This window comes from Oncorhynchus keta, unplaced genomic scaffold (assembly GCF_023373465.1).
Source record: "Oncorhynchus keta strain PuntledgeMale-10-30-2019 unplaced genomic scaffold, Oket_V2 Un_contig_22099_pilon_pilon, whole genome shotgun sequence".
NCBI classification, from domain to species: Eukaryota; Metazoa; Chordata; class Actinopteri; order Salmoniformes; family Salmonidae; genus Oncorhynchus; species Oncorhynchus keta.
Window position 1 is genome coordinate 11,022 of NW_026282756.1, and position 72,089 is coordinate 83,110.

General features: G+C 44.4%; 1 pseudogene; it reads left to right on the top strand.

Annotated features, from left to right (window-relative positions):
• The first annotated feature begins 17,672 nt into the window (after positions 1-17,672).
• LOC127921362 (GDNF family receptor alpha-4-like) lies at positions 17,673-58,515 on the top strand (annotated as a pseudogene).
• The last annotated feature ends 13,574 nt before the right edge of the window (positions 58,516-72,089 follow it).

Sequence of the window (72,089 nt, forward strand, 5' to 3'; positions counted from 1 at the left end):
CTCTCCCTCCCTCTCTCTCTCTGCCTTCATCTCTGACTCTCTCTCTCTCTCTGCCTTCATCTCTGACTCTCTCTCTCTCTGCCTTCATCTCTGACTCTCCCTCTCTCTCTGCCTTCATCTCTGACTCTCCCTCCCTCTCTCTCTCTGCCTTCATCTCTGACTCTCCCTCCCTCTCTCTCCCTGCCTCCGTCTCTGACTCTCTCTCTCTCTCTGCCTTCATCTCTGACTCTCTCTCTCTCTCTGCCTTCATCTCTGACTCTCTCTCTCTCTCTGCCTTCATCTCTGACTCTCTCTCTCTCTGCCTTCATCTCTGACTCTCTCCCTCTCTCTGCCTCCATCTCTTACTCTCTCCCTCTCTCTCTCTCTGCCTTCATCTCTGACTCTCCCTCTCTCTCTCTGCCTTCATCTCTGACTCTCTCTCTCTCTGCCTTCATCTCTGACTCTCTCTCTCTGCCTTCATCTCTGACTCTCTCTCTCTCTCTGCCTTCATCTCTGACTCTCTCTCTCTCTCTCTGCCTTCATCTCTGACTCTCCCTCTCTCTCTCTCTGCCTTCATCTCTGACTCTCTCTCTCTCTCTCTCTCTGCCTTCATCTCTGACTCTCTCTCTCTCTCTCTCTCTCTCTGCCTTCATCTCTGACTCTCCCTCTCTGCCTTCATCTCTGACTCTCCCTCTCTCTCTGCCTTCATCTCTGACTCTGACTCTCTCCCTCTCTCTCTGCCTTCATCTCTGACTCTGACTCTCTCCCTCTCTCTCTGCCTTCATCTCTGACTCTGACTCTCTCCTTCTCTCTCTGCCTTCATCTCTGACTCTCTCTCTCTCTCTGCCTTCATCTCTGACTCTCTCTCTCTCTGCCTTCATCTCTGACTCTCTCTCTCTCTGCCTTCATCTCTGACTCTCTCTCTCTCTTCCTTCATCTCTGACTCTCTCTCTCTCTCTCCCTTCATCTCTGACTCTCTCTCTCTCTCTGCCTTCATCTCTGTCTCTCTCTCTCTCTCTGCCTTCATCTCTGACTCTAACTCTCTCTCTCTCTCTCTCTGCCTCCGTCTCTCTCTCTCTCTCTCTGCCTTCATCTCTGACTCTGACTCTCTCTCTCTCTCTCTCTGCCTTCATCTCTGACTCTCTCTCTGCCTTCATCTCTGACTCTCTCTCTCTCTCTCTGCCTTCATCTCTGACTCTCTCTCTCTGCCTTCATCTCTCTCTCTCTCTCTCTCTCTCTCTCTCTCTCTCTCTCTCTCTCTCTCTCTGCCTTCATCTCTGACTCTCCCTCCCTCTCTCTCTCTGCCTTCATCTCTGACTCTCCCTCCCTCTCTCTCTCTGCCTTCATCTCTGACTCTCTCTCTCTCTCTGCCTTCATCTCTGACTCTCTCTCTCTCTCTGCCTTCATCTCTGACTCTCTCTCTCTCTGCCTTCATCTCTGACTCTCTCTCTCTCTCTGCCTTCATCTCTGACTCTCTCTCTCCCTCTCTCTGCCTCCATCTCTTACTCTCTCCCTCTCTCTCTGCCTTCATCTCTGACTCTCCCTCTCTCTCTCTGCCTTCATCTCTGACTCTCTCTCTCTCTGCCTTCATCTCTGACTCTCTCTCTCTGCCTTCATCTCTGACTCTCTCTCTCTCTCTCTGCCTTCATCTCTGACTCTCCCTCTCTCTCTCTCTCTGCCTTCATCTCTGACTCTCTCTCTCTCTCTCTCTCTCTGCCTTCATCTCTGACTCTCTCTCTCTCTCTCTCTCTCTCTGCCTTCATCTCTGACTCTCCCTCTCTGCCTTCATCTCTGACTCTCCCTCTCTCTCTGCCTTCATCTCTGACTCTGACTCTCTCCCTCTCTCTCTGCCTTCATCTCTGACTCTGACTCTCTCCCTCTCTCTCTGCCTTCATCTCTGACTCTGACTCTCTCCTTCTCTCTCTGCCTTCATCTCTGACTCTCTCTCTCTCTCTGCCTTCATCTCTGACTCTCTCTCTCTCTGCCTTCATCTCTGACTCTCTCTCTCTCTGCCTTCATCTCTGACTCTCTCTCTCTCTTCCTTCATCTCTGACTCTCTCTCTCTCTCTGCCTTCATCTCTGACTCTCTCTCTCTCTCTGCCTTCATCTCTGACTCTCTCTCTCTCTCTGCCTTCATCTCTGACTCTAACTCTCTCTCTCTCTCTCTGCCTCCGTCTCTCTCTCTCTCTCTCTCTCTCTGCCTTCATCTCTGACTCTGTCTCTCTCTCTCTCTCTCTGCCTTCATCTCTGACTCTCTCTCTCTGCCTTTATCTCTGACTCTCTCTCTCTCTCTCTGCCTTCATCTCTGACTCTCTCTCTCTGCCTTCATCTCTCTCTCTCTCTGCCTTCATCTCTGACTCTCTCTCTATCTCTCTGCCTTCATCTCTGACTCTCTCTCTCTCTGCCTTCATCTCTGACTCTCTCTCTCTCTCTGCCTTCATCTCTGACTCTCCCTCTCTCTCTGCCTTCATCTCTGACTCTGACTCTCTCCCTCTCTCTCCTCCTTCATCTCTGACTCTGACTCTCTCCCTCTCTCTCTGCCTTCATCTCTGACTCTCTCTCTCTCTCTGCCTTCATCTCTGACTCTCTCTCTTCTCTCTCTCTCTGCCTTCATCTCTGACTCTCTCTCTCTCTCTGCCTTCATCTCTGACTCTCTCTCTCTCTCTGCCTTCATCTCTGACTCTCTCTCTCTCTCTGCCTTCATCTCTGACTCTCTCTCTCTCTCTGCCTTCATCTCTGACTCTCTCTCTCTCTCTCTGCCTTCATCTCTGACTCTCTCTCTCTCTGCCTTCATCTCTGACTCTCTCTCTCTCTCTGCCTTCATCTCTGACTCTCCCTCCCTCTCTCTCTCTGCCTTCATCTCTGACTCTCTCTCTCTCTCTGCCTTCATCTCTGACTCTCTCTCTCTCTCTCTGCCTTCATCTCTGACTCTCCTCTCTCTCTCTGCCTTCATCTCTGACTCTCCCTCCCTCTCTCTCTCTGCCTTCATCTCTGACTCTCTGACCTCTCTCTCTCTGCCTTCATCTCTGACTCTCTCTCTCTCTCTCTGCCTTCATCTCTGACTCTCTCTCTCTCTGCCTTCATCTCTGACTCTCTCTCTCTCTCTGCCTTCATCTCTGACTCTCTCTCTCTCTCTGCCTTCATCTCTGACTCTCTCTCCCTCTCTCTGCTCTTCATCTCTTACTCTGACTCTCCCTCTCTCTGCCTTCATCTCTGACTCTCCCTCTCTCATCTCTGACTCTCTTCTCTCTGCCTTCATCTCTCTCTCTCTCTGCCTTCATCTCTGACTCTCTCTCTCTGCCTTCATCTCTGACTCTCCCTCTCTCTCTGCCTTCATCTCTGACTCTCCTCTCTCTCTCTCTGCCTTCATCTCTGACTCTCCTCTCTCTCTCTCTCTGCCTTCATCTCTGACTCTCTCTCTCTCTCTCTGCCTTCATCTCTGACTCTCCCTCTGCCTTCATCTCTGACTCTCCCTCTCTCTCTCTGCCTTCATCTCTGACTCTGACTCTCTCCCTCTCTCTCTGCCTTCATCTCTCTGACTCTGACTCTCTCCCTCTCTCTCTGCCTTCATCTCTGACTCTGACTCTCTCCTTCTCTCTCTGCCTTCATCTCTGGCTTTCTCTCTCTCTCTCTCTCTCTGCCTTCATCTCTGCCTCTCATCATCTCTGACTCTCTCTCTCTCTGCCTTCATCTCTGACTCTCTCTCTCTCTCTGCCTTCATCTCTGACTCTCTCTCTCTCTCTGCCTTCATCTCTGACTCTCTCTCTCTCTCTCTCTGCCTTCATCTCTGACTCTCTCTCTCTCTCTGCCTTCATCTCTGACTCTCTCTCTCTCTCTCTGCCTTCATCTCTGACTCTCTTCTCTCTGCCTTCATCTCTGACTCTCCCTCTCTCTCTCTGCCTTCATCTGCCTGACTCTGACTCTCTCCCTCTCTCTCTGCCTTCATCTCTGCTTCACTCTGACTCTCTCCCTCTCTCTCTGCCTTCATCTCTGACTCTCTCTCTGCCTTCATCTCTCTCTCTCCTTCTCTCTCTGACTCTCTCTCTCTGACTCTCTCTCTCTCTCTGCCTTCATCTCTGACTCCCTCCTCTCTCTCTGCCTTCATCTCTGACTCTCCCTCTCTCTCTGCCTTCATCTCTGACTCTCTCTCTCTCTCTCTGCCTTCATCTCTGACTCTCTCTCTCTCTCTGCCTTCATCTCTGACTCTCTCTCTCTGCCTTCTCTCTCTCTCTCTGCCTTCATCTCTGCCTTCATCTCTGACTCTCTCTCCCTCTCTCTGCCTCCATCTCTTCTCTCTCCCTCTCTCTCTGCCTTCATCTCTGACTCTGCCTTCATCTCCTCTCTCTCTCTGCCTTCATCTCTGACTCTCTCTCTGCCTTCATCTCTGACTCTCTCTCTCTCTCTGCCTTCATCTCTGACTCTCTCTCTCTCTCTGCCTTCTCTCATCTCTCTCTCTCTCTCTCTCTGCCTTCTCTCTCTCTCTCTGCCTTCTCTCTCTCTCTCTCTCTGCCTTCATCTCTGACTCTCCCTCTCTCTCTGCCTTCATCTCTGACTCTGACTCTCTCTCTCTCTCTGCCTTCATCTCTGACTCTCTCTCTCTCTCTGCCTTCATCTCTGACTCTCTCTCTCTCTCTGCCTTCATCTCTGACTCTCTCATCTCTCTCTCTCTCTGCCTTCATCTCTCTCTCTGCCTTCATCTCTGACTCTCTCTCTCTTCCTTCATCTCTCTCTCTGCCTTCATCTCTGACTCTGCCTTCATCTCTGACTCTCTCTCTGCCTTCATCTCTGACTAACTCTCTCTCTCTCTCTCTCTGCCTTCATCTCTGACTCTCTCTCTCTCTCTCTGCCTTCATCTCTGACTCTGACTCTCTCTCTCTGCCTTCATCTCTGACTCTCTCTCTGCCTTCTCCTGACTCTCCTCTCTCTCTGCCTTCATCTCTGACTCTCTCTCTGCCTTCATCTCTGACTCTCTCTCTGCCTTCTCTCTCTGCCTTCATCTCTGACTCTCTCTGCCTGCCTTCATCTCTGACTCTCTCATCTCTGACTCTCTCTCTCTCTGCCTTCATCTCTGACTCTCTCTCTCTCTCTGCCTTCATCTCTGACTCTCTCTCTCTCTGCCTTCATCTCTGACTCTCTCTTCTCTCTCTCTCTCTCTCTCTCTGCCTTCATCTCTCATCTCTCTCTCTCTCTCTGCCTTCATCTCTGACTCTCTCTCTCTCTCTGCCTTCATCTCTGACTCTCTCTCTTCATCTCTCTCTCTTCATCTCTGACTCTCTCTCTCTCTCTGCCTTCATCTCTCTCTCTCTCTTCATCTCTGCCTTCATCTCTGACTCTCTCTCTCTCTCTCTCTGCCTTCATCTCTGACTCTCTCTCTCTGACTGCCTTCATCTCTGACTCTCTCTCTCTCTGCCTTCATCTCTGACTCTCTCTCTCTCTCTCATCCTTAATCTCTGCCTTCACTCTCTCTCTCTCTCTGCCTTCATCTCTGACTCTCCCTCTCTCTGCCTTCATCTCTGACTCTCTAACTCTCTCTCTCTCTGCCTTCATCTCTGACTCTCTCTCTCTGCCTTCATCTCTGACTCTCTCTCTCTCTGCCTTCATCTCTGACTCTCTCTCTCTCTCTCTGCCTCCGTCTCTCCCTCTCTCTCTGCCTTCATCTCTGACTCTCTCTCTCTCTCTGCCTCCGTCAATCATAACTGTCACACCATAGAGAGCCTTTTTTATTTGAGAACAAGGCTACCTAAATTCTACCTGCACATTGATTGTAGTACCCGCTTGAGCAAAACACTGGACCACTGCTACTCTAACTTCCACCATGCATACAAAGCTCTCCCCGTCCTCCCTTTGGCAAATCTGACCATGACTCCATCTGGTGCCCTCCTATCGGCAGAAACTAAAACAGGAAGTGCACGTACTCAGGTCTATCCAATGCTGATCTGACCAATCAGATTCCACGCTTCAAGATTGCTTCGATCATGTGGACTGGGATATGTTCCAGGTAGCTTCAGACAATAACATCGACGTATAGTTTATTAGGAAGTGCATTCGGAGATGTTGTACCGACTGTGACTATTAAAACCTACCTAACCAGTTTATTAGGAAGTGCATTCGGAGATGTTGTACCCACTGTGACTATTAAACCTACCCTAACCAGTTTATTAGGAAGTGCATTCGGAGATGTTGTACCCACTGTGACTATTAAAACCTACCCTAACCAGTTTATTAGGAAGTGCATTCGGAGATGTTGTACCCACTGTGACTATTAACACCTTCCCTAACCAGTTTATTAGGAAGTGCATTCGGAGATGTTGTACCCACTGTGACTATTAAAACCTACCCTAACCAGTTTATTAGGAAGTGCATTCGGAGATGTTGTACCCACTGTGACTATTAACACCTTCCCTAACCAGTTTATTAGGAAGTGCATTCGGAGATGTTGTACCCACTGTGACTATTAAAACCTACCCTAACCAGTTTATTAGGAAGTGCATTCGGAGATGTTGTACCCACTGTGACTATTAAAACCTACCCTAACCAGTTTATTAGGAAGTGCATTCGGAGATGTTGTACCCACTGTGACTATTAAAACCTACCCTAACCAGTTTATTAGGAAGTGCATTCGAGACGTTGTACCCACTGTGACTATTAAAACCTCCCTAACCAGTTTATTAGGAAGTGCATTCGGAGATGTTGTACCCACTGTGACTATTAAAACCTACCCTAACCAGTTTATTAGGAAGTGCATTCGGAGATGTTGTACCCACTGTGACTATTAAAACCTACCTAACCAGTTTATTAGGAAGTGCATTCGGAGATGTTGTACCCACTGTGACTATTAAAACCTACCTAACCAGTTTATTAGGAAGTGCATTGGAGATGTTGTACCCACTGTGACTATTAAAACCTACCCTAACCAGTTTATTAGGAAGTGCATTCGGAGATGTTGTACCCACTGTGACTATTAAAACCTACCCTAACCAGTTTATTAGGAAGTACATTCGGAGATGTTGTACCCACTGTGACTATTAAAACCTACCCTAACCAGTTTATTAGGAAGTGCATTCGGAGATGTTGTACCCACTGTGACTATTAAAACCTACCCTAACCAGTTTATTAGGAAGTGCATTCGGAGATGTTGTACCCACTGTGACTATTAAAACCTACCCTAACCAGTTTATTAGGAAGTGCATTCGGAGATGTTGTACCCACTGTGACTATTAAAACCCTACCCTAACCAGTTTATTAGGAAGTGCATTCGGAGATGTTGTACCCACTGTGACTATTAAAACCTACCCTAACCAGTTTATTAGGAAGTACATTCGGAGATGTTGTACCCACTGTGACTATTAAAACCTACCTAACCAGTTTATTAGGAAGTGCATTCGGAGATGTTGTACCCACTGTGACTATTAAAACCTACCTAACCAGTTTATTAGGAAGTGCATTCGGAGATGTTGTACCCACTGTGACTATTAAAACCTACCCTAACCAGTTTATTAGGAAGTGCATTCGGAGATGTTGTACCCACTGTGACTATTAAAACCTACCCTAACCAGTTTATTAGGAAGTGCATTCGGAGATGTTGTACCCACTGTGACTATTAAAACCTACCCTAACCAGTTTATTAGGAAGTGCATTCGGAGATGTTGTACCCACTGTGACTATTAAAACCTACCCTAACCAGTTTATTAGGAAGTGCATTCGGAGATGTTGTACCCACTGTGACTATTAAAACCTACCTAACCAGTTTATTAGGAAGTATTCGGAGATGTTGTACCCACTGTGACTATTAAACCTACCTAACCAGTTTATTAGGAAGTGCATTCGGAGATGTTGTACCCACTGTGACTATTAAAACCTACCTAACCAGTTTATTAGGAAGTGCATTCGGGAGATGTTGTACCCACTGTGACTATTAAAACCTACCCTAACCAGTTTATTAGGAAGTGCATTCGGAGATGTTGTACCCACTGTGACTATTAAAACCTACCTAACCAGTTTATTAGGAAGTAGATTCGGAGATGTTGTACCCACTGTGACTATTAAAACCTACCTAACCAGTTTATTAGGAAGTGCATTCGGAGACGTTGTACCCACTGTGACTATTAAAACCTACCCTAACCAGTTCATTAGGAAGTGCATTCAGAGATGTTGTACCCACTGTGACTATTAAAACCTACCCTAACCAGTTTATTAGGAAGTGCATTCGAGATGTTGTACCCACTGTGACTATTAAAACCTACCTAACCAGTTTATTAGGAAGTGCATTCGGAGATGTTGTACCCACTGTGACTATTAAAACCTACCCTAACCAGTTTATTAGGAAGTGCATTCGGAGATGTTGTACCCACTGTGACTATTAAACCTACCTAACCAGTTTATTAGGAAGTGCATTCGGAGATGTTGTACCCACTGCGACTATTAAAACCCTAACCAGAAACTGTAGATTGATGGCAGCACAAAACGGAAAGCGCAAACCTTTAAATCATGTACAGCTTCAGCGATCGGTTAGCTGCTCAGATAGCAAGATGATTGAAGTTGGTGAGGGAGATAAAAGTCTCCAACTTCAGCGATTTTTGCAATTCGTTCCAGTCACAGGCAGCAGAGAACTGGAACGAAAGGCGGCCAAATGAGGTGTTGGCTTTAGGGATGATCAGTGAGATACACCTGCTGGAGCGCATGCTATGGGTGGGTGTTGCCATCGTGACCAGTGAGCTGAGATAAGGCGGAGCTTTACCTAGCATGGACTTGTGGATGACCTGGAGCCAGTGGGTCTGGCGACAAATACGACGAGAGCATACAAGTCGCAGTGGTGGGTGGTATAAGGTGCTTTAGTAACAAAACGGATGGCACTGTGATAAACTGCATCCAGTTTGCTGAGTACAGTATTGGAAGCTATTTTGTAGATGACATCGCCGAAGTCGAGGATCGGTAGGATAGTCAGTTTTACTAGGGTAAGTTTGGCGGCGTGAGTGAAGGAGGCTTTGTTGCGGAATAGAAAGCCGACTCTAGATTTGATTTTAGATTGGAGATGTTTGATATGAGTCTGGAAGGAGAGTTTACAGTCTAGCCAGACACCTAGGTACTTATAAATGTCCACATATTCTAGGTCGGAACCATCCAGGGTGGTGATGCTAGTCGGGCTTGCGGGTGCAGGCAGCGAATGGTTGAAAAGCATGCATTTGGTTTTAGCGTTTAAGAGCAGTTGGAGGCCACGGAAGGACTGTTGTATGGCATTGAAGCTAATTTGGAGGTTAGATAGCACAGTGTCCAGGACGGGCCGGAAGTATACAGAATGGTGTCATCTGCATAGAGGTGGATCAGGGAATCACCCGCAGCAAGAGCAACATCATTGATATATACAGAGAAAAGAGTCGGCCCGAGAATTTAACCCTGTGGCACTCCCATAGAGACTGCCAGAGGACCGGACAGCATGCCCTCCGATTTGACACACTGAACTCTGTCTGCAAAGTAGTTGGTGAACCAGGCAAGGCAGTCATCCGAAAAACCGAGGCTACTGAGTCTGCCGATAAGAATATGATGATTGACAGAGTCGAAAGCCTTGGCAAGGTTGATGAAGACGGCTGCACAGTACTGTCTTTTATCGATGGCGGTTATGATATCGTTTAGTACCTTGAGCGTGGCTGAGGTGCACGGTGACCGGCTCGGAAACCAGATTGCACAGCGGAGAAGGTACGGTGGGATTCGAGATGGTCAGTGACCTGTTTGTTGACTTGGCTTTCGAAGACCTTAGATAGGGAGGGCAGGATGGATATAGGTCTGTAACAGTTTGGGTCCAGGGTGTCTCCCCCTTTGAAGAGGGGGGATGACTGCGGCAGCTTTCAATCCTTGGGGATCTCAGACGATATGAAAGAGAGGTTGAACAGGCTGTTAATAGGGGTTGCGACAATGACGGCGGATAGTTTCAGAAATAGAGGGTCCAGATTGTCAAGCCCAGCTGATTTGTACGGGTCCAGGTTTTGCAGCTCTTTCAGAACATCTGCTATCTGGATTTGGGTGAAGGAGAACCTGGAGAGGCTTGGGCGAGTTGCTGTTGGCCGAGGTTGGAGTAGCCAGGAGGAAGGCATATTGAGAAATGCTTGTTGAAATTTTCGATAATCATGGATTTATCGGTCGTGACCGTGTTACCTAGCCTCAGTGCAGTGGGCAGCTGGGAGGAGGTGCTCTTGTTCTCCATGGACTTCACAGTGTATAGCCCACCCAATTTTACCTACCTCATCCCCATACTGTTTTTATTTATTTACTTTTCTGCTCTTTTGCACACCAATATCTCTACCTGTACATGACCATCTGATCATTTATCACTCCAGTGTTAATCTGCAAAATTGTAATTATTCGCCTACCTCCTCATGCCTTTTGCACACAATGTATATAGACTCTCATTTTTTCTACTGTGTTATTGACTTGTTAATTGTTTACTCCATGTGTAACTCTGTGTTGTCTGTTCACACTGCTATGCTTTATCTTGGCCAGGTCGCAGTTGCAAATGAGAATTTGTTCTCAACTAGCCTACCTGGTTAAATAAAGGTGTTCTCAACTAGCCTATAAAGGTGTTCTCAACTAGCCTACCTGGTTAAATAAAGGTGTTCTCAACTAGCCTACCTGGTTAAATAAAGGTGTTCTCAACTAGCCTACCTGGTTAAATAACGGTGTTCTCAACTAGCCTACCTGGTTAAATAAAGGTGTTCTCAACTAGCCTACCTGGTTAAATATAGGTGGTCTCAACTAGCCTACCTGGTTAAATAAAGGTGTTCTCAACTAGCCTACCTGGTTAAATAAAGGTGTTCTCAACTAGCCTACCTGGTTAAATAAAGGTGTTCTCAACTAGCCTACCTGGTTAAATAAAGGTGTTCTCAACTAGCCTACCTGGTTAAATAAAGGTGTTCTCAACTAGCCTACCTGGTTAAATAAAGGTGTTCTCAACTAGCCTACCTGGTTAAATAACGGTGTTCTCAACTAGCCTACCTGGTTAAATAAATGTGTTCTCAACTAGCTTACCTGGTTAAATACAGGTGTTCTCAACTAGCCTACCTGGTTAAATAAAGGTGTTCTCAACTAGCCTACCTGGTTAAATAAAGGTGTTCTCAACTAGCCTACCTGGTTAAATAAAGGTGTTCTCAACTAGCCTACCTGGTTAAATAACGGTGTTCTCAACTAGCCTACCTGGTTAAATAAAGGTGTTCTCAACTAGCATACCTGGTTAAATAAAGGTGTTCTCAACTAGCCTTCCTGGTTAAATAAAGGTGTTCTCAACTAGCCTACCTGGTTAAATAAAGGTGTTCTCAACTAGCCTACCTGGTTAAATAAAGGTGTTCTCAACTAGCCTACCTGGTTAAATAAAGGTGTTCTCAACTGGCCTACCTGGTTAAATAAAGGTGTTCTCACCTGGCCTACCTGGTTAAATAAAGGTGTTCTCAACTAGCCTACCTGGTTAAATAAAGGTGTTCTCAACTAGCCTACATGGTTAAATACAGGTGTTCTCAACTAGCCTACCTGGTTAAATATAGGTGGTCTCAACTAGCCTACCTGGTTAAATAAAGGTGTTCTCAACTAGCCTACCTGGTTAAATAAAGGTGTTCTCAACTAGCCTACCTGGTTAAATAAAGGTGTTCTCAACTAGCCTACCTGGTTAAATAAAGGTGTTCTCAACTAGCCTACCTGGTTAAATAAAGGTGTTCTCAACTAGCCTACCTGGTTAAATAAAAGTGTTCTCAACTAGCCTACCTGGTTAAATAAAGGTGTTCTCAACTAGCCTACCTGGTTAAATAAAGGTGTTCTCAACTAGCCTACCTGGTTAAATAACGGTGTTCTCAACTAGCCTACCTGGTTAAATAAATGTGTTCTCAACTAGCTTACCTGGTTAAATACAGGTGTTCTCAACTAGCCTACCTGGTTAAATAAAGGTGTTCTCAACTAGCCTACCTGGTTAAATAAAGGTGTTCTCAACTAGCCTACCTGGTTAAATAAAGGTGTTCTCAACTAGCCTACCTGGTTAAATAACGGTGTTGTCAACTAGCCTACCTGGTTAAATAAAGGTGTTCTCAACTAGCATACCTGGTTAAATAAAGGTGTTCTCAACTAGCCTTCCTGGTTAAATAAAGGTGTTCTCAACTAGCCTACCTGGTTAAATAAAGGTGTTCTCAACTAGCCTACCTGGTTAAATAAAGGTGTTCTCAACTAGCCTACCTGGTTAAATAAAGGTGTTCTCAACTGGCCTACCTGGTTAAATAAAGGTGTTCTCACCTGGCCTACCTGGTTAAATAAACGTGTTCTCACATGGCCTACCTGGTTAAATAAAGGTGTTCTCAACTAGCCTACCTGGTTAAATAACGGTGTTCTCAACTAGCCTACCTGGTTAAATAAAGGTGTTCTCAACTAGCATACCTGGTTAAATAAAGGTGTTCTCAACTAGCCTTCCTGGTTAAATAAAGGTGTTCTCAACTAGCCTACCTGGTTAAATAAAGGTGTTCTCAACTAGCCTACCTGGTTAAATAAAGGTGTTCTCAACTAGCCTACCTGGTTAAATAAAGGTGTTCTCAACTAGCCTACCTGGTTAAATAAAGGTGTTCTCAACTGGCCTACCTGGTTAAATAAAGGTGTTCTCACCTGGCCTACCTGGTTAAATAAAGGTGTTCTCACCTGGCCTACCTGGTTAAATAAAGGTGTTCTCACCTGGCCTACCTGGTTAAATAAAGGTGTTCTCAACTAGCCTACCTGGTTAAATAAAGGTGTTCTCAACTAGCCTACCTGGTTAAATAACGGTGTTCTCAACTAGCCTACCTGGTTAAATAAATGTGTTCTCAACTAGCTTACCTGGTTAAATACAGGTGTTCTCAACTAGCCTACCTGGTTAAATAAAGGTGTTCTCAACAAGGCTACCTGGTTAAATAAAGGTGTTCTCAACTAGCATACCTGGTTAAATAAAGGTGTTCTCAACTAGCCTTCCTGGTTAAATAAAGGTGTTCTCAACTAGCCTACCTTGTTAAATAAAGGTGTTCTCAACTAGCCTACCTGGTTAAATAAAGGTGTTCTCAACTAGCCTACCTGGTTAAATAAAGGTGTTCTCCACTGGCCTACCTGGTTAAATAAAGGTGTTCTCACCTGGCCTTCCTGGTTAAATAAAGGTGTTCTCAACTAGCCTATCTGGTTAAATAAATGTGTTCTCAACTAGCCTACCTGGTTAAATAAAGGTGTTCTCAACTAGCCTACCTGGTTAAATAAAGGTGTTCTCAACTGGCCTACCTGGTTAAATAAAGGTGTTCTCACCTGGCCTACCTGGTTAAATAAAGGTGTTCTCACCTGGCCTACCTGGTTAAATAAAGGTGTTCTCAACTAGCCTACCTGGTTAAATAAAGGTGTTCTCAACTAGTCTACCTGGTTAAATACAGGTGTTCTCAACTAGCCTACCTGGTTAAATAAAGGTGTTCTCAACTAGCCTACCTGGTTAGATAAAGGTGTTCTCAACAAGGCTACCTGGTTAAATAAAGGTGTTCTCAACTAGCCTACCTGGTTAAATAAAGGTGTTCTCAACTAGCCTACCTGGTTAAATAACGGTGTTCTCAACTAGCCTACCTGGTTAAATAAAGGTGTTCTCAACTAGCCTACCTGGTTAAATACAGGTGTTCTCAACTAGCCTACCTGGTTAAATAAAGGTGTTCTCAACTAGCCTACCTGGTTAAATAAAGGTGTTCTCAACTAGCCTACCTGGTTAAATAAAGGTGTTCTCAACTAGCCTACCTGGTTAAATAAAGGTGTTCTCAACTAGCCTACCTGGTTAAATAAAGGTGTTCTCAACTAGCCTACCTGGTTAAATAAAGGTGTTCTCATCTAGCCTACCTGGTTAAATACAGGTGTTCTCAACTAGCCTACCTGGTTAAATAAAGGTGTTCTCAACTAGTCTACCTGGTTAAATACAGGTGTTCTCAACTAGTCTACCTGGTTAAATAAAGGTGTTCTCAACTAGCCTACCTGGTTAAATAAAGGTGTTCTCAACTAGCCTACCTGGTTAAATAAAGGTGTTCTCAACTAGCCTACCTGGTTAAATAAAGGTGTTCTCAACTAGCCTACCTGGTTAAATAAAGGTGTTCTCAACTGGCCTACCTGGTTAAATAAAGGTGTTCTCACCTGGCCTACCTGGTTAAATAAAGGTGTTCTCACCTGGCCTACCTGGTTAAATAAAGGTGTTCTCAACTAGCCTACCTGGTTAAATAAAGGTGTTCTCAACTAGTCTACCTGGTTAAATACAGGTGTTCTCAACTAGCCTACCTGGTTAAATAAAGGTGTTCTCAACTAGCCTACCTGGTTAGATAAAGGTGTTCTCAACAAGGCTACCTGGTTAAATAAAGGTGTTCTCAACTAGCCTACCTGGTTAAATAAATGTGTTCTCAACTAGCCTACCTGGTTAAATAACGGTGTTCTCAACTAGCCTACCTGGTTAAATAAAGGTGTTCTCAACTAGCCTACCTGGTTAAATACAGGTGTTCTCAACTAGCCTACCTGGTTAAATAAAGGTGTTCTCAACTAGCCTACCTGGTTAAATAAAGGTGTTCTCAACTAGCCTACCTGGTTAAATAAAGGTGTTCTCAACTAGCCTACCTGGTTAAATAAAGGTGTTCTCAACTAGCCTACCTGGTTAAATAAAGGTGTTCTCAACTAGCCTACCTGGTTAAATAAAGGTGTTCTCAACTAGCCTACCTGGTTAAATACAGGTGTTCTCAACTAGCCTACCTGGTTAAATAAAGGTGTTCTCAACTAGTCTACCTGGTTAAATACAGGTGTTCTCAACTAGTCTACCTGGTTAAATAAAGGTGTTCTCAACTAGCCTACCTGGTTAAATAAAGGTGTTCTCAACTAGCCTACCTGGTTAAATAAAGGTGTTCTCAACTAGCCTACCTGGTTAAATAAAGGTGTTCTCAACTAGCCTACCTGGTTAAATAAAGGTGTTCTCAACTAGCCTACCTGGTTAAATAAAGGTGTTCTCAACTAGCCTACCTGGTTAAATAAAGGTGTTCTCAACTAGCCTACCTGGTTAAATACAGGTGTTCTCAACTAGCCTACCTGGTTAAATAAAGGTGTTCTCAACTAGTCTACCTGGTTAAATACAGGTGTTCTCAACTAGTCTACCTGGTTAAATAAAGGTGTTCTCAACTAGCCTACCTGGTTAAATAAAGGTGTTCTCAACTAGCCTACCTGGTTAAATAAAGGTGTTCTCAACTAGACTACCTGGTTAAATAAAGGTGTTCTCAACTAGCCTACCTGGTTAAATAAAGGTGTTCTAAATCAGATAAAAACAACCTCCATCCCCCAGTAAGAGCATTGAAGATGGGTTGTGACTGGGTCTTCCAGCATGACAATGACCCGAAACACAGCCAGGGCAACTTAGGAGTGGCTCCGTAAGAAGCATCTAAAGGTCCTGGAGGGGCCTCGCCAGTCTCCAGACCTGCACCCAATAGAACATCTTTGGAGGGACCTGAAAGTCCATATTGCAGCGACAGCCCCGAAACCTCCTCTGCATGGAGGAGTGGGTCAAAATCCCTGCTGCAGTGTGTGCAAACCTGGTCAAGAACTACAGGAAACGTATGATCTCTGTAAACAAAGGTTTCTGTACCAAATATTAAGTTCTGCTTTTCTGATGTATCAAATACTTATGTATTTATGTATTTATGCAATAAAATGCAAATTAATTACTTAAAAATTAAAAATACAATGTGATTTTATGGATTTTTTTTCTGGATTACAGACCTCTACATGCTTTGTAAGTAGGAAAACCTGCAAAATCGGCAGTGAATCAAATACTTGTTCTAGGACCACTGTAGGTCCTGTACTCTATACCATCTATTGCATCTTGCCTATGCCGTTCAGCCATCACTCATCCATATATCTTTATGTACATATTCTTATTCATTCCTTTGTGTGTATTAGATAGTTGTTGGGGGAATTGTTAGATTACTTGTTAGATATTACTGCACTGTCGGAAGTAGAATGACAAGCATTTCACTACACTCGCATTAACATCTGCTAACCATGTGTACGTGACCAATAAAATGTGATTTGATTTAATTTGACTCTCTCCACCTCTCCTTCTTTCAGTTAAATTCAAAGGGCTTTATTGGCATGGGAACATATGTTTACATTGCCAGAGCAAGTGAAGTAGATCATCTTTACAAAATTGATATAAACAATAACAATGAACAGTAAACATTACAATCATAAAAGTTCCAAAATTATTACGTGAAAATTGTTCAAGTACAAACGGGAAAATAAATAAACATAAATATGGGTTGTAGGTCTGTGTTATCTGAGAGAAATATGTCTCTCTAATATGGTCATACATTGGGACAGGAGGTTAGGAAGTGCAGCTCAGTTGGGTCTATTGTGTTTCTGTCCTGGGGCTCTGTATGGAGTGTTTGTGTTTGTGAACAGAGCCCCAGGACCAGCTTGCTTAGGGGACTCTTCTCCAGGTTCATCTCTCTGTAGGTGATGGACTTTGTTATGGAAGGTTTGGGAATCGCTTCCTTTTAGGTGGTTGTAGAATTTAACGGCTCTTTTCTGGATTTTGATAATTAGTGGGTATCGGCCTAATTCTGCTCTGCATGCATTATTTGGTGTTCTACGTTGTACACGGAGAATATTTTGTCTCTCTCTCTCTCTGCCTCTCTCTCTCTCACTCTCTCTGCCTCCCTCCTGCTCTCTCTACTAATTTACATTAGCTATAAAAAGAGCCTGTTGGTTTGTGTTGGCCTGGGATTCAAATAAATCACTCATGATAATTGGGTTGGGAGTCTATCTCTGTCGAGTTGCTGAGTGTCTTAATTTCTCTAAATCTTCCTGTTCATCAACGGTAGCACGATTTCTGCTGTACTATCATCAGAATCATGACATAGCACTTCAGAACCATGACATAGCACTTCAGAACCATGACATAGCACTCCAGAACCATGACATAGCACTTCAGAACCATGACATAGCACTTCAGAACCATGACATAGCACTTCAGAACCATGACATAGCACTTCAGAACCATGACATAGCACTCCAGAACCATGACATAGCACTTCAGAACCATGACATAGCACTTCAGAACCATGACATAGCACTCCAGAACCATGACATAGCACTTCAGAACCATGACATAGCACTTCAGAAACATGACAATGCACTTCAGAACCATGACAAAGCACTTCAGAACCATGACATAGCACTTCAGAAACATGACAAAGCACTTCAGAACATGACATAGCACTTCAGAACCATGACATAGCACTTCAGAAACATGACATAGCACTTCAGAACCATGACATAGCACTCCAGAAACATGACATAGCACTCCAGAACCATGACATAGCACTCCAGAACCATGACATAGCACTCCAGAACCATGACATAGCACTTCAGAACCATGACATAGCACTTCAGAACCATGACATAGCACTTCAGAACCATGACATAGCACTCCAGAACCATGACATAGCACTCCAGAACCATGACATAGCACTTCAGAAACATGACATAGCACTTCAGAAACATGACATAGCACTTCAGAAACATGACATAGCACTTCAGAAACATGACATAGCACTTCAGAAACATGACATAGCACTTCAGAAACATGACATAGCACTTCAGAAACATGACATAGCACTTCTGAAACATGACATTATTAGTCCTAACCCATGTCTGCTATACTGTTGTCTGTGTACAGCTCCTACTGACCTCTTGGCAGGTTGCCCTGAAAACACAGAACCCCTTGTTGTTGTTTTTGTTAGTGTGTGGACTCATCTCGGCCCCATGCTCTCTGGGCTGTTATATGTTAACCTCAACAATCTTTCCTAGTTTTCCTATTTTTTTTATGGATTTATTTATTCTTTATTTATTCAGGAAAAAAAACCATTGAGACCAGGGTTTCATTCACAAAAGTTCCCTGATCACAGTAACACAAGAATTAAATACAACATGACATACGATATCATGAGATGTTCTTTACCTGTACTGTGTGTTCTCAAAAAGCACCATAGTCTCAGAAAACGTTGTATTATTCTGTATGTAATGCTATGTTACATATCACCTAGTACTAAACAGTAGTATCACCAAGTACTAACCAGTAGTATCACCTAGTACTAACCAGTTTAATTACCTAGTACTAACCAGTAGTATCATCTAGTACTAACCCAGTAGTATCACCTAGTACTAAACAGTAGTATCACCTAGTACTAACCAGTAGTATCACCTAGTACTAACCAGTTTAATTACCTAGTACTAACCAGTAGTATCATCTAGTACTAACCCAGTAGTATCACCTAGTACTAACCCAGTAGTATCACCTAGTACTAACCAGTAGTATCACCTAGTACTAACCAGTTTAATTACCTAGTACTAACCAGTAGTATCATCTAGTACTAACCCAGTAGTATCACCTAGTACTAACCCAGTAGTATCACCTAGTACTAACCAGTAGTATCACCTAGAACTAACCAGTAGTATCACCTAGTACTAACCAGTAGTATCACCTAGTACTAACCAGTAGTATCACCTAGTACTAACCAGTTTAATTACCTAGTACTAACCAGTAGTATCATCTAGTACTAACCCAGTAGTATCACCTAGTACTAACCAGTAGTATCACCGAGTACTAACCAGTAGTATCACCTAGTACTAAACAGTAGTATCACCGAGTACTAACCAGTAGTATCACCTAGTACTAACCAGTTTAATTACCTAGTACTAACCAGTAGTATCATCTAGTACTAACCCAGTAGTATCACCTAGTACTAACCAGTAGTATCACCTAGTACTAACCAGTAGTATCACCTAGAACTAACCAGTAGTATCACTGAGTACTAACCAGTAGTATCACCGAGTACTAACCCGTTTGATTACTTAGTACTAACCAGTAGTATCACCGAGTACTAACCAGTTTGATTACCTAGTACTAACCAGTAGTATCACCGAGTACTAACCAGTTTGATTACCTAGTACTAACCAGTATTATCACAGTGTAGTAACCAGTTTGATTACCTAGTACTAACCAGTATTATCACCGAGTAGTAACCAGTTTGATTACCTAGTACTAACCAGTAGTATCACCTAGTACTAACCAGTTTGATTACCTAGTACTAACCAGTTTGATTACCTAGTACTAACCAGTATTATCACCGAGTAATAACCAGTTTGATTACCTAGTACTAACCAGTAGTATCACCTAGAACTAACCAGTAGTATCACCGAGTACTAACCAGTAGTATCACCTAGTACTAACCAGTTTAATTACCTAGTACTAACCAGTAGTATCATCTAGTACTAACCCAGTAGTATCACCTAGTACTAACCAGTAGTATCACCTAGTACTAACCAGTAGTATCACCTAGTACTAACCAGTAGTATCACCGAGTACTAACCAGTAGTATCACCTAGTACTAACCAGTTTAATTACCTAGTACTAACCAGTAGTATCATCTAGTACTAACCCAGTAGTATCACCTAGTACTAACCAGTAGTATCACCTAGTACTAACCAGTAGTATCACCTAGAACTAACCAGTAGTATCACTGAGTACTAACCAGTTTGATTACCTAGTACTAACCAGTAGTATCACCGAGTACTAACCAGTTTGATTACCTAGTACTAACCAGTATTATCACCGAGTAGTAACCAGTTTGATTACCTAGTACTAACCAGTATTATCACCGAGTAGTAACCAGTTTGATTACCTAGTACTAACCAGTAGTATCACCTAGTACTAACCAGTTTGATTACCTAGTACTAACCAGTTTGATTACCTAGTACTAACCAGTATTATCACCGAGTAATAACCAGTTTGATTACCTAGTACTAACCAGTATTATCACCGAGTAGTAACCAGTTTGATTACCTAGTACTAACCAGTAGTATCACCGAGTACTAACCAGTTTGATTACCTAGTACTAACCAGTAGTATCACCAAGTACTAACCAGTTTGATTATCTAGTACTAACCAGTAGTATCACCGAGTACTAACCAGTTTGATTACCTAGTACTAACCAGTAGTATCACAGAGTACTAACCAGTTTGATTACCTAGTACTAACCAGTTTGATTACCTAGTACTAACCAGTAGTATCACCGAGTACTAACCAGTTTGATTACCTAGTACTAACCAGTTTGATTACCTAGTACTAACCAGTAGTATCACCGAGTACTAACCAGTTTGATTACCTAGTACTAACCAGTAGTATCACCGAGTACTAACCAGTTTGATTACCTAGTACTAACCAGTAGTATCACCGAGTACTAACCAGTTTGATTACCTAGTACTAACCAGTAGTATCACCGAGTACTAACCAGTTTGATTACCTAGTACTAACCAGTAGTATCACCGAGTACTAACCAGTTTGATTACCTAGTACTAACCAGTAGTATCACCGAGTACTAACCAGTTTGATTACCTAGCGTTGTACTTCCACCTGAAACTGTTTTAATTCGTGCTGTCTCTTCCTCAGGGCTCCCCTCGCTGTGTCTGCGGGGAGGGACAGAGACTGTCTACAGGCTGGGGACACCTGCTCCAGTGATGACGCGTGCAGCCCTCGTCTGCGGACGCTGAGACAGTGTGTGGCGGGGGACGGCAGTGTGAAGCTGGGCCCTGGGGCCAGGAACCAGTGTGAGAACGCAGTCACGGCCCTGCTGTCCTCCCCCGCTGCACGGCTGCCAGTGTAAACGAGGCATGAAGAGAGAGAAGAACTGCCTCAGTATCTATTGGAGCCTGCACCAGTCTGTCCTGCATGGTGAGACAATAACACCTAACCCTAATCTATATTACCAGTCTGTTTAACACCTAGCCCTAATCTATAGCACCAGTCTGTTTAACACCTAGCCCTAATCTATAATACCAGTCTGTTTAACACCTAGTCCTAATCTATAGTACCAGTCTATGTAACATCTAGCCCTAATCTATAGCACCAGTCTGTCCTGCATGGTGAGACAATAACACCTAACCCTAATCTATATTACCAGTCTGTTTAACACCTAACCCTAATCTATAGTACCAGTCTGTTTAACACCTAGTCCTAATCTATAGTACCAGTCTATGTAACATCTAGCCCTAATCTATAGCACCAGTCTGTCCTGCATGGTGAGACAATAACACCTAACCCTAATCTATAGTACCAGTCTGTTTAACACCTAGCCCTAATCTATAGTACCAGTCTGTTTAACACCTAGCCCTAATCTATAGCACCAGTCTGTTTAACACCTAGCCCTAATCTATAGTACCAGTCTATATAACACCTAGCCCTAATCTATAGTACCAGTCTATATAACACCTAGCCCTAATCTATAGTACCAGTCTATATAACACCTAGCCCTAATCTATAGTACCAGTCTATATAACACCTTGCCCGAATCTACAGTACCAGTCTATATAATACTTAGCCCTAATCTATAGTACCAGTCTATATAACACCTATTCCTAATCTATAGTACCAGTCTGTCCTACATGGTGAGATTATAACACCGAGCCCTAATCTATAGTACCAGTCTATATAACACCTAGCCCTAATCTATAGTACCAGTCTATATAACACCTTGCCCTCATCTATAGTACCAGTCTGTTTTACATGGTGATAGGAGGGGGGGTGGAAGGTACTACTCAGTACACAGCGGGGGATGGAAGGTACTACTCAGTACACACCTGGGGGTGGAAGGTACTACTCAGTACACAGCGGGGGATGGAAGGTACTACTCAGTACACAGCGGGGGTGGAAGGTACTACTCAGCACACAGCGGGGGATGGAAGGTACTACTCAGTACACAGCGGGGGTGGAAGGTACTACTCAGTACACACCTGGGGGTGGAAGGTACTACTCAGTACACAGCGGGGGGTGGAAGGTACTACTCAGTACACACCTGGGGGTGGAAGGTACTACTCAGTACACAGCGGGGTGGAAGGTACTACTCAGCACACAGCGGGGGGTGGAAGGTACTACTCGGCACACAGCGGGGGGTGGAAGGTACTACTCAGTACACAGCGGGGGATTGAAGGTACTACTCAGTACACAGCTGCGGGTGGAAGGTACTACTCAGTACACAGCGGGGGTGGAAGGTACTACTCGGCACACAGCGGGGGTGGAAGGTACTACTCGGCACACAGCGGGGGTGGAAGGTACTACTCAGTACACAGCGGGGGATTGAAGGTACTACTCAGTACACAGCTGGGGGTGGAAGGTACTACTCAGTACACAGCGGGGGTGGAAGGTACTACTCGGCACACAGGGGGGTGGAAGGTACTACTCGGCACACAGCGGGGGTGGAAGGTACTACTCGGCACACAGCGGGGGTGGAAGGTACTACTCGGCACACAGCGGGGTGGAAGGTACTACTCGGCACACAGCGGGGGTGAAAGGTACTACTCGGCACACAGCTGGGGGTGGAAGGTACTACTCGGCACACAGCGGGGGGTGAAAGGTACTACTCGGCACACAACGGGGGTGGAAGGTACTACTCGGCAACAGCGGGGGTGGAAGGTACTACTCAGCACACAGCGGGGGTGGAAGGTACTACTCAGCACACAGCGGGGGTGGAAGGTACTACTCAGCACACAGCGGGGGTGGAAGGTACTACTCAGCACACAGCGGGGGTGGAAGGTACTACTCAGCACACAGCGGGGGATGGAAGGTACTACTCAGTACACAGCGGGGGGTGGAAGGTACTACTCAGCACACAGCGGGGGGTGGAAGGTACTACTCAGCACACAGCGGGGGGTGGAAGGTACTACTCAGCACACAGCGGGGGATGGAAGGTACTACTCAGCACACAGCGGGGGGGTGGAAGGTACTACTCAGCACACAGCGGGGGTGGAAGGTACTACTCGGCACACAGCGGGGGTGGAAGGTACTACTCAGCACACAGCGGGGGGGGTGGAAGGTACTACTCAGCACACAGCGGGGGTGGAAGGTACTACTCGGCACACAGCGGGCGGTGAAAGGTACTACTCAGCACACAGCGGGGGGTGGAAGGTACTACTCAGCACACAGTGGGGGTGGAAGGTACTACTCAGCACACAGCTGGGGGTGGAAGGTACTACTCAGCACACAGCGGGCGGTGAAAGGTACTACTCGGCACACAGCGGGGGTGAAAGGTACTACTCAGCACACAGTGGGGGGTGGAAGGTACTACTCAGCACACAGCGGGCGGTGAAAGGTACTACTCAGCACACAGCGGGGGTGGAAGGTACTACTCAGCACACAGTGGGGGTGGAAGGTACTACTCAGCACACAGTTCCCCTCGCGCCCTCAACTTTTTGAGATAAATTGAGTTTCCTTGTAGGCCTCTTTAGCAGGGAAGCTGTACAGCCTGTTGCCTGTTTCTGAGTATTTTTTAAAGAATGAGAAGCAAAGTTTTCTGTGTTCTGCTTTTCATTAAATCATGCAGAGCTGTTCTTTATATAGCCAAAAATGCATGTGTTCATTTGGGCTGAATATTATATATAGGCTGTAGTATACCAAATGTATATTAGTTATGAAAATATACAGAATATTATATATAGGCTATAGTATACCAAATTTATATTAGTTATGAAAATATACAGAATATTATATATAGGCTATAGTATACCGAATTAATCAGGATGTCTTGCTCCCAGACAGACTAAACAACTTCTTTGCTCGCTTTGATACAGTCACAGACATATTCAATCAATCCTTATCCCAGTCTGCAGTTGTCACCGAAAGCACTCACAAACTTCTACAGATGCACAATCGAGAGCATCCAGCTGAAAAGGTGGCGCAGGGAATTTAAAAATATTCTTTAGAAATATTTACCTTTCACACATTAACAAGTCCATTACTCAAATGAAAGATAAACATCTTGTTTATCTACCCATCATGTCAGATTTTTTAAATGTTCTACAGCGAAAACACAACATATATTTATGTTAGACCACCACCAAACCAAAGGAAAACGCAGCCATTTTTTCCAGCAAAAGATAAAATCACAAAAGCAGGATTGGAGATAAAAATGAATCACTAACCTTTTGAAAATCTTCATCAGATGACACTCATATGACATGTTACACAGTACATTTATGTTTTGTTCGATAATATGCATTTTATATCCACAAATCTCGGTTTACATTGACGCCATGTTCAGAAATTACTTCAAAATATCCGGGAATTATAGGAAGCTACGCCAGATAACAGAAATACTCATCATAAACTTTGACTAAAGATACATGTTCTACGTATAATTAAAGATACACTGGTTCTTAATGCAACCGCGGTGTCAGATCTTTTAAAAACGTTACGGAAAAAGCCTACCATGCAATAATCTGAGACGGCGCTCAGACGTCACAGTATTTCTCCGCCATGTTGGAGTCAACAGAAATACAAAATTACAACATAAATATTCCCTGACCTTTGATGATCTTTCATCAGAATGTAGTGCAAGGAGTCCTAGTTCCACAATAAATCGTTGTTTTGTTCCATAATGTCCAGTACTAGTGTCCAAGTAGCTGCATTTGCTATCACTTTCAGCTCACGTGCCCAAAAACTGACTGCTGGTCCAAGATAACTCGCACGAAAACTTCCAAAAGATATATTCCAGGTTGAATAAACTAGTCAAACTAAGTAGAGAATCAATCTTCAGGATGTTATTATCATATATATCCAATAACGTTCCAACCGGATCATTCGTTTTCATCTGGAGCCGATTGGAACAGCGGTAGCACCCACAGAGAAATGCGCCACAGGAAAATGGCAGTCTGTCGGGACACTGACTATTTCCCCTCCCATTCGGTCAAAGTTCACACCAAATGCTCCATTCCACTTTCTACTGAATGAGGACATCTAGTGGAAGGCGTAGGAAGTGCTAACAGATCCATATCTTGTTGGGAAAGGAGGGGGCGATGACGTCAAATTTGTCCCAACTTTCAGAATTTCACTCCTTGTTTGGAACATTGACTGCCCTCTGAGTTCTGTTATACTCACAGACATCATTCAAACAGTTTTAGAAACTTCAGAGTGTTTTCTATCCAATACTAATAATAATATGCATATATTAGCAATCTAGGACAGAGTTTGATGCAGGTCACTATGGGCACGCAATTCATACAAAGTGAAAATACTGCCCCTATCCTCAACAAGTTTTAAACAGCCACCACTAACATTGAGTGGCTGCTGCCAACATACTGACTCAACTCCAGCCACTTTAATAATGGAAATTGATGTAAAAAATGTAATGGGAATTGATGTAAAAATTGATGTAAAAATGTATCATTAGCCACTTTAAACAATGCCACTTAATATAATGTTTACATACCCTACATTACTCATCTTATATGTATATACTGTACTCTATACCATCTACTGCACCTTGCAATCTTTATGTAATACATGTATCACTAGCCACTTTAAACTATGCCACTTTGTTTACATACCCTACATTACTCATCTCATATGTATATACTGTACTCGATACCATCTACTGAATCTTGCCTATGCCGTTTCTGTACCATCACTCATTCATATATCTGTACATATTCTTCATCCCTTTACACTTGTGTGTATAAGGTATTAGTTGTGGTACTGTTAGCTAGATTACTCGTTGGTTATTACTGCATTGTCGGAACTCAAAGCACAAGCATTTCGCTACACTCACATTAACAACTGCTTAACCATGTGACAAATAACATTTGATTTGAATTAATATACTAAAATTTGACTGGATTTATATCAGTTATGAAAATAGTTCAATCGAGGACAGGCTTAATTGAATGACAGAGACAGAATATAATAAGGAATTTTATTGAATTAGTTTTGGGTAGGCCTCATCTCCCAGGAATGCTCCTCAGAGCCAGATGCTGACGACACGTTGCCTATTTGCCACTCTCCCATTGTTGACATAAATATATATATTTAATTTTTTTTAATTTTACCTTTATTTAACCAGGCAAGTCAGTTAAGAACATATTCTTATTTTCAATGACGGCCTGGGAACAGTGGGTTAACTGCCTGTTCAGGGGCAGAACGACAGATTTGTACTCTTGTCATATATATGCATGAGAGATTCACAAGACTATAACATTGGAATGTTGCAAAGTGCTGCCCTACCCTGACTGGCAAGGACACTCAGGTGAAGCCATTGAATTACAAGAAAATAAAGCTATTTAGCTTTTGAACCTGTTTTAAAATGCTTTAGGTCTATATGTTTACCCTATATATTTGGGTCTATCCTTTCTTCGGGTATGAGACATCCAAACATTGTTTAAAACTCTGGCGTGCTATCACAATAACTATTCACTTTACTGTCATTCTGTAAATCATTCTCTGAATCAGCTTGTTGAAACAGGGCTCAAGTTCAATGTCTAATTTCACAGATAAATTGTTATTATTAATAGGAAAACAACACTGACATTATTAATACAAGGAACTAAAAGTGTTTTATGTCACGCCAGTTTTGACAAGTAAAATGTTATTACATTTTTTAATTTGCCATGACAGCCAAAAGACAGATCTAGTTTCAGGAAGTTAACTGTAAAACTCTAAGGAAGACTGTTTTATTAACTTGAGATTCTCACCAAGACAGTCAGACAAACTAAAGAAGCGTCACCTCCAAACCACTCTTCTCTTCTCCTTCCTCCTTCAAACCACTCTTCTCTTCTCCTTCCTCCTCCAAACCACTCTTCTCTTCTCCTTCCTCCTCCAAACCACTCTTCTCTCCTCCTTCCTCCTCCAAACCACTCTTCTCTTCTCCTTCCTCCTTCAAACCACTCTTCTCTTCTCCTTCCTCCTCCAAACCACTCTTCTCTCCTCCTTCCTCCTCCAAACCACTCTTCTCTCCTTCCTTCCTCCTCCAAACCACTCTTCTCTTCTCCTTCCTCCTTCAAACCACTCTTCTCTTCTCCTTCCTCCTCCAAACCACTCTTCTCTCCTCCTTCCTCCTCCAAACCACTCTTCTCTCCTCCTTTCCTCCTCCAAACCACTCTTCTCTTCTCCTTCCTCCTCCAAACCACTCTTCTCTCCTCCTTCCTCCTCCAAACCACTCTTCTCTTCTCCTTCCTCCTCCAAACCACTCTTCTCTCCTTCCTCCTCCAAACCACTCTTCTCTTCTCCTTCCTCCTCCAAACCACTTCCTCCTCTCTTCTCCTTCCTCCTCCAAACCACTCTTCTCTTCTCCTTCCTCCTCCAAACCACTCTTCTCTCCTCCTTCCTCCTCCAAACCACTCCTTCAAACCACTCTTCTCTCCTTCCTCCTCCAAACCACTCTTCTCTTCTCCTTCCTCCTTCAAACCACTCTTCTCTTCTCCTTCCTCCTCCAAACCACTCTTCTCTTCTCCTTCCTCCTCCAAACCACTCTTCTCTTCTCCTTCCTCCTTCCAAACCACTCTTCTCTCCTCCTTCCTCCTCCAAACCACTCTTCTCTTCTCCTTCCTCCTCCAAACCACTCTTTCCTCTTCTCCTTCCTCCTTCAAACCACTCTTCCTCTTCTCCTTCCTCCTCCAAACCACTCTTCTCTTCTCCTTCCTCCTTCAAACCACTCTTCTCTTCTCCTTCCTCCTCCAAACCTTCTCTTCTCCTTCCTCCTCCAAACCACTCTTCTCTCCTCCTTCCTCCTCCAAACCACTCTTCTCTTCTCCTTCCTCCTCCAAACCACTCTTCTCTCCTCCTTCCTCCTTCAAACCACTCCTTCCTCCTCCTCCTTCCTCCTTCAAACCACTCCTTCCTCCTCCAAACCACTCTTCCTCCTCTCCTTCAAACCACTCTTCTCTTCTCCTTCCTCCTCCAAACCACTCTTCCTCCTCCTCCTTCAAACCACTGTTCTCTCCTCCTTCCTCCTCCAAACCACTCTCTTCTCCTCCTCCAAACCACTCCTTCCTCCTCCAAACCACTCCTTCCTCCTTCCTCCAAACCACCTCTCTTCTCCTCCTCTCTTCTCTCCTCCTTCCTCCTTCAAACCACTCTTTTCTCTCCTCCTTCCTCCTCCCTTCAAACCACTCTTCTCTCCTCCTTCCTCCTCCTCCAAACCACTCTTCTCTTCCTCCTTCCTCCTCCTCCAAACCACTCTTCTCTCCTCCTTCCTCCTCCTTCAAACCACTCTTCTCTCCTCCTTCCTCCTCCCTTCAAACCACTCTTCTCTCCTCCTTCCTCCTCCCTTCAAACCACTCTTCTCCTCCTCCTTCCTCCTTCAAACCACTCTTATCTCCTCCTTCCTCCTCCCTTCAAACCACTCTTCTCTCCTCCTTCCTCCTCCCTTCAAACCACTCTTTCTCCTCCTTCCTCCTCCCTTCAAACCACTCTTCTCTCCTCCTTCCTCCTCCTCCAAACCACTCTTCTCTTCTCCTTCCTCCTCCAAACCACTCTTCTCTTCTCCTTCCTCCTCCAAACCACTCTTCTCTCCTCCTTCCTCCTCCTCCAAACCACTTCCTCTTCTCTTCTCCTTCCTCCTCCAAACCACTCTTCTCTTCTCCTTCCTCCTCCAAACCACTCTTCTCTCCTCCTTCCTCCTCCAAACCACTCTTCTCTTCTCCTTCCTCCTCCAAACCACTCTTCTCTTCTCCTTCCTCCTTCAAACCACTCTTCTCTTCTCCTTCCTCCTCCAAACCACTCTTCTCTTCTCCTTCCTCCTCCAAACCACTCTTCTCTTCTCCTTCCTCCTTCAAACCACTCTTCTCTCTCCTTCCTCCTCCAAACCACTCTTTCTTCTCTTCTCCTTCCTCCTCCAAACCACTCTTCTCTTCTCCTTCCTCCTTCAAACCACTCTTCTCTCCTCCTTCCTCCTCCAAACCACTCTTCTCTTCTCCTTCCTCCTTCAAACCACTCTTCTCTTCTCCTTCCTCCTCCAAACCACTCTTCTCTTCTCCTTCCTCCTTCAAACCACTCTTCTCTTCTCCTTCCTCCTCCAAACCACTCTTCTCTCCTCCTTCCTCCTTCAAACCACTGTTCCCTCCTCCTTCCTCCTTCAAACCACTCCTCTCCTCCTTCCTCCTCCCTTCAAACCACTCTTCTCTCCTCCTTCCTCCTCCCTTCAAACCACTGTTCTCTCCTCCTTCCTCCTCCAAACCACTCTTCTCTCCTCCAAACCACTCTTCTCTCCTCCTTCCTCCTCCTCCAAACCACCCTTCTCTCCTCCTTCGTCCTCCTTTCAAACCACTCTTCTCTCCTCCTTCCTCCTCCTTCAAACCACTCTTCTCTCCTCCTTCCTCCTCCCCTCCAAACCACTCTTCTCTCCTCCTTCCTCCTCCCTCCAAACCACTCTTCTCTCCTCCTTCCTCCTCCCTTCAAACCACTCTTCTCTCCTCCTTCCCCCTTCAAACCACTCTTCTCTCCTCCTTCCTCCTCCCTTCAAACCACTCTTCTCTCCTCCTTCCTCCTCCAATCCACTCTTATCTCCTCCTTCCTCCTCCCTTCAAACCACTCTTCTCTCCTCCTTCCTCCTCCCTTCAAACCACTCTTCTCTCCTCCTTCCTCCTCCCTTCAAACCACTCTTCTCTCCTCCTTCCTCCTCCCTTCAAACCACTCTTCTCTCCTCCTTCCTCCTCCAAACCACTCTTCTCTCCTCCTTCCACCTCATCTCTTTTGGTGACCTCACAGTGGAACTACCTCATCTCTTTTGGTGACCTCACAGTGGAACCACCTCATCTCTTTTGGTGACCTCACAGTGGAACCACCTCATCTCTTTTGGTGACCTCACAGTGGAACCACCTCATCTCTTTTGGTGACCTCACAGTGGAACCACCTCTCATCTCTTTTGGTGACCTCACAGTGGAACCACCTCATCTCTTTTGGTGACCTCACAGTGGAACCACCTCTCTTTTGGTGACCTCACAGTGGAACCACCTCTCTTTTGGTGACCTCACAGTGGAACCACCTCATCTCTTTTGGTGACCTTACAGTGGAACCACCTCATCTCTCTTTGGTGACCTCACAGTGGAACTGTCAAGTATACTCCCTCTCCGGCCTCTAGGTCATCAGGCTGCTGATTATCCTCACACCTGTCACCATCGTAATTAGTAATTGCGCCTCATGACACTCACCTGACTCCATCACCTCCTTGATTATCTTTCCTACAGTGGCTTACGAAATTATTCACCCCCTTAGCATTTTTCCTATTTCATTGCCTTACGGCCTGGAATTAAGATGGATTTTGGGGATTTGTATCATTTGATTGACACAGTATGCTTACCACTTTGAAGATGCAAGATAAGTTTTCTTGTGAAACAAACAAGAAATAAGACCAAAAAAATGCATAACTATTCACCCCCCAAAGTCAGTTGTTTGTAGAGCCACCTTTCACAGCAATTACAGCTGCACATCTCTTGGGGTATGTCTCTATAAGCTTAGCACATCTTGCCACTGAGATTGTTGTCCATTCTTCAAGGCAAAACTGCTCCAGCTCCTTCAAGTAGGATGGGTTCCGCTGGTGTAGAGCAATCTTTAAGTCATACCACAGATTCTCACTTGGATTGAAGTCTGGGATTTGACTAGGCCACAACATTTAAATGTTTCCCCTTAAACCACTTGAGTCTTGCTTTAGCAGTACTGTATGCTTAGGGTCATTGTCCTGCTGGAAGGTGAACCTCCGTCCCAGTCTCAAATCTCTGGAAGACTGAAACAGGTTTCCCTCAATAATTTCCCTGTATTTAACACCATCCATCATTCCTTCAATTCTGACCAGTTTCTCAGTCCCTTCTTCCATGTGTTTGGGGAGTCTCCCACTTCTTCCATGTGTTTGGGGAGTCTCCCACTTCTTCTGGTCCTTCTGTAGCTCAGTTGGTAGAGCATGGCGCTTGTAACGCCAGGGTAGTGAGTTCGATTCCCGGGACCACCCATACGTAGAATGTATGCACACATGACTGTAAGTCGCTTTGGATAAAAGCGTCTGTTAAATGGCATATTTTATTTTATTTTTTTATTTTTTTTCCATGTGTTTGGGAGTCTCCCACTTCTTCCATGTGTTTGGGGAGTCTCCCACTTCTTCCATGTTTGGGGAGTCTCCACTTCTTTGGGGAGTCTCCCACTTCTTCCATGTGTTTGGGGAGTCTCCCACTTCTTCCATGTGTTTGGGGAGTCTCCCACTTCTTCCATGTGTTTGGGGAGTCTCCCACTTCTTCCATGTGTTTTGGGAGTCTCCCAAGTATCTTTTGGCCAACACCAAACGCGTTTGCTTATTATTGTCTTTAATTAAGGATTGGCTTTTTTCTGGCCACTTCCGTGTACAGATCCAATCTCTGCTGTGGAGCTTTTCAGCTCCTTCAGGGTTATCTTTGGTCTCTTTGTTGCCTCTCTGATTAATGCCCTCCTTGCCTGGTCCATGAGTTTTGGTGGGCGGCCCTCTCTTGGGAGGTTTGTTGTGGTGCCATATTCTTTCCATTATTTAATAATGGATGTAATGGTGCTCCGTGGGATGTTCAAAGTTTCAGATACTTCTTTATAACCCAACCCTGATCTGTACTTCTGCACAACTGTGTCCCTGACCTGTTTGGGGAGCTCCTTGGTCTTCATGGTGCCACTTGCTTTGTGGTGTTGAAGACTCTGGGGCCTTTCAGAACAGGTGTATATACAGTTGAAGTCGGAAGTTTACATACACTTAGGATGGAATCATTAAAACACGTTTTTCAACCACTCCACACATTTCTTGTTAAACAAACTATAGTTTTGTCAAGTCGGTTAGACATCTACTTTGTGCATGACACAAGTAATTTTTCCAACAGTTGTTTACAGACAAATTATTTCACTTGTAATTCACTGTTTCACAATTCCAGATGGTCAGGAGTTTACATACACTAAGTTGACTGTGCCTTTAAACAGCTTGGAAAATTCCAGAAAATTATGTCATGGCTTTAGAAGCTTCTGATAGGCTAATTGACATCATTTGAGTCAATTGGGGGTGTACCTGTGGATGTATTTCAAGGCCTACCTTCAAACTCAGTGCCTCTTTGCTTGACATCACGGGAAAATCTAAATAGATCAGCCAAGACCTCAGAAAATAAATTGTAGACCTCCACAAGTCTGGTTCATCCTTGGGAGTAAATTCCAAAAGCCTGAAGGTACCACGTTCATCTGTACAAACAATAGTACGCAGTATAAACACCATGCAGCCGTCATACCGCTCAGGAAGGAGATGCGTTCTGTCTCCTAGAGATTAACGTTCTTTGGTGCGAAAAGTGCAAATCAACCCCAGAACAACAGTAAAGGACCTTGTGAAGATGCTGGAGGAAACAGGTACAAAAGTATCTATATCCACAGTAAAAACGAGTCCTATATCGACATAACCTGAAATACCACTCAGCAAGGAAGAAGCCACTGCTCCAAAACCACCATGTAAAAGCCAGACTACGGTTTGCAACTGCACATGGGGACAAAGATCATACTTTTTGGAGAAATGTTGTCTGGTCTGATGTGTTTGGAGGAAAAGGCGGAGGCTTGCAAGTCGAAGAGCACGGTCCAAACTGTGAAGCATGGGGTGGCAGCATCATGTTGTGGGGGTGCTTTGTTGCAGGAGGGACCGGTGCACTTTACAAAATAGATGCCATCATGATTTTATGTGGATCTATTGAAGCAACATCTCAAGGCATCAGTCAGGAAGTTAAAGCTTGGCCGCATATGGGTCTTCCAAATGGACAATGACCCCAAGCATACTTCCAAAGTTGTGGCCAAATGGCTTAAGGACAACAAAGTCAAGGTATTGGAGTGGCCATCACAAAGCCCTGACCTCAATCTTATAGACAATTTGTGGGCAGAACTGAAAAAGCGTGTGCGAGCAAGAAGGCCTACAAACCTGACTCAGTTACACCAGCGCTGTCAGGAGTGGGCCAATTTTCACCCAACTTTTGGAAGGCTACCCTAAACATTTGACCCAAGTTCAACAATTTAAAGGCAATGCTACCAAATACAAATTGAATGTATGTAAACTTCGGACCCAGTGGGAATGTGATGAAAGAAATAAAAGCTGAAATAAATCATTCTCTACTATTATTCTGACATTTCACATTCTTAAAATATAAGATATATAATATCGTCCCACCTCGACAACAGCCAGTGAAAATGGGCGCCAAATTCAAAACAACAGAAATCCCATAATTAAAATCCCCCCCCAAAATGTTTTACATAAATTTACATAAAAGTATGATAGACCATTTAAACTTCTTGTAAAACGAACCACTGTCCGATTTCAAAAAGGCTTTACGGCGAAAGCACACCATGCGATTATGTTAGGTCAGTGCCTAGCCACGGAAAAACCATACAGCCATTTTCCAACCAAGGAGAGGTGTCACAAAAGTCAGAAATAGCGTTAAAATGAATCACTTACCTTTGATGATCTACATCTGGTGGCACTCGCAGGTCTCCATGTTAGACAATAAATGTTTGTTTTGTTCGATAATGTCCTCTTTATGTCCAAAAAGTTCAGTAATCCAAAGGCACAAAGCTCTCAACATCCAGACAAAAAGTCAAAAAGTACAATAAAAGTTTGTGGAAACATGTCAAACGATGTTTAGAATCTTCCGGTTGTTTTTGTCATAAATAATCAATAATATGTCTGGAAATTTCCACTGGCTGTATCTCCCTCATTTTTCAAAGTACAAGCCTGAAACAATGCCTAAAGACTGGCCACATGTAGAGGAAGCCATCATGAACTGGGTCCTAAGTCTTTGTGTGGTGGATAGGCTTTCAATGAAAAACAGCCTTTCCAAATAATGGTACTTCCTGGATGGAGTTTCCTCAGGTTATCACCTGCCATATCAGTTCTGTTATACTCAGACATTATTTTAACAGTTTTGGAAACTTTGGAGTGTTCCAAATCTACCAATCCAAATCTACCAATTATATGCAATTATATGCATATCCTAGCTTCTGGGCCTGAGTAGCAGGCAGTTTAATTTGGGCACGCTTTTCATCCAAAATTCCGAATGCTGCCCCTACCCTATTGAAGTTGAATGCCAGGAATTGTGAACCACTGAGTTTAAATGTGTTTGCCTAAAGTGTATGTAAACTTCTGACGTCAACTGTATTACTGAGATCATGTGACAGATCATGTGACACTTAGATTGCACACAGGTGGACTTTATTTCACTAATTATGTGTCTTCTGAAGGTAATTGGTTGTATCAGATCTTATTTAAAGGCTTCACAGCAAAGGGGTGAATACATATGTACCCACCATTTTTCTGTTGCTTATTGTTTTTACATTTCACTTCACCAATCTGACTATTTTGTGTATGTTCATTACATGAAATCCCAAAAATAGTTCATTAGTAAAATCTATTTAAATTCCAGGTTGTAATGCAACAAAATAGGAAAAATGCCAAGGGGGGTGAATACTTTTGCAAGACGCTGTGTATCTGTCACTCTACTTCGTTCCTCAGGTGTTATTGACTCTGTTTTCATGTTGGTGTGTTTTGTGTTTGTGTTTGTGTTCATTGTTTTGATTATTTATTAAAACACTCACTCCCCTGTACCTGCTTACCGACTCTCGGCGCACTCATTACAAGAATACTATGTTATTAACTTAAGAATACTATGTTATTAACTTAAGAATACTATGTTATTAACTCAAGAATACTATGTTATTAACTCAAGAATACTATGTTATTAACTCAAGAATACTATGTTATTAACTCAAGAATACTATGTTATTAACTCAAGAATACTATGTTATTAACTTAAGAATACTATGTTATTAACTTAAGAATACTATGTTATTAACTTAAGAATACTATGTTATTAACTTAAAAATACTATGTTATTAACTTAAGAATACTATGTTATTAACTTAAGAATACTATGTTATTAACTTAAGAATACTATGTTATTAACTTAAGAATACTATGTTATTAACTTAAGAATACTATGTTATTAACTAATAATACTATGTTATTAACTCAAGAATACTATGTTATTAACTCAAGAATACTATGTTATTAACTCAAGAATACTATGTTATTAACTCAAGAATACTATGTTATTAACTTAAGAATACTATGTTATTAACTCAAGAATACTATGTTATTAACTCAAGAATACTATGTTATTAACTCAAGAATACTATGTTATTAACTCAAGAATACTATGTTATTAACTCAAGAATACTATGTTATTAACTCAAGAATACTATGTTATTAACTCAAGAATACTATGTTATTAACTCAAGAATACTATGTTATTAACTCAAGAATACTATGTTATTAACTCAAGAATACTATGTTATTAACTCAAGAATACTATGTTATTAACTTAAGAATACTATGTTATTAACTCAAGAATACTATGTTATTAACTCAAGAATACTATGTTATTAACTCAAGAATACTATGTTATTAACTCAAGAATACTATGTTATTAACTCAAGAATACTATGTTATTAACTTAAGATTCTCAGCAAGACCAGATAGACCAACAATACATTGCACAAGAAGAAGAGTAAAGACTATTTTAAGAGAGAGCAGATAATTCATGCAAATGTATGCTGCTATTGAACAATAACTAGGCCCATTTGATTACCTTTGAAATGATCTTCTTTGAACTGCCGGATCGTTATAAATGGCTTGGAAGGATGGAATTGATTGTCCAGCATATTGTAAGTCGTTCATATGCTAATAATCCACACTGCTACCCAGCATTCATTATTCTTAGAGGAACAGAACAAGCAATGGAAGATGAATTGATGAAATATCCTGGTGCATGATAGGATCGACATTTTATTATTATTATTATTATTTATTATTTAAATTACAATTACAGCCTCAAGTCTTTTTGGGTATGACAAGCTTGGCACACCTGTATTTGGGGAGTTTCTCCCATTCTTCTTTGCAGATCCTCTCAAGCTCTGTCAGGTTGGATGGGGAGCGTTTGCTGCACAGCTATTTTCAGGTCACTCCAGAGATGTTGGATCGGGTTCAAGTCCGGGCTCTGGCTGGGCCACTCAAGGACATTCAGAGACTTGTTCGAACCCACTCTTGCGTTGTCTTGGCTGTGTGCTCAGGGTCGTTGTCCTGTTGGAAGGTGAACCGTCACCTCAGTCTGAGGTTTTGAGCGCTCTGGAGCAGGTTTTCATTACGGATCTCTCTGTACTTTACTTTACTCTGTTCATCTTTGCCTCGATCCTGACTAGTCTCCCAGTTCCCGCCGCTGAAAAACATCCCCACAGCATGATGCTGCCACCACCATGCTTCACAGTAGGGACGGTGCCAGGTTTCCTCCAGACATGATGCTGCCACCACCATGCTTCACAGTAGGGACGGTGCCAGGTTTCCTCCAGACATGATGCTGCCACCACCGTGCTTCACCGTAAGGATGGTGCCAGGTTTCCTCCAGACATGATGCTGCCACCACCATGCTTCACAGTAGGGACGGTGCCAGGTTTCCTCCAGACATGATGCTGCCACCACCGTGCTTCACCGTAAGGATGGTGCCAGGTTTCCTCCAGACATGATGCTGCCACCACCATGCTTCACAGTAGGGACGGTGCCAGGTTTCCTCCAGACATGATGCTGCCACCACCATGCTTCACAGTAGGGACGGTGCCAGGTTTCCTCCAGACATGATGCTGCCACCACCGTGCTTCACCGTAAGGATGGTGCCAGGTTTCCTCCAGACATGATGCTGCCACCACCATGCTTCACAGTAGGGACGGTGCCAGGTTTCCTCCAGACATGATGCTGCCACCACCATGCTTCACAGTAGGGACGGTGCCAGGTTTCCTCCAGACATGATGCTGCCACCACCATGCTTCACAGTAGGGACGGTGCCAGGTTTCCTCCAGACTTGATGTTTGACATTCAGGCCACAAAGTTCAATCTTTGTTTCATCAGACCAGATAATCTTGTTTCTCATGGTCTGAAAGTCTATAGGTGCCTTTTGGCAAACTCCACGTGGCTTTTACTGAGGAGTGGCTTCCGTCTGGCTTTCTGTCTGGCCACTGTACCATGAAGGCCTGATTGATGGGTTACTGTAGAGATGGTTCTTCTTCTGGAAGGTTCTCCCATCTTCACAGAATAACTTTGGATCTCTGTCAGAGTGACCATTGGGTTCTTGGTCACCTCCCTGACCAAGGTCCTTCTTCCCTGATTGCTCAGTTTGGCCGGCCGGCCAGCTCTATGAAGAGTCTTGGAGGTTCCAAACTTCTTCCATTTAAGATTAATGGAGGCCACTGTTATTGGGGACCTTCAATGCTGCAGAAATATTTTGGTAGCCTTCACCCAGATCTGTGTCTCGACACAATCCTGTCTCTGAGCTCTACGAACAATTCCTTCGACCTCATGGCTTGGTTTTTGGTCTGACATGCACTGTCAACTGTGGGACCTAATATAGATATGTAGACAGGTGTGTGCCTTTCCAAATCATGTGCAATCAACTGAACTTGCCACAGGTGGACTCCAATCAAGTTGGAGAAACATCAAGGATGATCAATGGAAACAGGATCCACATGAGCTCAATTTCAAGTCTCAAGTCTCATAGGTCTGAATACTTATGTAAATAACGTGTTTTTTATTTGTGGAAAGGAATACTTTCCAAATGCATTATTATTATAGTTATAGTTTTTATTTTTATTATAGTTTTTCATGAGTTTTTACACTAGCCAATTTGTTTACGTTGTGGCTACAGAATCTAGTGGAAACCCAAACTCAAGGACAAAAACGTATTTGAACAATATACATTTGACTTTATTTACAAACACAATTAGGGATTTCCATTCTTCGAAGCTGGGCACAGACCTTTTGTATTTCGCTCAGCTTTTTTTTGTTTGTTTTATAGTGAATGGTTGGTGTTAATGTCTGGAGTAAAAACTAGATCAAACTGAAATAGATTCTTTAAAAGGAAAATACATTTGTAGAACTAGATAGATAGATAGATAGATAGATAGATAGATAGATAGATAGATAGATAGATAGATAGATAGATAGATAGATAGATAGATAGATAGATAGGCTGGTTTTAGCCTTCAGCCTTTATATAATTATATGAACTAATTCATGTAAAAAAACATTTATTATGAATTCATTATAAACTGTAAGGGAGTGCTTAACCCGGCACCAGGGAAGTCTGGGTAATCATTATTCATAAAACCACCGGAAACCAGAACAACAAAACCCGTGGCGCACCGGAGAAAATGTGCACTTATACAATAAACAATTCCGCACAAAAGACATGGGGGGAACAAAGGGTTAATGAGGGAATGGAGACCAAAACAAAAGGAAAATGAAAAGTGGATCGATGATGGCCTATAGACAGGCGACGCCGACCGAACAAGGAGAGGAACCGACTTCGGCGGAAGTTGTGACATAAACACATTTCTTTCAGGCCTTAACTGAACCAATAATATTCTGCCATACGAACAATACAATGTTTGTAGCCTGGTGATTTAATGATTTAACGTGATTTAATGATTTAACGTGATTTAATGATTTAACATGATTTAATGATTTAACATGATTTAATATGATTTAATGATTTAACATGATTTAATGATTTAACATGATTTAATGATTTAACATGATTCAATGATTTAACATGATTTAATATGATTTAATGATTTAACATGATTCAATGATTTAACATGATTTAATGATTTAACATGATTTAATTATTTAATGTGATTTAATGAAAAGCAGTAAAACGTTTAATAACAGACTCATGAACACAATCAGGAAACAGGAAACAGGAAACAGGAAACCGTTGTTTCACATATTTTGTTGTTATTATTATACCCCCTCTTTCTCCCAAATACGATTTTGTCTCATCACCGCTACAGAATCGGGCGAGGTGAAGTTCAAGAGCCATGCGTCCTCAGAAACACAACGGTCACGGTCACGGCCGGCTGTGACACAGCCTGGGATCGAACCCGAGGCTGTAGTGGCGCCTCAGCACTGCAATGTAGTGCGTCACTCGGGACGCCCCTGCTTCACGTTCTTGAATAACCGATTCATGAACACAATCATGCAATAGGCTACAGCTGGCTTCACAAATCCCTGGTTCTTCACAGCTTCACTGGTTCTTCACAGCTTCACTGGTTCTTCACAGCTTCACTGGTTCTTCACAGCTTCGCCAGTTCTTCACAGCTTCACTGGTTCTTCACAGCTTCACTGGTTCTTCACAGCTTCACTGGTTCTTCACAGCTTCACTGGTTCTTCAGCTTCACTGGCTTCACAGCTTCAGTTCTTCACAGCTGCCCCAGTTCTTCCCAGCTGCCCCAGTTCTTCCCAGCTGCCCTTCACCGGTTCTTCACAGCTTCACTGGTTCTTCAGCTGCCCCAGCTTCGCCGGTTCTTCACAGCTTCACAGTTCTTCACAGCTGCCGGTTCCCCAGTTCTTCCCAGCTGCCCCAGTTCTTCCCAGCTGCCCCAGTTCTTCCCAGCTGCCCCAGTTCTTCCCAGCTGCCCAGTTCTTCCCAGCTGCCCCAGTTCTTCCCAGCTGCCCCAGTTCTTCCCAGCTGCCCCAGTTCTTCCCAGCTGCCCCAGTTCTTACTTCACAGTTTCCCAGAGAAAGTGTAAAACAAATCAAAATATATTTTAGATTTTTCAAAGTAGCCACCCTTTGCCTTGAAAACAACCTTGCACACACTTGGCATTCTCTGAACTAGCATCATTAGGGATGCTTTTCCAAGGAGTTCCCACATTGTTGGCTGCTCTTCCTTCAGTCTGCGGTCCAACTCATCCCAAACCATCTCAATTGGGTTGAGGTCGGGTGATTGTGGAAGCCAGATCATCTGATGCAGCACTCCATCACTATCATTCTTGGTCAAAATATAGCCCTATAGCCTGGAGTTATGTGGTCATTGTCCTGTTGAAAAACAAATGATAGTCCCACTAAGCGCAAACCAGAAGGGATGGCATATCGCTGCAGAATACTGTGGTAGCCATGCTGGTGAAGTGTGCCTTGAATTCTAAATAAATCACCAGAAAAGCACCCTCACACCACCACACCTCCTCCATACTTCACTGTGGAAACCACACCATGCGAAGATCATCCATTCACCTACTCTGCGTCTCACAAAGACACAGAGGTTGGAACAAAAAAAATCTCAAATTTGGACTCATCAGACCAAAGAACGTATTTCCACCGGTCTAATGTCCATTGCTCGTGTTTCTTGGCACAAACAAGTATCTTCTTTTCATTGGTGTCCTTCAGTAGTGGTTTCTTTTCAGAAATTCGACCATGAAGGCCTGATTCACAGTCTCCTCTGAACAGTTGATGTTGAGATGTGTCTGTTGGAGTTATCCAACTGGCCCCTCCGGCGCGACGTTACCTGAACGCCCATCTGCGGCCCACTTATCGTTAGCTGTCTTATCGGCTGCTATCTGAATAGGTCTATCATAAAATGTTCTTGGGTCACTATAACTATATCTATTTTGCCAATAGGATTGGCCCCCTCTACCACACGGAACCCCACTAATCTACCAATGGAAACGCTTGAGGTGGCTAAAAACAGACCTCCATCCTATGCTAGCTTGCTACCGATGGCCCGGCTTGCTGACCCCAACCAACCTCACTACTCACTGGACCCTTATGATCACTCGGCTAAGCATGCCTATCCTTAATGGCAATATGCCTTGTCCATTGCTGTTCTGGTTAGTGTTTATTGGCTTATTTCACTGTAGAGCCTCTAGCCCTGCTCATTATACCTTATCCAACCTTTCAGTTCCACCACCCACACATGCGATGACATCACCTGGTTTCAATGATGATTCTAGAGACAATATCTCTCTCATCATCACTCAATGCCTAGGTTTATCTCCACTGTATTCACATCCTACCATACCGTTGTCTGTACATTATACCTTGAAGCTATTTTATCACCCCCAGAAACCTCCTTTTACTCTCTGTTCCGGACATTCTAGATGACCAATTCTCACAGCTTTTAGCCGTACACTTATCCTACTCCTCCAAAAACTCTGAAATCTCCATCCCTAACTACAACATCAAACAATTTGAACTTCTACTTTTAAAAATCCACCTCTAAAAACAAGTCTCTCACCGTTGCCACCTGCTATAGACCACCCTCTGCCCCCAGCTGTGCTCTGGACACAATATGTGAACTGATTGCCCCACATCTATCAGAGCTCGTGCTGCTAGGCGACCTAAACTGGAACATGCTTAACACCCCAGCCATCCTACAATCTAAACTTGATGCCCTAAATCTCACACAAATTATCAATGAACCTACCAGGTACCGCCACAAAGCCGTAAACACGGGCACCCTCATAGATATCATCCTAACCAACCTGCCCTCTAAATAGACCTCTGCTGTCTTCAACCAAGATCTCAGCAATCACTGCCTCATTGCCTGCATCCGTAATGGGTCAGCGGTCAAACGACCTCCACTCATCACTGTCAAACGCTCCCTGAAACACTTCAGCGAGCAGGCCTTTCTAATCGACCTGGCCGGGTATCCTGGAAGGATATTGATCTCATCCCGTCAGTAGAAGATGCATGGTTCTTTTTTTTTTAAATGCCTTCCTCATCATCTTAAATAAACATGCCCCATTCAAGAAATGTAGAACCAGGAACAGATATAGCCCTTGGTTCTCCCCAGACCTGACTGCCCAGATATAGGCCTTGGTAACTGCTTTGTTTTATCTTGGCCAGGTCACAGTTGTAAATGAGAACTTGTTCTCAACTTGCCTACCTGGTTAAATAAAGGTGAAATTAAAATTTTAAAATTAAAAACTTGAACACTGGGAATCATTTTTTGGCTGCAGTCTGAGGTGCAGTTAAATCTAATGACCTCTGACCTCCTCTGAGGTAACTCTGGGTCTTCCTTTCCTGTGGCGGTCTTCACAAGAGCCTGTTTCATCATAGCGATTGATGGTTTTTGCCACTGAACATGAAGAAACGTTCAAAGTTCTTAATTTTTTTCCCCGCATTGACTGTCCTTCATGTTTCTCGTTGCTTATTTGAGCTTTTCTTGCCATAATATGGCATGAAATTGGTTTCAGAGAATGGCAAGAGTGTGCAAAGCTCTCATCAAGGCAAAGGGTGGCTACTTTGAAGAATATAAAATAATGTACAATAAATGTTGATTTGTTTAACACTTTTATGGTTACTACATGATTCCATATGTGTCATGTCATAGTTGTGATGTTCACTATTGTTCTACAACGTAGAACATAGTAATAATAAAGAAAACCCTAAGAAATAGTACTGTATGCTGGCGCCAGGAAGTGTCAGGGGTTAAGGGTCAGACATAGGATCTGGGAACCCTACTCGGTCAGATCCTGTATTAATGTGTACTTACTTTAATGACTAAACATGTTGGGTGATTCTTCTTGAAAACATTCATTCCTCTTGTCAGGACTGAGCCTGGTGGAGAGTTACCCACGAACCCGAAGAGAGGGGCTTCGACTACGTACGCCTGGCCTCCATCGCTGCAGGTGAGTCTGGTAACAGGATAGATGACCTGACTGTCTCTGCCCTGGGAGTAGGTAGAGGGGGTAGGTAGAGGGGGTAGGTAGAGGGGGTAGGTAGAAGGGCAGAACGAGTGTTTGGAGGTAGGTAGAGGGGGTAGGTAGAAGGGCAGAATGAGTGTTTGGAGGTAGGTAGAGGGGGTAGGTAGAAGGGCAGAATGAGTGTTTGGAGGTAGGTAGAGGGGGTAGGTAGAAGGGCAGAATGAGTGTTTGGAGGTAGGTAGAGGGGCAGAACGTGTGTCTGGGGACAGCTATAGAGGGGCAGAATGTGTGTTTGTGTGCAGCTATAGAGGGGTAGAATGTGTGTTCGTGTGCAGCTATAGAGGAGCAGAATGTGTGTTTGGGGGCAGCTATAGAGGGGCAGAATGTGTGTTTGTGTGCAGCTATAGAGGGGCAGAATGTGTGTTTGTGTGCAGCTATAGAGGGGTAGAATGTGTGTTCGTGTGCAGCTATAGAGGAGCAGAATGTGTGTTTGGGGGGCAGCTATAGAGGGGCAGAATGTGTGTCTGGGGACAGCTATAGAGGGGCAGAATGTGTGTCTGGGGACAGCTATAGAGGGGCAGAATGTGTGTTTGTGTGCAGCTATAGAGGGGCAGAATGTGTGTTTGTGTGCAGCTATAGAGGGGTAGAATGTGTGTTCGTGTGCAGCTATAGAGGAGCAGAATGTGTGTTTGGGGGGCAGCTATAGAGGGGCAGAATGTGTGTCTGGGGACAGCTATAGAGGGGCAGAATGTGTGTTTGTGTGCAGCTATAGAGGGGCAGAATGTGTGTTTGGGGGCAGCTATAGAGGGGCAGAATGTGTGTTTGGGGGGCAGCTATAGAGGGGCAGAATGTGTGTTTGTGTGCAGCTATAGAGGGGCAGAATGTGTGTCTGGGGACAGCTATAGAGGGGCAGAATGTGTGTTTGTGTGCAGCTATAGAGGGGCAGAATGTGTGTTTGGGGGCAGCTATAGAGGGGCAGAATGTGTGTCTGGGGACAGCTATAGAGGGGCAGAACGTGTGTCTGGGGGCAGCTATAGAGGGGCAGAATGTGTGTCTGGGGACAGCTATAGAGGGGCAGAACGTGTGTCTGGGGGCAGCTATAGAGGGGCAGAATGTGTGTCTGGGGACAGCTATAGAGGGGCAGAATGTGTGTTTGTGTGCAGCTATAGAGGAGCAGAATGTGTGTTTGGGGGGCAGCTATAGAGGGGCAACTATAGAAGCAGCTGCCTGCTGGAGGGGTACCTGGGGTCAGTTATAGGGAGGCAGAATGTGCTGTTTGCCCTCAGGGTAAAAAATAACTATCACCTATTTACATTAAATAGCAGCTCAGAGAGCCCATCTCAGATTGTCTATGGGGAGCAGCAGAAGGGAACATGGCCAAGATGTTCAAATGTTCATAGATGACCAGCAGGGTCAGATAATAATAATCACAGTAGTTATCGAGGGTGCAGCAAGTCAGCACCTCAGGAGTAAATGTCAGTTGGCTTTTCATAGCCGGTCATTCAGAGTATCTGTACCGCTCCTGCTGTCTCTAGAGAGTTGAAAACAGCAGGTCTGGGACAAGGTAGCAGGTCTGGGACAGGTAGCAGGTCTGGGACAGGTACCATGTCCGGTTAACAGGTCCGGGTTCCATAGTCGCAGGCAGAACAGTTGAAACTGGATCAGCAGCATGGCCAGGTGGACTGGGGACAGCAAGGAGTCATCATGTCAGGTCGTCCTGGGACATGGTCCTAGGGCCCAGGCCAGTTGAAACTGGAGCAGCAGCATGGCCAGGTGGACTGGGGACAGCAAGGAATCATCATGTCAGGTCGTCCTGGGACATGGTCCTAGGGCCCAGGCCAGTTGAAACTGGAGCAGCAGCATGGCCAGGTGGACTGGGGACAGCAAGGAATCATCATTTCAGGTAGTCCTGAGGCATGGTCCTAGGGCTCAGGTCCTCCGGGAGAGAGAAAGAAAGAGAGAAAGAGAGAATTAGAGAGAGCATACTTAAATTCACACAGGACACCGGATAGGACAGGAGAAGTACTCCAGATATAACAAACTGACCCTAGCCCCCCGACACATAAACTACTGCAGCATAAATACTGGAGGCTGAGACAGGAGGGGTCAGGAGACACAGGAGAAACTGATTTTAAAGCTAGCAGCCATCCCCCACAGAAACTGCCAGACAAAGTTTAATATCACAATGACTTTGTAAAGGCTAAACAAATATGGGATCAAATTGGATAAATCTGTTATGTAAAGATTGTCACTAGAGGAAAGACTCTTAATGTTATCACCCATTTATATTCTGTCAAATATGTAAGAGCATACATGTATATAGTGAGAAGGAAACATTCCCCCCTCCTTCAAACCAGTAGTGAAATTGTAACGTAACTTCACCCCCCAGCTTGACATGTCAAGTTTCAAGTTTCAGCTCGTGGCTGGGGTGGGTGGGATTTGTGATGATGCCATGGGCCTTCCTCAGGCACCGTTTCCAGTAGATTTCCTGGGTGGGTGGGATTTGTGATAATGCCGTGGGCCATCCTCAGGCACCATTTCCAGTAGATTTCCTGGGTGGGAGCACTGGGCCGTCTTCCTCTGGTATTCCGTCCTCTGCTTCCTGAAGTCAGCAATCAACACCTTTGTTTTGCTGATGTTGTGGGTGGGGTTGTTGTCATGACACCACAATTCCAGTTCACTTACCTCCTCCTGAGGCTGCATTCAAATGTAGCTGGGGATTTTAACAAGGGTAATCTGAAAACAAGACTCCCTAAATTCTATCAGCATATCGATTGTGCAACCAGGGCTGGTAAAACCCTGGATCATTGTTATTCTAACCTCTGTGACGCATATAAGGCCCTTCCCCTCCCTCCTTTCGGAAAAGCTGACCACGACTCATTTTGTTGCTCCCAGCCTATAGACAGAGACTAAAACAGGAAGCTCCCGCGCTCAGGTCTGTTCAACTATTAAAACATTCCCAAAACAGAAACCGTGGATTGATGGCAGCATTCGCGCGAAACTGAAAGCGCAAACCACTGCTTTTAACCAGGGCAAGGTGACCGGAAACATGACCGAATACAAACAGTGTTGCTATTCCTCCGCAAGGCAATCAAACAGGCTAAGCGTCAGTATAGAGACAAAGTAGAGTCGCAATTCAACAGCTCAGACACAAGATGCAGGGTCTACAGTCAATTACGGATTACAAAAATAAAACCAGCCCAGTCGCGGACCAGGATGTCTTGCTCCCAGGCAGTCTAAATAACTTCTTTGCTCGATTTGAGGACAATACAGTGCCACTGACACTGCCCCTACCAAAACTTGCGGACTCTCCTGCAGCAGACGTGAGTGAAACATTTAAACGTGTTAACCCTCGCAAGGCTGCAGGCCCAGACGGTATCCCCAGCCACGTCCTCAGAGCATGCGCAGACCAGCTGGCTGGTGTGTTTACGGACATATTCAATCAATCCCTATCCCAGTCTGCTGTCCCCACATGCTTCAAAAGGGTCACCATTGTTCCTGTTCAATCCATTGCTGGCAAAAGGAAGCAGATGTGTTCTCATCGAACCAATCCTGATATTTCCAACCTATGTAGCCAATGGAGTGGGCCGCTGCCTTAAAGAGCACTGAGCTAATAGATGCCCACTTCTGATCAATGGGGTTCTCTGAGCTCAGAAGAGGCTCAATCTCCCTCAGTCTTTCAGCGAGAGAGCGATGAACTCATCCCTTACTGCAATCAGAGGCCAGTGTTTGGAGCGTGGGGGCATCTATGAAGCTTTATATTTGTTCTCCTGCTGGAACAAGGTGTTAGTATCAATGAGATCGTACTCAGCACATAGAGTTAGCAGTTAGTATGCCGTTCTCATTGACCTGGCCAACACCATGCCTACCCAGCACTCTGACTCCATATCCTGTAATTCTGTCCCACCCTAGCGTTGAAGTCACCCAGCACTCCGACTCCATATCCTGTTATTCTGTCCCACCCTAGCGTTGAAGTCACCCAGCACTCTGACTCCATATCCTGTTATTCTGTCCCACCCTAGCGTTGAAGTCACCCAGCACTCTGACTCCATATCCTGTTATTCTGTCCCACCCTAGCGTTGAAGTCACCCAGAACGCTGACTCCATATCCTGTTATTCTGTCCCACCCTAGCGTTGAAGTCACCCAGCACTCTGACTCCATATCCTGTTATTCTGTCCCACCCTAGCGTTGAAGTCACCCAGCACTCTGACTCCATATCCTGTTATTCTGTCCCACCCTAGCTGAAGTCACCCAGCACTCTGACTCCATATCATGTTATTCTGTTAGCGTTGAAGTCACCCAGCACTCTGACTCCATATCCTGTTATTCTGTCCCACCCTAGCGTTGAAGTCACCCAGCACTCTGACTCCATATCCTGTTATTCTGTCCCACCCTAGCGTTGAAGTCACCCAGCACTCCGACTCCATATCCTGTTATTCTGTCCCACCCTAGCGTTGAAGTCACCCAGCACGCTGACTCCATATCCTGTTATTCTGTCCCACCCTAGCGTTGAAGTCACCCAGCACTCTGACTCCATATCCTGTTATTCTGTCCCACCCTAGCGTTGAAGTCATCCAGCAGAAAGTTATTGTCATTCCTGGGGTTGCAGTGAAAGGCCTCATCTAGTAACTGGTAGAAGCAGCATAACACAGTTTGTAGCATAACACATTTTGGCTAGGGGGACACGAGTCATGGGTCTTTCAAATATTCCGACAGGTGTTTCGGTGAGGCTGGTTAAAAGTCTGTTCTTAATAGTCCCAGAGGGTAACCTTTCCAGAAGGAGGTGTAGCCTTCCTTCCCCCCCCCCCCTTTCAGGGAATCTTCATCCAGGACTAGGTCTCACTCACGGCAGCAATCCACACACCACACAACACGCCACACAGCACACCACACACACTCACGGCCTCCATTTGGTAAATCAGATCATAATTCTATCCTCCCGATTCCTGCTTACAAGCTAAAACTCAAACAGGAAGTACCAGTGACACATTCAATACAGAAGGGGTCTGATGTGGTGGATGCTAAACTACTGGACTGTTTCGCACAGACTGGAATATATTCAGAAGGGGTCTGATGTGGTGGATGCTAAACTACTGGACTGCTTCGCTAGCACAGACTGGAATATATTCAGAAGGGGTCTGATGTGGTGGATGCTAAACTACTGGACTGTTTCGCTAGTACAGACTGGAATATATTCAGAAGGGGTCTGGTGTGGTGGATGCTAAACTACTGGACTGTTTCGCTAGCACAGACTGGAATATATTCAGAAGGGGTCTGATGTGGTGGATGCTAAACTACTGGACTGCTTCGCTAGCACAGACTGGAATATATTCAGAAGGGGTCTGATGTGGTGGATGCTAAACTACTGGACTGTTTCGCTAGCACAGACTGGAATATATTCAGAAGGGGTCTGGTGTGGTGGATGCTAAACTACTGGACTGTTTCGCTAGTACAGACTGGAATATATTCAGAAGGGGTCTGGTGTGGTGGATGCTGAACTACTGGACTGTTTCGCACAGACTGGAATATAATCAGAAGGGGTCTGATGTGGTGGATGCTAAACTAACTGTTTTGCACAGACTGGAATATAATCAGAAGGGGTCTGATGTGGTGGATGCTAAACTACTGGACTGTTTTGCACAGACTGGAATATATTCAGAAGGGGTCTGGTGTGGTGGATGCTAAACTACTGGACTGCTTCGCTAGCACAGACTGGAATATATTCAGAAGGGGTCTGATGTGGTGGATGCTAAACTACTGGACTGTTTCGTACAGACTGGAATACGTTCCGGGATTCATCTGATGGCATTGAGGAGTTTACCACATTAGGCACCGGTTTCATTAATAAATAAGTGCATCGATGATGTTGCCCCACAGTGACCATAAGGACATATCCCAACCAGAAGCCATTGATTACAGGCAACATGCAGCCGCTTTCAAGGAGCGGGACACTAATCCGGAGGATTATAAGAAATCCCGCTACTACCTACGACCTCTGGCAAGCCATCAAACAGACAAAACATCAATACAGGACCAAGACGCTCGATGGATGTGGCAGGGCTTGCAAACTATCATGGATTACAAAGATAAACCCAGCCGTGAGCTGCCCAGTGAAGCCAACTAGATGAGCTAAATGCCTTCTGAACTGTGTGATCTCGCTCTCCGAAGCTAAGACCTTTAAACAGGATATCATTCACGCCAGTAAGACCTTTAAACAGGTTATCATTCACCAGTAAAACCTTTAAACAGGATATTATTCACGCCAGTAAGACCTTTAAACAGGATATCATTCACGCCAGTAAAACCTTTAAAAAGGATATCATTCACACCAGTAAAACCTTTAAACAGGATATCATTCACGCCAGTAAAACCTTTAAACAGGATATCATTCACGCCAGTAAGACCTTTAAACAGGATATCATTCACACCAGTAAGACCTTTAAACAAGATATCATTCACGCCAGTAAGACCTTTAAAAAGGTTATCATTCACGCCAGTAAGACCTTTAAACAGGTTATCATTCACGCCAGTAAGACCTTTAAACAGGTTATCATTCACGCCAGTAAGACCTTTAAACAGGATATCATTCACGCCAGTAAAATTAAACAGGATATCATTCATGCCAGTAAGACCTTTAAACAGGATATCATTCACACCAGTAAGACCTTTAAACAGGTTATCATTCACGCCAGTAAGACCTTTAAACAGGATATCATTCACGCCAGTAAAACCTTTAAACAGGATATCATTCACGCCAGTAAGACCTTTAAACAGGATATCATTCACACCAGTAAGACCTTTAAACAGGATATCATTCACGCCAGTAAAACCTTTAAACAGATATCATTCAACCAGTAAGACCTTTAAACAGGATATCATTCACGCCAGTAAGACCTTTAAACAGGTTATCATTCACGCCAGTAAAACCTTTAAACAGGATATCATTCACGCCAGTAAAACCTTTAAACAGGATATCATTCACGCCAGTACGACCTTTAAACAGGATATCATTCACACCAGTAAAACCTTTAAACAGGATATCATTCACACCAGTAAAACCTTTAAACAGGATATCATTCACGCCAGTAAGACCTTTAAACAGGATATCATTCACGCCAGTAAAACCTTTAAACAGGATATCATTCACACCAGTAAAACCTTTAAACAGGATATCATTCACGCCAGTAAGACCTTTAAACAGGATATCATTCACACCAGTAAAACCTTTAAACAGGATATCATTCGCCAGTAAGACCTTTAAACAGGATATCATTCACGCCAGTAAGACCTTTAAACAGGATATCATTCACACCAGTAAAACCTTTAAACAGGATATCATTCACGCCAGTAAGACCTTTAAACAGGATATCATTCACGCCAGTAAGACCTTTAAACAGGATATCATTCACGCCAGTAAAACCTTTAAACAGGTTATCATTCACGCCAGTAAGACCTTTAAACAGGATATCATTCATGCCAGTAAGACCTTTAAACAGGATATCATTCACACCAGTAAGACCTTTAAACAGGATATCATTCACGCCAGTAAAACCTTTAAACAGGATATCATTCACACCAGTAAAACCTTTAAACAGGATATCATTCACGCCAGTAAGACCTTTAAACAGGATATCATTCACGCCAGTAAAACCTTTAAACAGGATATCATTCACACCAGTAAGACCTTTAAACAGGATATCATTCACACCAGTAAGACCTTTAAACAGGATATCATTCACACCAGTAAAACCTTTAAACAGGATATCATTCACGCCAGTAAAACCTTTAAACAGGATATCATTCACACCAGTAAGACCTTTAAACAGGATATCATTCACGCCAGTAAAACCTTTAAACAGGATATCATTCACGCCAGTAAGACCTTTAAACAGGATATCATTCACGCCAGTACGACCTTTAAACAGGATATCATTCACACCAGTAAAACCTTTAAACAGGTTATCATTCACGCCAGTAAGACCTTTAAACAGGATATCATTCACGCCAGTGCCTCTTCCCCCTCAGGATGCTGAAAATACTTGGGCCCTCAGATCTTCAAAAAGTTCTACAGCGACTGCAAGGCACCCGACCACAAGGCACAACAGAGGGTGGTGAGTCGGGCCCAGTACCAAGGACCTTTATACCAGGCGGTGTCAGAGGAAGGTCCCAAAATGGGGTCAGAGACCCCAGTCACCCAAACCATAGACAGTTCTAAAGTTCTATCGGCAACAGGACCATGAATCGCTTCTACCCCCAAGCCATAAGACTGCTAGACAAGACTGATAAATAGCTCATCAAATCCCAGACTACCTGCATTGAGCTTACTGGACTCTACCCACACACTCACACATACGGGACTCTACCCACACACTCACACATACGGGACTCTACCCACACACTCACACATACTGGACTCTACCCACACAGTCACACATACTGGACTCTACCCACACAGTCACACATACTGGACTCTACCCACACAGTCACACATACTGGACTCTACCCACACAGTCACACATACTGGACTCTACCCACACACTCACACATACTGGACTCTACCCACACAGTCACACATACTGGACTCTACCCACACAGTCACACATACTGGACTCTACCCACACAGTCACACATACGGGACTCTACCCACACACTCACACATACTGGACTCTACCCACACAGTCACACATACTGGACTCTACCCACACACTCACACATACTGGACTCTACCCACACACTCACACATACTGGACTCTACCCACACACTCACACATACTGGACTCTACCCACACAGTCACACATACTGGACTCTACCCACACAGTCACACATACTGGACTCTACCCACACACTCACACATACTGGACTCTACCCACACACTCACACATACTGGACTCTACCCACACACTCACACATACTGGACTCTACCCACACAGTCACACATACTGGACTCTACCCACACACTCACACATACTGGACTCTACCCACACAGTCACACATACTGGACTCTACCCACACAGTCACACATACTGGACTCTACCCACACACTCACACATACTGGACTCTACCCACACACTCACACATACTGGACTCTACCCACACACTCACACATACTGGACTCTACCCACACAGTCACACATACTGGACTCTACCCCACACACTCACACATACGGGACTCTACCCACACACTCACACATACTGGACTCTACCCACACACTCACACATACTGGACTCTACCCACACAGTCACACATACTGGACTCTACCCACACAGTCACACATACTGGACTCTACCCACACAGTCACACATACTGGACTCTACCCACACAGTCACACATACTAGACTCTACCCACACACTCACACATACTGGACTCTACCCACACACTCACACATACTGGACTCTACCCACACACTCAAACATACGGGACTCTACCCACACACTCACACATACTGGACTCTACCCACACACTCACACATACTGGACTCTACCCACACACTGATACACACTGGACTCTACCCACACATACTAGACTCTACCCACACACTCACACATACTGGACTCTACCCACACAGTCACACATACGGGACTCTACCCACACACTCACACATACTGGACTCTACCCACACAGTCACACATACTGGACTCTACCCACACAGTCACACATACTGGACTCTACCCACACACTCACACATACTGGACTCTACCCACACAGTCACACATACTGGACTCTACCCACACACTCACACATACGGGACTCTACCCACACACTCACACATACTGGACTCTACCCACACACTCAAACATACTGGACTCTACCCACACAGTCACACATACTGGACTCTACCCACACACTCACACATACTGGACTCTACCCACACAGTCACACATACTGGACTCTACCCACACACTCACACATACTGGACTCTACCCACACAGTCACACATACTGGACTCTACCCACACACTCACACATACTGGACTCTACCCACACAGTCACACATACTGGACTCTACCCAACACTCACACATACTGGACTCTACCCACACACTCACACATACTGGACTCTACCCACACACTCACACATACTGGACTCTACCCACACACTCACACATACTGGACTCTACCCACACACTCACACATACTGGACTCTACCCACACACTCACACATACTGGACTCTACCCACACACTCACACATACTGGACTCTACCCACACAGTCACACATACTGGACTCTACCCACACAGTCACACATACTGGACTCTACCCACACAGTCACACATACTGGACTCTACCCACACAGTCACACATACTGGACTCTACCCACACAGTCACACATACTGGACTCTACCCACACAGTCACACATACTGGACTCTACCCACACACTCAACATACTGGACTCTACCCACACAGTCACACATACTGGACTCTACCCACACAGTCACACATACTGGACTCTACCCACACAGTCACACATACTGGACTCTACCCACACAGTCACACATACTGGACTCTACCCACACACTCACATACTGGGCTCTACCCACACACTCACACATACTGGACTCTACCCACACAGTCACACATACTGGACTCTACCCACACACTCAAACATACTGGACTCTACCCACACACTCACACATACGGGACTCTACCCACACACTCACACATACTGGACTCTACCCACACACTCACACATACTGGACTCTACCCACACAGTCACACATACTGGACTCTACCCACACACTCACACATACTGGACTCTACCCACACACTCACACATACTGGACTCTACCCACACAGTCACACATACTGGACTCTACCCACACACTCACACATACTGGACTCTACCCACACACTCACACATACTGGACTCTACCCACACAGTCACACATACTGACTCTACCCACACACTCACACATACGGGACTCTACCCACACACTCACACATACTGGACTCTACCCACACACTCACACATACTGGACTCTACCCACACACTCACACATACTGGACTCTACCCACACACTCACACATACTGGACTCTACCCACACACTCACACATACTGGACTCTACCCACACAGTCACACATACTGGACTCTACCCACACACTCACACATACGGGACTCTACCCACACACTCACACATACTGGACTCTACCCACACACTCACACATACTGGACTCTACCCACACACTCACACATACTGGACTCTACCCACACACTCACACATACTGGACTCTACCCACACACTCACACATACTGGACTCTACCCACACACTCACACATACGGGACTCTACCCACACACTCACACATACTGGACTCTACCCACACAGTCACACATACTGGACTCTACCCACACAGTCACACATACTGGACTCTACCCACACACTCACACATACTGGACTCTACCCACACAGTCACACATACTGGACTCTACCCACACACTCACACATACTGGACTCTACCCACACACTCACACATACTGGACTCTACCCACACAGTCACACATACTGGACTCTACCCACACACTCACACATACTGGACTCTACCCACACAGTCACACATACTGGACTCTACCCACACACTCACACATACTGACTCTACCCACACACTCACACATACTGACTCTACCCACACACTCACACATACTCTACTGACACCCACACTACATACACCACTACACAAACACATGTAGCATGCACACACATGCACACACATGCACACACATGCATACACATGTACACACATGCATACACATGTACACACATGCACACACATGCACACACATGCACACACATGCATACACATGCATACACATGCACACACATGCACACACATGCACACACATGTACACACATGCATACACATGCATACACATGCATACACATGCACACACATGTACACACATGCATACTTGATAATCTGACTGTACACGATATAATACATAGACAACAAGATGGCACCGGAGAAGAAGGCTGACATTTTACGTATCCTATCCAATTGTGTTTTTTGTTTGTTTCTTTGTAACTTTTTTTTTTTACTTACTTTGTAAATAATACTCTCTTATGAGTGAAAATAACTTCTGGACATCAGAACAGTGCTCACTCACCACGAATCCTTTTTGTCCTTTAATGAGTCCGATGAGCCTGACGTGAAGGACATACTGCTTTCCGGGAACAGGCCCAGAACCCTGTCATGTGTGTGAAGAGAAGACGGAGAAAAGGGGTCCGGACGGCAGGCTGCCATCGGAGACGATCCAATAAACCCCCACTGCCTTCCATTCTACTATCAAACGTGCAATCTTTGGAAATTAAAATCGATGACCTACGCTGAAGATTAAACTATCAAAGGGTCATTCAAAACTGCAATATCTTAATGCTTCATGGAGTCGCGGCTGAAAGACGACAATATCAACATACATCTGGCTGGTTATACGCTGTACCGGCAGGATAGAACAGTGGTGTCTGGTAAGACAAGGGGCGGCGGTCTATGTGTTTTCTAAACAACAGCTGGTGCACGATATCTAAGGAAGTCTCGAGGTTATGCTCGCATGAGGTAGAGTATCTCATGATAAGCTGTAGACCACACTGTCTACCAAAAGAGTTTTCATCTATATTTTTCGTAGCTGTCTATATACCACCACAGATCGATGCTGGCACTAAGACCACACTCAATGAGCTGTATAAAGGCCATAAGCAAACAGGAAAACGCTCATCCAGAGGTGGCGCTCCTAGTGGCCGGGGACTTTAATGCAGGGAAAATTAAATCCGATTTACCTCATTTCAATCAGCTTGTTAAATGTGCAACCAGAGGGGGAAAAAACTCTAGACCACCTTTACTCCACACAGAGACACGTACAAAGCTCTCCTTCGCCCTCCATTTGGTAAATCTGACCATAATTCTCACCTCCTGATTCCTGCTTACAGGCAAAAAGTAAAGCAGGAAGTACCAGTGACTCGGTCAAAATGGAAGTGGTCAGATGACTTTGATGCTACGCTACAGGACTGTTCTGCACAGACAGGAATATGTTCCAGGATTCATCCAATGACATTGAGGAGTACACCACCTCAGTCATCGGCTTCATCAATAAGTGCATCGACGACGACGTCCCCACTGTGACTGTACGTACATATACCAACCAGAAGTCATGGATTACAGGCAACATCCGCACCAAGCTAAAGGCTAGAGCTGCTGCTTTCAAGGAGCGGGACACTAATCCGGACGCTTAGAAGAAATCCCTCTATGCCCTCAAAACGAACCATCAAACAAGCAAAGCAGCAATACAGGACTAAGATTGAATCCTACTACACCGGCTCCGATACTCGTCGGATGTGGCAGGGCTTGCAAACCATTACAGACCACAAAGAGAAGCACAGCCGAGAGCTGCCCAGTGACATGAGCCTACCAGACGAGCTAAACTACTTCTGAAACATGCATGAGAGCACCAGCTGTTCCAGAAGACTGTGTGATCACGCTCTCTGCAGCTGATATGAGTAAGACCTTTAAACAGGTCAACATTCACAAGGCCGCAGGGCCAGATGGATTACCAGGACATGTACTGCGCTGACAAACTGGCAAGTGTCTGTAATTCCAACATGTTTTAAGCAGACCACCATAGTTCCTGTGCCCAAGAACACTAAAGTAACCCCTGTATCTAGCCATGTTATTTCCTTGTGCTCCTGTATCTAGCCATGTTATTACCTGGTACTTCCTGGCTGACTGACTGGCTGGCTGGCTGACTGGCTGACTGGCCTACTGGCCGACTGACTGGCTGGCTGGCTGACTGGCCTACTGACCGGCTGGCTGACTGGCTGGCTGGCTGGCTGACTGGCTGGCCTACTGGCCGACTGACCGCTGGCTGACTGGCTGGCTGACTGGCTGGCCTACTGGCCGACTGAACGGCTGACTGGCTGGCTGGCTGACCCAGGTCTCCGGAGTGAGAAACAGTCACTTAACCAACTGAGCCACGAATAGTCGGCAGAACCCAGAAGATGAGGCAGACACAGCAGTACTTGAGACGGTGTATTTAATGAAGTAAAAGTGAAGTTCTTCAGGAAAACATGTAACTCCAAAACCTCAAAAGGAATCCCACAAGAACAAAGGCAATCCTCCAAGACAAAAAGGCAAATCCACAAGGTGGAAGGCAAAGCACAAAAAGCCTCAAAAGACACTCAAAAACAAACAAACAAGAACAAAAACAGAATTCCACAAGAGAGTCCACCGGGATCAACAAGAGTTCTCAGAGTACTAGGGCTGGGTGCTAACATACAAACACAGAGCAAAGAACAGAGGAAAACAAAGGGTTTAAATACAATCAGGGGAAACGAGGCACAGGTGCAAATAATAATGGGGATCAAGGGAAAACAAAAGGTCAAAAGGCACAATGGGGGCATCTAGTGACCAAAAACCGGAACAACCCTGGTCAAATCCTGACACATATGAGATGAGTAATACATAGACTAAGATACAGTAGAATAGTATAGAATACAGTATACACATATGAGATGAGTAATGCATAGACTAAGATACAGTAGAATAGAATACAGTATATACATATGAGATGAGTAATGCATAGACTAAGATACAGTAGAATAGAATACAGTATATACATATGAGATGAGTAATGCATAGACTAAGATACAGTAGAATAGAATACAGTATATACATAGACTAAGATACAGTAGAATAGTATAGAATACAGTATATACATATGAGATGAGTAATACATAGACTAAGATACAGTAGAATAGTATAGAATACAGTATATACATATGAGATGAGTAATGCATAGACTAAGATACAGTAGAATAGTATAGAATACAGTATATACATATGAGATGAGTAATGCCAGATGTGTAAACATTATTAAAGTGACATTATTAAAAGTGACTAGTGTTCCATTCCTTAAAGTGGCCAGTGATTCCTAGTCTGTCTATAGGCTGCAGCCCCAAACATTTATTACATCCAATTATTACTTTATTAAAGTGGCTGGAGTTGAGTCAGTATGTTTGCAGCAGCCACTCAATGTTAGTGACGGCTGTTTAACAGTCTGATGGCCTTGAGACAGAAGCTGTTTTTCAGTCTCTCGGTCCCAGCTTTGATGCCCCTGTACTGATCTCGCCTTCTGGGTGATAGCGGGGTGAACAGGCAGTGGCTCCGGGTGGTTGATATCCTTGATGATCTTTTGTTATTAGTTATTCACTGTGTATTTATTCCACCTGTTATTATCTATATTTGTACATTATATTTTGTAACTTTAACTCCGTAAGGGTTAATCTACGCCTGTTGTTTTTACGAATCAGGAAACATATTACATTGATTTGATTGATTTGACCAAATCAATCTTCCTCAATATTTACTGAATCATGCTCTATTGCAGATGATTCTATTTTACTTTAAAAAACTTTAGAATTTGACTTAGAATTATGAATCCTTTTCATTTAATTTTTAGACGCTTGTCGATACAGACTGCAATTATTTTTATTAATCATTGTTTGAAATCTCAAATTACAAAGACGATTTTTTTTTTAAAAATGGCACGTCTTCGTTCCAACTGGTACCCTTAGAAGCCATAGGGTTCTGCTTGGAAGTAGTGCACTACATTTGGTAGCCATTTCGTACCCTTAGAAGCCATAGGGTTCTGCTCGAAGTAGTGCACTACATTTGGTAGCCATTTGGTACCCTTAGAAGCCATAGGGTTCTGCTCGGAAGTAGTGCACTACATTTGGTAGCCATTTGGTACCCTTAGAAGCCATAGGGTTCTGCTCGGAAGTAGTGCACTACATTTGGTAGCCATTTGGTACCCTTAGAAGCCATAGGGTTCTGCTCGGAAGTAGTGCACTACATTTGGTAGCCATTTGGTACCCTTAGAAGCCATAGGGTTCTGCTTGGAAGTAGTGCACTACATTTGGTACCCTAAAACTGCCCTTCCTTGTTTTTTGTCTTCAAACAGGTGCAGTTGGCATAGCGACGGTGAACCGTTGTCTGGACGCGGCGAAGGCGTGTAACGTGGACGAGACGTGTCAGAAGCTCCGTACGGAATACGTCTCGGCCTGCATCCAGCCGTCGGCCCACTCAGGCCCCTGTAACAGAGCCAGGTGTAACAAGGCTCTCAGGAAGTTCTTCGACCGGGTCCCTCCTGACTACACCCACCAGCTGCTGTTCTGCCCCTGCACAGGTAGGAGAGGGGGGTGGCAGGTGTATGTGTGTGTGTGTGTATATATATATATATATATACACTATATAAACAAAAGTATGTGGACACCCCTTCAAATTAGTGGATTCGGCTATTTCAGCCACACCCTTTGCCGACAGGTGTATAAAATCGAGCACACAGCCATGCAGTCTCCATAGACAAATATTGGCAGTAGAATGGCCCTTACTGAAGAGCTCAGTGACTTTCACCGTCTGTCCTCGGTCACAACAACACTCACCACTGAGTTCCAAACTGTCTCTGGAAGCAACGTCAGCACAATAACTGTTCGTCTGGAGCTTCATGAAATGGGTTTACATGGCCAAGTAGCCGAACACAAGCCTAACATCACTATGCTGAACGCCAAATGTCGGCTGGAGTGGTGTAAAACTCGCCGCCATCTGGAACAGTGTTGAATCATCTGGCACCCCTGAGGGACAAATCTGGGTTTGGTGGATACCAGGAGAACGCTACCTGCCCCAATGCATATTGCCAACTGTAAAGTCTGGTGGAGGAGGTATAATGGTCTGGGGATGTTTTTCATGGTTCGGCCCCTTAGTTCCAGTGAAGGGAAATCATAACATAACACTACAGCATAAAATGACATTCTAGAATAATCTTTGCTTCCAACATTGTGGCAACAGTTTGGGAAGGCCCTTTCCTGTTTCAGCATGACAATGCCCCAGTGCACAAAGCGAGGTCCATACAGAAATGGTTTGTTGCGATCAGTGTGGAAAAACTTGACTGGCCTGCACAGAGCCCTGACCTCAACCCCATCAAACACCTTTGGGATGGAACGCAGACTGGAAGCCAGGCTAATGGCGGAGATGGCTGCCATTTTATGGAAAATTGTGCTACTGTGTGTGTTTTATTGTGTAATTTGTAACTTATTTATGTTACTGCCACCATCTGTTTATGAACAAGAAAGAGCTTTTGAATATCAGAACAGCGATTCCTCACCTCAAATTGGACAAATATGTTTTTCTTTAATAACGAGTCGGACGTACTTCGGACACCCGACAAGGCCCAAATCCCTGTCATTTGCATGAAGAAGAGACAGAGATATCGGGGATGTAGGTCGGGGGGAGCCTTGTAAGGATCCGACAGCGAGTGGGTGAACTGCCTCTATCATCAGTCCTATTAGCCAACGTACAATCATTGGATAACAAAATAGACGAGCTACGATCACAAATATCCTACCAACGGGATATTAAAAACTGTAATGTCTTATGTTTCACCAAATTGTGGCTGAATGACGACATGGATAACATCGACATAGATAGAACAGCACACTAAGACGAGGGCGTCTATTTATATTTGTAAACAACAGCTGTCTCAAGGTTTTGCTCACACAGAGACGCGTACAAAGCTCTCCCTCGCCCTCCATTTGGCAAATCTGACCATTATTCTATCCTCATGATTCCTGCTTACAAGCAAAAACTAAAGCAGGAAGCACCAGTGTCAATTAAGAAGTGGTCAGATGACGCCGATGCTAAGCTACAGGACTGTTTCAGGTAATCAGATGCTAAGCTACAGGACTGTTTCAGGTAATCAGATACTAAGCTACAGGACTGTTTCAGGTAATCAGATGCTAAGCTACAGGTAATCAGATGCTAAGCTACAGGACTGTTTCAGGTAATCAGATGCTAAGCTACAGGACTGTTTCAGGTAATCAGATGCTAAGCTACAGGACTGTTTCAGGTAATCAGATGCTAAGCTACAGGACTGTTTCAGGTAATCAGATGCTAAGCTACAGGACTGTTTCAGGTAATCAGATGCTACGCTACAGGACTGTTTCAGGTAATCAGATGCTAAGCTACAGGACTGTTTCAGGTAATCAGATGCTAAGCTACAGGTAATCAGATGCTAAGCTACAGGACTGTTTCAGGTAATCAGATGCTAAGCTACAGGACTGTTTCAGGTAATCAGATGCTACGCTACAGGTAATCAGATGCTAAGCTACAGGACTGTTTCAGGTAATCAGATGCTAAGCTACAGGACTGTTTCAGGTAATCAGATGCTAAGCTACAGGACTGTTTCAGGTAATCAGATGCTAAGCTACAGGACTGTTTCAGGTAATCAGATGCTACGCTACAGGTAATCAGATGCTAAGCTACAGGTAATCAGATGCTAAGCTACAGGTAATCAGATGCTACGCTACAGGACTGTTTCAGGTAATCAGATGCTAAGCTACAGGTAATCAGATGCTAAGCTACAGGACTGTTTCAGGTAATCAGATGCTAAGCTACAGGACTGTTTCAGGTAATCAGATGCTAAGCTACAGGACTGTTTCAGGTAATCAGATGCTAAGCTACAGGACTGTTTCAGGTAATCAGATGCTACGCTACAGGTAATCAGATGCTAAGCTACAGGTAATCAGATGCTAAGCTACAGGACTGTTTCAGGTAATCAGATGCTACGCTACAGGTAATCAGATGCTAAGCTACAGGTAATCAGATGCTACGCTACAGGTAATCAGATGCTAAGCTACAGGACTGTTTCAGGTAATCAGATGCTAAGCTACAGGACTGTTTCAGGTAATCAGATGCTAAGCTACAGGTAATCAGATGCTACGCTACAGGACTGTTTCAGGTAATCAGATGCTAAGCTACAGGACTGTTTCAGGTAATCAGATGCTAAGCTACAGGACTGTTTCAGGTAATCAGATGCTAAGCTACAGGACTGTTTCAGGTAATCAGATGCTAAGCTACAGGACTGTTTCAGGTAATCAGATGCTACGCTACAGGTAATCAGATGCTAAGCTACAGGACTGTTTCAGGTAATCAGATGCTACGCTACAGGTAATCAGATGCTAAGCTACAGGACTGTTTCAGGTAATCAGATGCTACGCTACTGGTAATCAGATGCTAAGCTACAGGTAATCAGATGCTACGCTACAGGTAATCAGATGCTAAGCTACAGGACTGTTTCAGGTAATCAGATGCTAAGCTACAGGACTGTTTCAGGTAATCAGATGCTAAGCTACAGGTAATCAGATGCTACGCTACAGGACTGTTTCAGGTAATCAGATGCTAAGCTACAGGTAATCAGATGCTAAGCTACAGGACTGTTTCAGGTAATCAGATGCTAAGCTACAGGACTGTTTCAGGTAATCAGATGCTAAGCTACAGGACTGTTTCAGGTAATCAGATGCTAAGCTACAGGACTGTTTCAGGTAATCAGATGCTACGCTACAGGTAATCAGATGCTAAGCTACAGGACTGTTTCAGGTAATCAGATGCTAAGCTACAGGACTGTTTCAGGTAATCAGATGCTAAGCTACAGGTAATCAGATGCTAAGCTACAGGTAATCAGATGCTAAGCTACAGGTAATCAGATGCTAAGCTACAGGTAATCAGATGCTAAGCTACAGGACTGTTTCAGGTAATCAGATGCTAAGCTACAGGTAATCAGATGCTACGCTACAGGTAATCAGATGCTAAGCTACAGGACTGTTTCAGGTAATCAGATGCTAAGCTACAGGTCTGTTTCAGGTAATCAGATGCTAAGCTACAGGTAATCAGATGCTACGCTACAGGACTGTTTCAGGTAATCAGATGCTATGCTACAGGACTGTTTCAGGTAATCAGATGCTAAGCTACAGGTAATCAGATGCTACGCTACAGGTAATCAGATGCTAAGCTACAGGACTGTTTCAGGTAATCAGATGCTAAGCTACAGGACTGTTTCAGGTAATCAGATGCTAAGCTACAGGTAATAGCGAAGGTTGGGACGGCGCGATACCATCCGAGTAGGGGCAGTGTGGGAGGTGTTAGATGAGAGCGAGAGGGAAAAGGATACAAGGTAGTGGTCGGAGACTTGGAGGGGAGTTGCAATGAGGTTAGTGGAAGAACAGCATCTAGTAAAGATGAGGTCGAGCGTATTGCCTGCCTTGTGAGTAGGGGGAAGGTGAGAGGGTGAGGTCAAAAGAGGAGAGGAGTGGAAAGAAGGAGGCAGAGAGGAATGAGTCAAAGGTAGACGTGGGGAGGTTAAAGTCGCCCAGCACTGTGAGAGGTGAGCCGCCCTCAGGAAAGGAGCTTATCAAGGTATCAAGCTCATTGATGAACTCTCCGAGGAACCTGGAGGGCGATAAATGATAAGGATGTTAAGCTTGAAAGGGCTGGTAACTGTGACAGCATGGAATTCAAAGGAGGCGATAGACAGATGGGTGAGGGGAGAAAGAGAGAATGACCACTTGGGAGAGATGAGGACCCCGCTGACCAGAAGCTCTCGGGGTGTGCGAGAACACGTGGGCGGACGAAGAGAGAGCAGTAGGAGTAGCAGTGTTGTCTGTGGTGATCCATGTTTCCGTCAGTGCCAAGAAGTCGAGGGACTGGAGGGAGGCATAGGCTGAGATGAACTCTGCCTTGTTGGCCGCAGATCGGCAGTTCCAGAGGCTACCGGAGACCTGGAACTCCACGTGGGTCGTGCGCGCTGGGACCACCAGATTAGGGTGGCCGCGGCCACGCGGTGTGGAGCGTTTGTATGGTCTGTGCAGAGAGGAGCGAACAGGGATAGACAGACACATAGTTGACAGGCTACAGAAGAGGCTACGCTAATGCAAAGGAGATTGGAATGACAAGTGGACTACACGTCTCGAATGTTCAGAAAGTTAAGCTTACGTAGCAAGAATCTTATTGACTAAAATGATTAAAATGATACAGTACTGCTGAAGTAGGCTAGCTGGCAGTAGCTGCGTTGTTGACACTACACTAATCAAGTCGTTCCGTTGAGTGTAATAGTTTCTGCAGTGCTGCTATTCGGGGCTAGCTGGCTAGCTAGCAGTGTTGTTTACGTTACGTTGCGTTAAAAGAACGACAATAGCTGGCTAGCTAACCTAGAAAATCGCTCTAGACTACACAATTATCTTTGATACAAAGACGGCTATGTAGCTAGCTATGTAGCTAGCTACGATCAAACAAATCAAACCGTTGTACTGTAATGAAATGAAATGAAAATGTGATAGTACCTGTGAGTGCGACCGGGTCGTTGAGTTCAATTCAGTAGACGTTGGCTAGCTGTTAGCTGTTAGCTGTTGGCTAGCTAGCAGAGTCTCCTACGTTAATTACGACAAATAGCTGGCTAGCTAACCTCGGTAAATTAAGATAATCACTCCAGGACTACATACTCTAAACTACACAATTATCTTGGATACAAAGACAGCTATGTAGCTAGCTAACACTAAACTAATCAAGTCGTTCAGTTGAGTGTAATAGTACTACAGTGCTGCTAATCTGTGGGCGTTTGCTAGCATTTGCTAGCTGGCTAGCTGCTGGGCGAATAGCAGTGAAGGCTACGTTAGGGCGACGAAATACGATAATTATGCAATTATCTCTGGTACAAGGACGGCTATGTAGCTAGCTAAGAAGAAATTGCTAAGATTAGACAAATCAACCGTTGTACTATAATGAAATGTAATGAAAAAGTTATACTACCTGCGGAGCGAAGTGCGATGCGACCGCTCGCTCCAACCCGGAAGTTGCAGATGCTAAGCTACAGGACTGTTTCAGGTAATCAGATGCTACGCTACAGGTAATCAGATGCAACGCTACAGGTAATCAGATGCTAAGCTACAGGACTGTTTCAGGTAATCAGATGCTAAGCTACAGGACTGTTTCAGGTAATCAGATGCTAAGCTACAGGACTGTTTCAGGTAATCAGATGCTAAGCTACAGGACTGTTTCAGGTAATCAGATGCTAAGCTACAGGACTGTTTCAGGTAATCAGATGCTAAGCTACAGGACTGTTTCAGGTAATCAGATGCTACGCTACAGGTAACAGATGTTTCAGGTAATCAGATGCTAAGCTACAGGACTGTTTCAGGTAATCAGATGCTAAGCTACAGGACTGTTTCAGGTAATCAGATGCTACGCTAAGTAATCAGATAATATATGCCATTTAGCGGACGCTTTTATCAGCGACTTACAGTCATGTGTGCATACATTCTACGTATGGACTGTTCCAGGAATTGAACCCACTACCCTGGCGTTACAAGCGCCATGCTCTAACTGAGCTACAGAAGGACCAGATGCTAAGCTACAGGACTGTTTCAGGTAATCAGATGCTAAGCTACAGGACTGTTTCAGGTAATCAGATGCTAAGCTACAGGACTGTTTCAGGTAATCAGATGCTAAGCTACAGGTAATCAGATGCTACGCTACAGGACTGTTTCAGGTAATCAGATGCTAAGCTACAGGTAATCAGATGCTAAGCTACAGGACTGTTTCAGGTAGTCAGATGCTAAGCTACAGGACTGTTTCAGGTAATCAGATGCTAAGCTACAGGACTGTTTCAGGTAATCAGATGCTACGCTACAGGTAATCAGATGCTACGCTACAGGTAATCAGATGCTAAGCTACAGGACTGTTTCAGGTAATCAGATGCTACGCTACAGGTAATCAGATGCTAAGCTACAGGACTGTTTCAGGTAATCAGATGCTAAGCTACAGGACTGTTTCAGGTAATCAGATGCTAAGCTACAGGACTGTTTCAGGTAATCAGATGCTAAGCTACAGGTAATCAGATGCTACGCTACAGGACTGTTTCAGGTAATCAGATGCTAAGCTACAGGTAATCAGATGCTAAGCTACAGGACTGTTTCAGGTAGTCAGATGCTAAGCTACAGGACTGTTTCAGGTAATCAGATGCTAAGCTACAGGACTGTTTCAGGTAATCAGATGCTACGCTACAGGTAATCAGATGCTACGCTACAGGTAATCAGATGCTAAGCTACAGGACTGTTTCAGGTAATCAGATGCTACGCTACAGGTAATCAGATGCTAAGCTACAGGACTGTTTCAGGTAATCAGATGCTAAGCTACAGGACTGTTTCAGGTAATCAGATGCTAAGCTACAGGACTGTTTCAGGTAATCAGATGCTAAGCTACAGGTAATCAGATGCTACGCTACAGGACTGTTTCAGGTAATCAGATGCTAAGCTACAGGTAATCAGATGCTAAGCTACAGGACTGTTTCAGGTAATCAGATGCTAAGCTACAGGACTGTTTCAGGTAATCAGATGCTAAGCTACAGGACTGTTTCAGGTAATCAGATGCTAAGCTACAGGACTGTTTCAGGTAATCAGATGCTAAGCTACAGGACTGTTTCAGGTAATCAGATGCTACGCTACAGGTAATCAGATGCTAAGCTACAGGACTGTTTCAGGTAATCAGATGCTAAGCTACAGGACTGTTTCAGGTAATCAGATGCTACGCTACAGGTAATCAGATGCTAAGCTACAGGACTGTTTCAGGTAATCAGATGCTAAGCTACAGGACTGTTTCAGGTAATCAGATGCTAAGCTACAGGTAATCAGATGCTACGCTACAGGACTGTTTCAGGTAATCAGATGCTAAGCTACAGGACTGTTTCAGGTAATCAGATGCTAAGCTACAGGACTTTTTCAGGTAATCAGATGCTAAGCTACAGGTAATCAGATGCTAAGCTACAGGTAATCAGATGCTAAGCTACAGGAAATCAGATGCTAAGCTACAGGACTGTTTCAGGCAATCAGATGCTAAGCTACAGGTAATCAGATGCTAAGATACAGGTAATCAGATGCTAAGCTACAGGTAATCAGATGCTAAGCTACAGGTAATCAGATGCTAAGCTACAGGACTGTTTCAGGTAATCAGATGCTAAGCTACAGGTAATCAGATGCTACGCTACAGGTAATCAGATGCGAAGCTACAGGACTGTTTCAGGTAATAAGATGCTAAGCTACAGGACTGTTTCAGGTAATCAGATGCTAAGCTACAGGTAATCAGATGCTACGCTACAGGACTGTTTCAGGTAATCAGATGCTAAGCTACAGGTAATCAGATGCTACGCTACAGGACTGTTTCAGGTAATCAGATGCTAAGCTACAGGACTGTTTCAGGTAATCAGATGCTAAGCTACAGGTAATCAGATGCTACGCTACAGGTAGTCAGATGCTAAGCTACAGGACTGTTTCAGGTAATCAGATGCTAAGCTACAGGACTGTTTCAGGTAATCAGATGCTAAGCTACAGGTAATCAGATGCTAAGCTACAGGACTGTTTCAGGTAATCAGATGCTAAGCTACAGGTAATCAGATGCTAAGCTACAGGACTGTTTCAGGTAATCAGATGCTAAGCTACAGGACTGTTTCAGGTAATCAGATGCTAAGCTACAGGACTGTTTCAGGTAATCAGATGCTAAGCTACAGGACTGTTTCAGGTAATCAGATGCTAAGCTACAGGTAATCAGATGCTAAGCTACAGGTAATCAGATGCTAAGCTACAGGTAATCAGATGCTAAGCTACAGGTAATCAGATGCTACGCTACAGGTAATCAGATGCTAAGCTACAGGACTGTTTCAGGTAATCAGATGCTAAGCTACAGGACTGTTTCAGGTAATCAGATGCTAAGCTACAGGTAATCAGATGCTACGCTACAGGACTGTTTCAGGTAATCAGATGCTAAGCTACAGGTAATCAGATGCTAAGCTACAGGACTGTTTCAGGTAATCAGATGCTAAGCTACAGGACTGTTTCAGGTAATCAGATGCTAAGCTACAGGACTGTTTCAGGTAATCAGATGCTAAGCTACAGGACTGTTTCAGGTAATCAGATGCTACGCTACAGGTAATCAGATGCTAAGCTACAGGACTGTTTCAGGTAATCAGATGCTAAGCTACAGGACTGTTTCAGGTAATCAGATGCTAAGCTACAGGTAATCAGATGCTAAGCTACAGGTAATCAGATGCTAAGCTACAGGTAATCAGATGCTAAGCTACAGGTAATCAGATGCTAAGCTACAGGACTGTTTCAGGTAATCAGATGCTAAGCTACAGGTAATCAGATGCTACGCTACAGGTAATCAGATGCTAAGCTACAGGACTGTTTCAGGTAATCAGATGCTAAGCTACAGGTCTGTTTCAGGTAATCAGATGCTAAGCTACAGGTAATCAGATGCTACGCTACAGGACTGTTTCAGGTAATCAGATGCTATGCTACAGGACTGTTTCAGGTAATCAGATGCTAAGCTACAGGTAATCAGATGCTACGCTACAGGTAATCAGATGCTAAGCTACAGGACTGTTTCAGGTAATCAGATGCTAAGCTACAGGACTGTTTCAGGTAATCAGATGCTAAGCTACAGGTAATAGCGAAGGTTGGGACGGCGCGATACCATCCGAGTAGGGGCAGTGTGGGAGGTGTTAGATGAGAGCGAGAGGGAAAAGGATACAAGGTAGTGGTCGGAGACTTGGAGGGAGTTGCAATGAGGTTAGTGGAAGAACAGCATCTAGTAAAGATGAGGTCGAGCGTATTGCCTGCCTTGTGAGTAGGGGGAAGGTGAGAGGGTGAGGTCAAAAGAGGAGAGGAGTGGAAAGAAGGAGGCAGAGAGGAATGAGTCAAAGGTAGACGTGGGGAGGTTAAAGTCGCCCAGCACTGTGAGAGGTGAGCCGCCCTCAGGAAAGGAGCTTATCAAGGTATCAAGCTCATTGATGAACTCTCCGAGGAACCTGGAGGGCGATAAATGATAAGGATGTTAAGCTTGAAAGGGCTGGTAACTGTGACAGCATGGAATTCAAAGGAGGCGATAGACAGATGGGTGAGGGGAGAAAGAGAGAATGACCACTTGGGAGAGATGAGGATCCCGGTGCCACCACCCCGCTGACCAGAAGCTCTCGGGGTGTGCGAGAACACGTGGGCGGACGAAGAGAGAGCAGTAGGAGTAGCAGTGTTGTCTGTGGTGATCCATGTTTCCGTCAGTGCCAAGAAGTCGAGGACTGGAGGGAGGCATAGGCTGAGATGAACTCTGCCTTGTTGGCCGCAGATCGGCAGTTCCAGAGGCTACCGGAGACCTGAACTCCACGTGGGTCGTGCGCGCTGGGACCACCAGATTAGGTGGCCGCGGCCACGCGGTGTGGAGCGTTTGTATGGTCTGTGCAGAGAGGAGCGAACAGGGATAGACAGACACATAGTTGACAGGCTACAGAAGAGGCTACGCTAATGCAAAGGAGATTGGAATGACAAGTGGACTACACGTCTCGAATGTTCAGAAAGTTGCTTACGTAGCAAGAATCTTATTGACTAAAATGATTAAAATGATACAGTACTGCTGAAGTAGGCTAGCTGGCAGTAGCTGCGTTGTTGACACTACACTAATCAAGTCGTTCCGTTGAGTGTAATAGTTTCTGCAGTGCTGCTATTCGGGGCTAGCTGGCTAGCTAGCAGTGTTGTTTACGTTACGTTGCGTTAAAAGAACGACAATAGCTGGCTAGCTAACCTAGAAAATCGCTCTAGACTACACAATTATCTTTGATACAAAGACGGCTATGTAGCTAGCTATGTAGCTAGCTACGATCAAACAAATCAAACCGTTGTACTGTAATGAAATGAAATGAAAATGTGATAGTACCTGTGAGTGCGACCGGGTCGTTGAGTTCAATTCAGTAGACGTTGGCTAGCTGTTAGCTGTTAGCTGTTGGCTAGCTAGCAGAGTCTCCTACGTTAATTACGACAAATAGCTGGCTAGCTAACCTCGGTAAATTAAGATAATCACTCCAGGACTACATACTCTAAACTACACAATTATCTTGGATACAAAGACAGCTATGTAGCTAGCTAACACTAAACTAATCAAGTCGTTCAGTTGAGTGTAATAGTACTACAGTGCTGCTAATCTGTGGGCGTTGCTAGCATTTGCTAGCTGGCTAGCTGCTGGGCGAATAGCAGTGAAGGCTACGTTAGGGCGACGAAATACGATAATTATGCAATTATCTCTGGTACAAGGACGGCTATGTAGCTAGCTAAGAAGAAATTGCTAAGATTAGACAAATCAACCGTTGTACTATAGTGAAATGTAATGAAAAAGTTATACTACCTGCGGAGCCGTGCGATGCGACCGCTCGCTCCAACCCGGAAGTTGCAGATGCTAAGCTACAGGACTGTTTCAGGTAATCAGATGCTACGCTACAGGTAATCAGATGCAACGCTACAGGTAATCAGATGCTAAGCTACAGGACTGTTTCAGGTAATCAGATGCTAAGCTACAGGACTGTTTCAGGTAATCAGATGCTAAGCTACAGGACTGTTTCAGGTAATCAGATGCTAAGCTACAGGACTGTTTCAGGTAATCAGATGCTAAGCTACAGGACTGTTTCAGGTAATCAGATGCTAAGCTACAGGACTGTTTCAGGTAATCATATGCTACGCTACAGGTAATCAGATGCTACGCTACAGGTAATCAGATGCTAAGCTACAGGACTGTTTCAGGTAATCAGATGCTAAGCTACAGGACTGTTTCAGGTAATCAGATGCTACGCCACAGGTAATCAGATAATATATGCCATTTAGCGGACGCTTTTATCCAAAGGACTTACAGTCATGTGTGCATACATTCTACATGGGTGGGAATTGAACCCAACCCTGGCGTTACAAGCGCCCATGCTCTACCAACTGAGCTACAGAAGGACCAGATGCTGCTACAGGACTGTTTCAGGTAATCAGATGCTAAGCTACAGGACTGTTTCAGGTAATCAGAGCTAAGCTACAGGACTGTTTCAGGTAATCAGATGCTAAGCTACAGGTAATCAGATGCTACGCTACAGGACTGTTTCAGGTAATCAGATGCTAAGCTACAGGTAATCAGATGCTAAGCTACAGGACTGTTTCAGGTAGTCAGATGCTAAGCTACAGGACTGTTTCAGGTAATCAGATGCTAAGCTACAGGACTGTTTCAGGTAATCAGATGCTACGCTACAGGTAATCAGATGCTACGCTACAGGTAATCAGATGCTAAGCTACAGGACTGTTTCAGGTAATCAGATGCTACGCTACAGGTAATCAGATGCTAAGCTACAGGACTGTTTCAGGTAATCAGATGCTAAGCTACAGGACTGTTTCAGGTAATCAGATGCTAAGCTACAGGACTGTTTCAGGTAATCAGATGCTGCTACAGGTAATCAGATGCTACGCTACAGGACTGTTTCAGGTAATCAGATGCTAAGCTACAGGTAATCAGATGCTAAGCTACAGGACTGTTTCAGGTAGTCAGATGCTAAGCTACAGGACTGTTTCAGGTAATCAGATGCTAAGCTACAGGACTGTTTCAGGTAATCAGATGCCACGCAGGTAATAGATGCTACAGGTAATCAGATGCTAAGCTACAGGACTGTTTCAGGTAATCAGATGCTACGCTAGGTCAGATGCTAAGCTACAGGACTGTTTCAGGTAATCAGATGCTAAGCTACAGGACTGTTTCAGGTAATCAGATGCTAGCTACAGGACTGTTTCAGGTAATCAGATGCTAAGCTACAGGTAATCAGATGCTACGCTACAGGACTGTTTCAGGTAATCAGATGCTAAGCTACAGGTAATCAGATGCTAAGCTACAGGACTGCTCTCTAGGTAATCAGATGCTAAGCTACAGGACTGTTTCAGGTAATCAGATGCTAAGCTACAGGACTGTTTCCAGGTAATCAGATGCTAAGCTACAGGACTGTTTCAGGTAATCAGATGCTAAGCTACAGGACTGTTTCAGGTAATCAGATGCTGTTACAGGTAATCAGATGCCAAGCTACAGGACTGTTTCAGGTAATCAGATGCTAAGCTACAGGACTGTTTCAGGTAATCAGATGCTAAGCTACAGGACTGTTTCAGGTAATCAGAGATGCTGTTTCAGGTAATCAGATGCCTACAGGTAATCAGATGCTACGCTACAGGACTGTTTCAGGGTAATCAGATGCTGCTACAGGACTGTTTCAGGTAATCAGATGCTACGCCGACTTTTTTTTTCAGGTAATCAGATGCTGCTACAGGTAATCAGATGCTTTACAGGTAACAGATGGTACAGGAAATCAGATGCTGCTACAGGACTGTTTCAGGTAATCAGATGCTAAGCTACAGGTAATCTAAGTTACAGGTAATCAGATGCTAAGCTACAGGTAATCAGATGCTAAGCTACTATGCGCTACAGGACTGTTTCAGGTAATCAGATGCTAAGCTACAGGTAATCAGATGCTACGCCATATAATCAGATAAGCTACAGGACTGTTTCAGGTAATCAGATGCTAAGCTACAGGACTGTTTCAGGTAATCAGATGCTACAGGTATTCAGATGCTACAGGACTGTTTCAGGTAATCAGATGCTACGCTACAGGACTGTTTCAGGTAATCAGATGCTAAGCTACAGGACTGTTTCAGGTAATCAGATGCTAAGCTACAGGTAATCAGAATCAGTCAGATGCTAAGCTACAGGACTGTTTCAGGTAATCAGATGCTAAGCTACAGGACTGTTTCAGGTAATCAGATGCTACGCTACAGGTAATCAGATGCTAAGCTACAGGACTGTTTCAGGTAATCAGATGCTAAGCCAGGTAATCAGATGTTATGACTGTTTCAGGTAATCAGATGCTAAGCTACAGGTAATCAGATGCTGCTACAGGACTGTTTCAGGTAATCAGATGCTAAGCTACAGGACTGTTTCAGGTAATCAGATGCTAAGCTACAGGTAACTGTAGAAAGCAATAATCAGATGCTAAGCTACAGGTAATCAGATGCTAAGCTACAGGTAATCAGATGCTAAGCTACA